The following is a 72,089-nucleotide window of genomic DNA, read 5'->3' on the forward strand; positions in this document are numbered from 1 at the left end:
TAAGAATTGATGCAAAGTATCTATTCAGTTCTTCTGCCATTTAGTTGTTTTCCATTACTACTTAGAACAGTACAGCGCAGAAGATGCCTTTCAGCCCCCGATGTTGTGCCGACCTTTGAACTAATCTAAATCCATCCCCCTACACTATTCCATCGTCATCCATGTGCTTATCCAAGGATTGTTTAAATCTCCCTAATGTGGCTGAGTTAATTACATTGGCAGACAGACATTCCACACCCTTACCACTCTCTGAGTAAATAACCTGCCTCTGACATCTGTCTTAAATCTATCACTCCTCAATTTGTAGGTATGCCCCCCTCTTACAAGCTGACATCATCATCCTAGGAAAAACTTTTATTGTCTACTCTGTCCAATTCTCTGATCAGCTTGTATGTCTCTATCAAATGCCCTCTTAGCTGCCTTCTTTCCAATGAGAACAGACCTAAGTATCTCAGCCTTACCTCATAAGTCCTTCCCTCTAGACCAGGCAATGTCCTGGTAAATCCTCTTTTCCGATGCTTCCACATCTTTCCTGCAATTTGGCGTGCAGAACTGTATGCAATATTCCAAGCGCAGCTGCACTAGCATTTGGTATAGTTGCAGCATGACATTACGGTTCCGAATTCTATACCTCTACCAATAAAACCTAACACACATATGCATTCTTAACAGCACTATCAACCTGGGTGGCAACTTTCAGGGATCTATGTACATGGACTCCAAGATATCTCTGCACATCTATACTACCAAGAATCTTGAGGGGACTTGACAGGGTCGGTGTTGAAAGGTAGTTTAATCTCTGAGAGGGTCAAGGATCAGATCTTCTGTTTCCTGTGAATCTGGAATTCTTTACCATGGAGTGCTGTTGAGACTGGGTCATTAAATATATTCAAAGCTGAGATGGGCAGACTTTTAATCAGTAAGGGAATAGTGGTTATGGGGAAAGTGGTGTTAAGCATTATCTGATAAGCCATGATCTCATTGAATAGTGAGGTAGACTCAATGAGCTAAATGGCCTAATTATGTTCCAAGTCTTACAGTAGTTTGTCTTATGTTATTATAATCTTTTTATTCTGCTATATTCCTGTGCAGTACACTTTTTAACCTCAGCTTCTTCAGTCTTTCAGAGTCAAAGCTTCTACCTCCTGTTCTGTGCTGTGAATTTGCCCTCAGGTTCCCATCCCTCCAATAGTCCAATTCGGTCCCTCCCCAACTGCACTATCCTGATGCTGTTGAGGTATGGCTCATCCACTCTGTGCAGTTCCCACCCACCCCTGAGCTAGTGCACAGAAATCTTATGCCTATACTCCGACACCAGTTTTCCAGTCACAAGTTTATTCACTTAATTCACCTACTTATGTGCTTGCTAGCATGTTGGCCTGGGAATAATCCTAAGACAACTGCTTTCGAGGTTCTGTCTTTTAACATTCTGACTAACTCCCTGAAATCTGCAGGAGCTCATCTCTATTCTTGTCAAAGTCTATCACAGCCTCTGGTTGATCTTTCTCCCCCAGAAGAATGCTACTACATAATATCCTTTACCCTAGTGCTCGGGAAGCAATCTGTCATCCTGGAGTCATGTTATCAGCTGCAGAAAACTTTCTCTGCTCCCCTGACTATGGAATTTCCTATGGGCAAAAGTGAGAACTGCAGATGCTGGAAACCAGAGTTTAGATCAGAGTGGTGCTGGTAAAGCACAGCAGGTCAGGCAGCATCCGAGGAGCAGGAAAATGGATGTTTCAGTCAAAATCAGAATTTCCTAGCTCAATTGCTGTTTACTACTTCTTCATCTTACCACCACTAACAGCTGAGCTGCCCGTGAAACAACCAGTTTGACTCTGGTCATACTCTCCTGAGGAATCATTACCCTCAGCAGTACAAAAACTGGAATATAGATTAGCAATCAAAACAGTCTCAGGAAATTCCTGCTTTGCCTGCCTGGATCTTTTAGACTGCCTAGCGGTCACTCATTCACTATTTACCTCTACGTTTTTAACCTACGGTATGACTACCTTCCTAAAAATACTTTCCATGTATAAACCTCACAAATGCACTGAAGTGACTTCAACCGCTGCTCAAGCACCAAAACCTGGAGCTGAAACTTGCGTGCTCGTTATATTTTCTGCAGATGTGTTCATCTAAGATGCATGGTTAGTCTGTGATACCACACAAATCCTAGGATATACACTCCTCTTGACTGAGCAGACTTGCTATCCTGTAGCTTTAAGAACTATTTCTTTCAATTAGAATAATAGAAAACTCAACAATTAGAGAGACGGTAGTGTAATGGTAATAGCAATAGCTTTGTAATCTGGAACCCAAGACTAATACCCTGTGGACTGAGGTTCTTTCCCACCTATCCACTCCACCCTCCTCTCCGACCTATCACCTTTACCCCCCACCTCCATCCACTATTGCACTCTTAGCTACCTTCTCCCAGTACAACCACCTCCTATTTATCTCTCCACCCCCAAAGCTCACAGCCTCATTCCTGATGAAGGGCTCCGGCCTGAAATGTTGATTTTCATGCTTCTCTGATGCTGCCTGACCTGCTGTGCTTTTCCCACAACACGCTCTCAACTCTGATCTCCAGCATCTGCAGACCTCACTGTCACTCAGTGCAGACAAGTGGGCCTTAATCTCTCCTTACAGATGCTGCCAGACCTGCTGAAATCTTCCAGCATTTTCTCTCTTAATTTATGCTCCTTGAAATCAACTAAAATGACTTAAAACAACTGAATTAAACCAGCTATAAATAACTGTGGCTCTCTCAAAACTACTTTATCCCTTATTTTAGATTGGAGGAAGACATAATTGCTCTTAACAAAATTTGTAATGTTTAGTTACTGTCTAAGTTAAAGGAAGAAGTGGAATTTGGATAAAATTAACTCTGAACTCTCTCACATTCAACAACCCCCACTGCACTCAAGACACTCTTTCTCAATTTATGTACCCTTACTCAGTTTCCAAAAACATCCTAAATGTAAATGTAACTAGTGTTGCTCCAAGGCCTGTTTTCATTTCATTATACTACAATATGATTTCATCATTGATGTTATAATGCTGGCATTGCCATCAGTAGATGTTGACTTGAAGTGAAATCTCCTTTCTGTGCTATGCCACAATATCATTGTAAGACCATAGCATAAAACTTGGATGAAGGTTCACATTCTGATAACAAATTAGAGAGTTTTGCTAAGTAGTTAAAAAGTGTTCATAAACGAATGTTCGTCAGGAAAAGAGAATCTGCCATTTTTTAATAGATATTTTATTGAAAATGTAACATTTTTACAAGTTTACAAAAAAAACCAAGTATAAACATTGATATACAATTAAATTTTAAATGAATAATAAAATTTATCAAACAAAAAAAAGTTACCGAGAGAAAAAAAACAAAACTCAACTAACTACTAATCTAATCTACAACTAACCAGAGTGTATAATTAAGTCTCTTACATTATTCAAAGAAGAGAAGAAACAACCAACGGATAACACAGAAATTGGGTAGTGAGATACATGCTCGGAAAGTATTAACATCAAATCGTAACAAAACCCGTATTCGTGCGGGATTCCTCTCCCAAGGGGCACCGGACCAGCCAGGTTCGCCATCTCAATTAAATAAAAGCCCTTGGCCGAAATATCTGTATTTATGTAATTCAAGAAGGGCTGCTTTTTTATGGAATAATGCGGTCTTTTGGTGCACCATATTTGTAAGGAAGTCAAGGGGAATAAATTCCATGATTAATCTGTGCCAATTTGAAAGTCCAGGGGGGCCCCCTCAGCCGCCCAGTTTACCAAAATATTTTTCCTCGCACAGAAAGAGAGAATAGAAAATAATCTCTTCCCGTGCATATCCAGGGAGGGTAAGTTTGAAAAGCCCAAAAGGAGAGATACAAGGTCCACTCTAATTTCCGTTCCTAAGATTTCTGTCAGAGCACTTGCTACTTTAGTCCAATATCTACAAATCTTATGACAGGTCCATAAGCAATGTACAAGAGTGTCCATCTCTATTTTACATTTGGGACACGTTGGAGATGCTCCTGCCTTACATTTTGCCAATCGGTCCGGTGCTATACGGGCCCTATGAAGTATCTTCAGCTGGATAGCCTGAGTTCTGTTGCAGATAGTGATTCATCTGGCGTTTTCCCAAATGTCATTCCACGTTTCTATAAAGATTTCCAATCCCAAATCCTGATCCCATGTTTTAAGCAGATTGTCCATATCTCCTGATACTTCATCATGTAATAAATGATAAATAGTGCTGACGGAAGATACCCCCATTTGGCCATAGCACACTGAGTTCTCTAACTGATTTATAAAGACTATCTAATAATGTAGTCGTCTTCTGTAAGTAATCTCGAATTTGGAAGTATCGAAAGAGGTCTCCATTAGGTAACCCAAATTTCTGACGCAGCAATTCAAAATACATCAGGACCCCTTCTTTAAACAGATCCCCTAAACATGAGATACCCCTAGATCTCCAGAGTTTGAAAGTGGCATCTGTAAGCCCCTGTTGAAATCCCCATGTTCCTACTATCGGAGCATAGGGGGATGTTTTATGTAAGTTGCACTCATTTTGCTGCATTATGTTCCGAGCTTTAATACTAAATTCCAAGCTTTAGTATTATAGCGTTTTTACATTGATCCGTGATGATTTTCCTCTTGTCTGAAAATAAAAGGTTAATAAGTAGGCATTTTACTTGAGCAGCCTGGATGTCCAGCCAGATTGATTGCGGGTCAGACAAGACCCAAGCGGCTATGTAACTTAATAGGGGACTTCCCAGATTTTAGGAAATATCAGTTAAGTCCAATCCTCCCTTTGCCTGTGGAAGCTGTAGCTTCTTCAACTTAATGAGGGGCCATCTATGATTCCAGTTAAAGGAACCCAACCAGCCATATAATCTACGTAGTGCCAGCCTCTGCAGCATCACCGGAAGCATTCTCATAGGATATAGGATACGGGGCAGGACATTCATTTTAATTAGTGCTATTCTACATAGCCAGGAAATTGGAACTCGCTGGAGGTCCTGTCTTATCCTTTCCAGTAAATGCACAAAGTTAGCCTTGTATAACTGACCAAATACTGGGGTAATAAAAATGCCTAAATATAAGAAACCCTCCAGGGACTTCCGAATGGGAAAGTGGAATCCGTCCAATAAGTGGGATATAGTAGCAAGGCCACCCATTGGCACAGCCTCGATTTTGAGAAATTAATTTTATAGCCTGAAAATACACTAAATGAATTAATAACTTGGATTAAGCGAGGCACGGACATCAAAGGATTACTGAGAAATAGAAGAACATCATCTGCATAAAGGATAATTTTATGTTTACCTGTATCAATCCTCGGGGCTGTAAGATTAGGGTCAGCCCGTACAGCTTCTGCTAGTGGCTCAATTATTAGCGTAAATAGCAATGGCGAAAGAGGACATCCCTGACGGCAGCCCCTATCCACACTGAAGCTATCCGAGCCTAATCCATTGGTAATCACAACTGTTGTGGGATCACTATACAACGTTGAGACCCATTTGGTAAACACCTTTCCAACGCCAAACCTTTCCAATGTGTAAAACAAATATAACCTGTTGTGGTTCTGTTCGCCGAGCTGGAAGTTTTTGCTGCAAACGTTTCGTTCCCTGGCTAGGGAACATCATCAGTGCTATTGGAGCCTCCTGTGAAGCGCTGCTTTGATGTTTCTTCCGGTATTTATAGTGGTTTGTTCTTGCCGCTTCCGGGTGTCAGTTTCAGCTGTAGTGATTTGTATATGGGGTCCAGGTCTATGTGTCTGTTAATGGAGTTTGTGGATGAATGCCATGCCTCTAGGAATTCCCTGGCTGTTCTCTGTCTGGCTTGTCCTATGATGGTAGTGTTTTCCCAGTCAAATTCATGTTCCTGGTTGTCTGAGTGTATGGCTACTAGGGATAGCTGGTCGTGTCGTTTTGTGGCTAGCTGATGTTCATGGATGCGGATTGTTAGCTGTCTTCCTGTTTGTCCTATATAGTGTTTTGTGCAGTCCTTGCATGGTATTTTGTAAACTACGTTAGTTTGGCTCATGCTGGCTATTGGGTCCTTTGTTCTAGTGAGTTGTTGTCTGAGTGTGAAAGTTGGCTTGTGTGCTGTTATGAGTCCTAAGGGTCGCAGTAGTCTGGCTGTCAGTTCTGAGACGCTCCTAACGTATGGTAGTGTGGCTAGTCCTTTTGGTTGTGGCATGTCCTCGTTCCGTGGTCTATCTCTTAGGCATCTGGTGATAAAGTTGCGTGGGTATCCGTTTTTGGCGAATACCTTGTATAGGTGTTCCTCTTCCTCTTTTCGCAGTTCTGGTGTACTGCAGTATGTTGTGGCTCTTTTGAATAGTTTCCTGATGCAGCTTCGTTTGTGTGTGTTGGGGTGGTTACTTTCATAGTTTAGGACTTGGTCTGTGTGTGTTGGTTTCCTGAGTACCCTTGTGGTGCATTCTCCGTTGGGTGTTCTCTCTACTAACACGTCTAGGAATGGGAGTTGGCAAGAACAAACCACTATAAATACCGGAAGAAACATCAAAGCAGCGCTTCACAGGAGGCTCCAATAGCACTGATGATGTTCCCTAGCCAGGGAACGAAACGTTTGCAGCAAAAACTTCCAGCTCGGCGAACAGAACCACAACAACGGACACCCGAGCTACAAATCTTCAACCAGACTTTAAACAAATATAACCATTCAATCCTGTTGAATGCCTTTTCCGCGTCTAATGAGACTACTACTCCTGGTATCTTTCCCTGATGGCAGGCTTGAATCACATTTAAAACCATTCTAACATTATTGGATTATGTACAGCCCTTAATAAACCCCGTCTGATCCCCCTTTATGATATGTGGCAATACCCTTTCTAGCCTCAATGCTAATGTTTTAGAGAGGATTTTAAAATCTACATTTAGCAAGGGATATTGGTCTGTATGACGTGCAATCTTCTGAGTCCTTCCCTTTTTTGAGGATAAGAGAGATATTCGCCTCTTTCAGCAAAGGTGGGAGACAGCCCTGACTGTATGAATAGTTATATATGCCCATAAATGGAACAGCCAATATTCCTGAAAATTCTTAATAGAATTCAGCTTGAAAGCCATCTGGGCCAGGTGCCTTACCGCTCTGAAGTTGCTTGATTGCGTCAAGTATTTCTTGGATTGTTAGAGGAACATTCAAGACCGATACCTGTTTCGGAGTTAGGTCTAGAAAGGTCAGGTTTTTAAAAAATGACTGCACCCTCCTAGTCCTGTCTTCGCAATCCTGCGATTTTATATAAATCAGAATAAAATTTTCTAAAGATTGAGTTAATCCTTTTATGATCATGAGTCAGAATACCCGTACTTTCCTTGATAGATGTGATAGTTTGAGGGGCCTTATTTTTCTTTGCGAGAAATGCTAAGTGTCTACCAGGTTTATTGCCAAATTCATATAACCTTTGTTTTGCAAATAATATTTCCCTCTTTAGCCGTTTCGGTAAGCGTAGTGTTTAGAGCTGTCCTAAGGGCCGTAATCCTTTGTAATTTGAAATAGAAGGTCTGTCAGTGTATGCTGTTTCAGCCGCTTTTAAGCGAGCTTCGAGCAGACACTGTTGTTCTCCCTTTAATCTTTACTGTGTCGCTGAGTATGAGATGATCAAACCTCGCGCGTAAGCTTTGATGGTCTCCCGCATCATTGCTACGGTTGCTAGCCATACCTGAATTAATTTCTAAAAAAGTTTTAAATTCTTGAGCGAAGTACTTTACAAGTTTACTATCTTTCATCAGGAAGGGGTCCATACGCCAAGGCTAGGGGGGATGTCCCATTGTTCCTCGCCTTGATTTCCATATATACAGCAGCGTGATTGGAAATTGCTCTCCTGCCTATTTTACAGGATGATATGGAATTTTTAAAAATCGAGGGGGCAAAAACATATCAATTCTGGTATGACATTTACGTGGATTGGAGTAAAAAGAAAAATCTCTGCCCTGTGGATGAAGGCATCTCCATACATTTACTAGTCTGAATTCTTTGTTCAAATCCACCAATTGTCTAGAGCTGGGAGATACTCCTGCAGTACTCTTGGGAATCCTATCTATTTCCGGATCCATAATACAATTAAAGTTTCCCCCTATAATTGTATGACGAGTAACGAGAACCATCAATTTTGAGAAGGCTTCCATTATAAATTTAAAAGGATGTGCCGGGGGTCAGTACAAATTTAAGATCCCACATTCCTCTCCATTTATAAGGGCTTTAATCAGAATATATTGTCCAGATTCGTCTTTTATCTGATTTAGGATTTTGAAAGGGAAATTCTTCCTAATAAGAATAACAACTCCCCTGCTTTTTGAACTGAAAGAAGAAAAAAAGGCCTGATCAAATCCACCTTGTCGTAATTTGAAGTGTTGTTTATCCAATAAGTGTGACTCCTGTAGGAGAGCTATATCAACCCTTTCTTGAGGTTTGATAATATTTTCTTCCTTTTGACTGGTGAATTACTCCCCTTTACATTCCAGGTTCCCTACTTAACCGACTGATCAAACATAATCGCCTGGGCAAGTCCGAGATCCCTCGGAAGGGGAAACCCTATCCAGAATATCCCGAGCATGGAGCATATAAAATTCACAAAAACAAAGTCTGTTTCATACACTGACATCAATATAATAAAAAAACTATTTCTAAATAAAGCGTATTTAAATGGAGATTTTCCCCCTTGTTCCCAGGGGGTATAACTTCCTTTCCAAAAGTCCATCATATCCCCTCCCAACCAGTGCCGCACCTTGACTCAGGCACCCCTCGATAGGATGAAGAAAATTCAAATATACTACAGAGCTAGAGTTAACAGTGAGCACCCTACCCCGCCCTTCTATTTATTTGGTAATGTTAATACCATGTATAAGCATATATAACTATAAAATTGCAGCCTCAACAAGTAATAATTAAATATAATACAAAATAACGGGAAAACAACCCCACACCTAAAGACAGAAGTAAAGTAGGATAAGGTAACCACCTCCCCCACCAACATTAACTAGACTCCCCAGCCTATATATATATATATAAAAAAAGGGGAAGAAAATCGTTAAGTAGAGAACAAATACATAAATCCCTCTCCCCACCCCCCAAAGATAATATTAAAGTAAGGTAAAAAAAAAGGGATTAATATAAAAAAAGGGGGGGGATGTAAACCGGAGTGGAGGGAGAGCAAAACAACATCAATTCACTCTTACAATTTATCTAAGAGAGTCCAAAAATTCCTTGGCCTTTTCCAGCGATCCAAAGTTATACACGGATCCTTCATGGTTAAAGCGTAACGTCGCTGGGTAGCAAGGAGTACTGAATACTTAAGTCCCTTAAACACTTCTTCGCTTCATCAAACGCCTTCCCCTTTCGGACCAGAGCTGGGGAAAAGTCCTGGAATAACATAATCTTGGATCCTTTATAAATCATGGTTTGGGGATCTTTCCCAAGATTTCTGGAAGCTTCTAAGAGCATCTCCCTCCTTATAGCTCTGCAGCTGGAACAGGACCAGGCGGGGACGCTGGTTCAAGCCGGGCCCGCATATTGCAACCCGGTAGGCCCATTCAACCCTTACCTGGCCTGATCCAGCCTCCAGATTTAACAGCTGTGGAAGCCACTGTTCGCGAAACATTGTAAGCTGGCCTTCCTCTTCTAGTTTGGGAAGGCCCAGCAAACGAATATTTTTTCGATGACCTCGAGAATCGAGGTCGTCAATGTGATTCTCTAAGGTCTGGACTCGCTATTCGAGAGTCTGGACCCGATCCACGGCCAATTCTGCTGTAGACTCGGAGGTCACGGCCTTTAGCTCCACCCCTCCGACCCTGTGCTCAATTTCCTTGAGCATGCTTTTGTAGTGCGGCTGAGAGTGAGTCCCATCGGCTCCGGGACTCTTCGATGAAGGCGTCGATGTTTGCATCAAGTTTAGAGATTGTTTCCACGAGGCTAGCCACCATAGTTAAGTCCCCCAGGGTGGCTGCGGACACCTCTGCTGCAGCTGGAGAGGGTGGGGGAGGGGTTTCTGCCAGATGAGAACTGCGGGCTCCCTTCCCTTTAGTCATTTTTACTGGAGATTAAATTGTTTAAATTCAGTACTAAGAAACTAATTACATTAAGTAAAACTATTTTGAATGATTTGGTGAGTGTGGTGGAGGCTTGTGACCCACTTTGCCCAAGCCTTGGGAGGAACGCTATAGACTCAGACTTGCTGGGTCACCGCCATCTTGGATCCCTGAATCTGCCGTGTTAACCTGGTGTGGCCTACATGTGACTCCAGACCTACAGCAATGTTGTTGACTTTTAAATGCCCTTTGAAATTGCCTAGCAATCATCCAGTTGAACTCAAACATTACAACCAGATCAACCGTCCTGCACTGGAAACAGCAGTAACACATAAACTTTGTTGACCCTGGTGATCCTACAGAAGTCTTAGTAACAACTGGGGAGCTAGAGGCAAATTTGGAACAGCTGGCCTACAAATTCATCATGTAACAACCTGGCATGGTCATTCCCTTAGAATCATTAATCACGATATCTCCAACATCACCACCACCACCATTCCTGGATATGTCCACTTGTGTGGCAAATAACATTTATGCCACACAAGTACCAGGCAATGACCATTACTAACAAGAAACAGTCTAACAATCAGTTCTTGATATTCAGTGGAATTGCCATTGCTGAATCCCCACTTTCAACATTCTGGGAGTTAACATTGATCAAAAACTGAACTGGAACAACTATAAAATTACTATGGCTCCAAGAGCAAGTCAGAGGCTAGGAGTTCTGCTGCGAATAAGTCATCTCCTGTATTATTAATGCCAGTTTGCCGTCTGCAAGACAAAAATCAAGAGTATAATGAAATACTCTGCACAGGCCTGCTCTGGTGCATATCCAAAATCATTCTGGGACTTTATGCAACTGCTTGACTGGCATCCCATCCATTATCTTCTACATTCACTCCTTTCACTGCCAATGCAATAATCTCTAAGGTGATTGCAGTAACTCACCAAGTTCCAAACCCTTGACTACTCTCACCTAGGAGGACAAGGGCAGCAGTTACATTCAAATAAAACCTCCCAAGTTCCCCTCCAAGCCACAGATCATCCTGACTTTGGAACTACCTTGCCATTCCTTCATTGCTCCTGACTCAAAATCCTGGAACTTCTTCCTCAGATCTCTGTGGCTGACCTGACAAACAATAAATGTTGGCCTAGCCAGTGATGCCGACATCCCATGAAAAGGTATGAAATGCATTTGTACCATCCAAAAGCCAGACAATGACCATATCCAAAAATATAGCTGTTGCCCTTCGTCATTCAATGGCATTATTATTGCTACATCCATCAGTGACCATATCATGATAGGTACAACTGACCAGACACTACAGTGGATTAGCAATGTATATATTGTGGTGACAAGAGCAGGTCAGAGATTGTGATCTCTGTAATGAGTGATTCATAACCTACCTTCTTGAAGCCTATCTACCACCTATAAGGCAAGGTCAAGAGTTTGATGGAATACTCTACACTTGTCTGATGAGTGCAGCTACAATTCTCAAGAGGTTCAACATTACCAAGGATACAGCTACTCACTTGATTGACGTCCCACTGAAATATTCCAACATTCATTCCCTCCACCACAGACATAGATTGGTATTAATGTGAACCATCTGCAACACGTCAACAACTCACCAGGGCTGCTTTGATACTACCTTCCGAAGCTGTACCATTTAGAAAGGCAAGAACAGCAGATGCATGGGAATACCACCACCTGAAAGTTCTCTTCCAAAATATTCAGCTTCTGATTGGAACTATTTGGACAATTCCTTCACTGTCTCTGGGTCAAAACCCTGAAATTTTATGGATCTATCTAGCCTCCTTAAATTATGACCTCTGGTTCAGGCTACTCTCAGGATTGGGAACACACCTCCTGCATCTACCATGTCCAGTTCTATTTTAACTTTATAGGTTTCTTTGAGATTCCCCTCATTCTTCTGAACTCCAGTGAATAAAATCCTAATTGATTCAACATCTCTTCATACATCAGTCCTGCCATCCAAGGAATTAGTCTGGCAAACATTTGCCACATTTCCTGTATGGTAAGAGCATCCTTCCTCAGATAAGGAGACCAAAACTGCACACAGTATTCTAAATATGGTCTCTCCAGGGCCCTTCCCCAGTACTCGAACCCCATTGCCATAAAGGCCAACGTACCATTTGCCTTCTTTAATACCTGCTGCACCTGCATGCTTTCCTTTAACAATTGGTGTATAAGGACACTCAAGTTTTGTTGTATGTTTCAATTTATTGCACTAAATTCAACAGCATTACGATCACCAAGTTCCCCCATCATCAATATCTTAGGGACTACCATTCTCCAGATAATTAACTGAACCAGATATATCAATAGTATGATTATAAGACTAAGTCAGATGCTCGGAGTTCTTCAGCATGTAAATCAACTCCTAATTTTCCCTGAAGCCTATCTACCATCTGCAGTGCAAGCATATAACGGAGTATTTTTCACTTGTCTGTATGAGTACAGCCTTAAGATTACACAAGAAGCATGACACTATCTGTGACAAAGCAGCCCCCATGATCGGTACACCATTTGGTACCTTAAAGTTACAAACCGTCCACCACTAGTGCATTGAGATCAGTACTATCATCTCCAAATGTATAGTAACAGCTTGCCAGTGTTTTTCAAAAGCGCCTTCCAAACCTGTAACCTCCTACACATACCTCCAAGTCAATACTGTCCTGACACTGTTGATCTTCAAAATCCTGCAATGATGTTTTGAACATCTTTTGTGATGTATCTATTCATGTGGACTGCAGTAGTTTATATAGGTGCTTAGTACTGACTGCTCAAGGGCAAGACGGGTTACACAATAAATTTTTACCCATGGAACTCAGATTCCAAAATGAATAAAAAAGTACGTTAAAAATATAATGATAATTGTTTAAATGAGTATAGTAGCATAGTGGTTATGCTACTGAAACAGTGATGCAGAGGTTTAACTAATAATCTGAATTGTTGAGTTCAAATCACGACAGCTAGGGAATTTAAAATGTAGTTTATTAAATAAATCTGAAATTAAAACCTAATATCTGAGATTAGAGAATTGCTAAAATCCTATCTGGTTTACTAATATCTTATTGAAGGATATCTGCTGCCCTTGCTTAATATGATCAGTTATTAATTGTAGACGTATAGGACTGAGGTTGGCTCTTAATTGTTCTTTGAAGTGGCCAAACAAATCACTCAATCATCTTCACATTGACAGCTCGCCAACACCTTCTGAAAAGAAATTGAGAATGAACAGTAAATGTGGGCTTGATCAGTAATAGTCATAAACAATGCATGAAGACAAAGCTGACCAAGAATGCAGTTGAATTATGTATGGTTTTTAAAACTACAATTCTTTTGTATTCAGACAATAGATTGAATTCTCCAGTAGGAAGTTGCCACAGTAGGAACACACTCTCAAAAAGTGACGAAAATATATGCCCATTGATAGACAAAGGTTCTGCACCATCACAGTCCAATTGTCCAGGTATTCATTTATCAACAATTCAGGTTTTCCAGTTCCTTGCGATATTTATTTACTATCACAGATTATATTTCATTGACAACATTTTTATCCAAAAAAGGTGTAAAGAAAACAAAATTTTGGAAATAATAAGCAGTACAGGCAGCATTAGCAGAAGACTTAAAGTTTCAGATTGACAACCTGTCACAATAACTGGGAAAAGTTAGAAATGTAATAGATTTCAAGCAGGTTAGGATAGTGAGGGAGAGAAATATCAAAGGAAAGGTCTTCGACATGGTATTGACAGATAAGCTTAAGGACCAGTCTGCAAACTCACCTGAATATAAAGTGCCCCTAATGGTTTGATTTTCATCCTGGGTGAGGCGGATGGGTGCATGTGTTATCTAAAGTGATACATAATGCCCAGAAAGAATTTGATGGTAACCACAGAAACTGCTGACCTGTTTAATATGCCCATCTCTGTAGGACTTCAGAGCTGAAAATGTGTTGCTGGTTAAAGCAACACATTTTCAGCTCTGATCTCCAGCATCTGCAGACCTCACTTTCTCCTCGTTGTAGGACTTCATCCCTGTTGTTAAAAAAAGGGCCTCTGTCCACTACCAGACCCCCCTCACCCAATATCTCACAACCCACCCCACCCATCCCCCATAACCCCAACTCATCGACTCCTCATCCTCAAACTGGGCACTCCACTCAACTCTGAAAGCCCTCCATATGCTTTGTGTGAACCTGTGTCACTACATCCACTCTCCTTAGCTTTTCATAACCTGCTACTCATCTTTATAGCCTATTTCGTGCCAACTCATACCAGCCCACAATCAACATTGACCACCTTTTGCCATTATACCCTTCCATGACAATTCACTGAGTATTCACCATGAGCAGACCTAAGGAACCATGGTGAGATAAAATAAAATGAAATTCTAAAAATACTTTAGAAGTTTCATTGTATTTTGAAAACAATGTTAATTTATTAAAAGCTCATTCAATAGATTGAAAATTATTCACTTGTTAAATACATTTGTATTTATGTTTAATATATACAAGGGTTGGTGACCTTTCCCAGCAAGGTACATGATCTTTCCAAAAGAGTAGCTAGGTTCAGACTTGTTCTTCTAATGTCTAAAGCCCACAAGCTGTCATAGAGATGTACAGCACGGAAACAGACCCTTTGGTCCAACCCGTCCATGCCGACCAGGTATCCCAATCCAGTCTACTCCCAACTCCCATCACCTGATCAATATCCCTCCAAACCCTTCCTATTCATGCGCCCATTCAAATGCCTTTTCAATGTTGCAATTGTACTAGCCTCCACCACATCCTCTGGCAGCTCATTCCATACACGTACCACCCTCTGCGTGAAGAAGTTGCCCCTTAGGTCTCTTTTATATCTTTCCCCTCTTACCCTAAATGTATGCCCTCTAATTCTGGATTCCCCCACCCCAGGGAAAAAACTTTGTCTATTTATCTTATCCGTGCCCCTCATAATTTTGTAAACCTCAATAAGGTCACCCCTCAGCCTCCGATGCTCCAGGGAAAACAACCCCAGCCTGTTCAGCCTCTCCCTATAGCTCAAATCCTCCAACTCTGGCAGCATCTTTGTAAATCTTTTCTGAACCCTTTCAAGTTTCACATCTTTTCTATAGGAAGGAGACCAGAATGGCACACAATATTCCAATAGTGGTCTAACCAATGTCCTGTATAGAATTGCTTCAGTTTTCAGCTGCATATTTACTTGTGCAGCTGTCTCCATGAGCAACGTATGGACAAAATATGGCCCAACCCCATTCCCACTCCACCTACCTCCAGCAAAAATGGTGGCTACTGGATTTGGAGGTGGGATTTTTGGAGATGGGACTCTGTGGCTTTTTGGCTAAGTTGTAAAGTCAATCCATTCTTATGAAGATTCAGATCTTTAGAACAGAAGAGTTGGTGGTGCAGGGCCAAAGGTAGCAGTTATGGAACAGCAAGAGAAGATAAATCTAAAGGAGGAGTGAATTACACATTGGTAAACAGCTGCTATCCAAAAGCAAAACAACAAAAAGTATAGAAAAAAATAGCTGAAATCCAAAAAAATGTAATGAAATAAAATGGGGGCAGAGACTCCAATCTGAAATTGTTGATCACAGAGTTGAGTCTGGAAGGCTTCAAAGTGTCAAACTAAAAGTAAGATGTCACTCGTACAACCTACCACGAGTTTTTGATGACAGTCTTTGAAGAGGCTGATGACAGAGAGGTCAATGTGAGAGAAATGGAAAAGATCAAAATAAAAGGCATTTCTGAAAGCAGTTACCCAGTAGACATTTGGTATTCCACGTGCAGGTAGAGCAGACAACATTATCAGCAATAAAAACAGAGCTGAAAATTTGTGGCTGGAAAAGTGCAGCAGGTCAGGCAGCATCCAAGGAGCAGAAGAATCGAAGTTTCGGGCATGAGCCCTTCTTCAGGAATGATGAAAGTGCGCCCAGCAGGCTAAGACAAAAGGTAGGGAGGAGGGACTTGGGGGAGGGACTTTGGAAATGCGATAGGTGGAAGGAGGTTAAGGTGAGGGTGATAGGCCGGAGTGGGGGTGGGGGCGGAGAGGTCAGGGAGAAGATTGCAGGTTAGGAAGGCGGTGCTGAGTTCGAGGGTTGGGACTGGGACAAGGTGGGGGGAAGGGGAAATGAGGAAACTGGAAAAATCTGAGTTCTTCCCTTGTGGTTGGAGGGTTCCCAGGCGGAAGATGAGGTGCTCTCCAGTTTCCTCATTTTCCCCTCCCCCCACCTTGTCTCAGTCCCAACCCTCGAACTCAGCACCGCCTTCCTAACCTGCAATCTTCTTCCTGACCTCTCCGCCCCCACCCCCACTCCGGCCTATCACCCTCACCTTAACCTCCTTCCACCTATCGCATTTCCAAAGCCCCTCCTCCAAGTCCCTCCTCCCTACCTTTTATCTTAGCCTGCTGGGCACACTTTCATCATTCCTGAAGAAGGGCTCATGCCCGAAACGTCAATTCTCCTGCTCCTTGGATGCTGCCTGACCTGCTGCGCTTTTCCAGCAACACATTTTTAGCTTTGATCTTCAGCATCTGCAGTCCTCGCTTTCTCCAGCAATAAAAACAGTTTGCTAAAGTTGTGGGCAGATTTCAAAATAGATGGAATCCCTTTGTAGGTTCTGTAAATTTGAGGTGGGTTAGGTGTGCACTACTGATGCAGCAATAAACAGAAAATAGATGGCCAATGAATTGTTAAGAGCAAAGAAAGTTTAAAAAAAGTTAAAAGAAAGGTAAATTTTACATGACTCTATATTTTAGAATAAAGCATCATTATGGAAATGTCAACAGTTTACATTCTACCCCATTTGTGTTGACATTCCAGCCATTACTATCTTAATTGCAGCCGTGGGAAGGTCAGACAAAAGCCCCAAGCGATTTTCAGGCTGCTTCTAATAGTCAAATTACCACTACCATCTACTTGTCGTGGCATGAATGGCATCATCCTTAAAAGGAATGCTGGAGGCCTTTCTAAAAAAAATGTCTAAAGAAATTTTTTATAATTCTTTGTGGAGCCAGAGGAAGCTGGAATGCTTGTTGGACTCCATACAAATACTCCACTCTGTGCATGGCTGCCCTTAAGATTGTATCCCCACACCTGCCTTTGCCTACTTTCACTGAACTCCACCAGCTGTGCAAATGAAAGCTGTATCAGAGATCTGGTTTGACAAGCACAGCTTACCAGCTGAATGCAAATGAAGCTTGTGCCTCAAAATGGTGTTGGCTTCACTGTAGTCGTGAACAGTTGGAGAGGTGGCCAAACTCAATTTAATGAAAACTTCTTGGACTCTTAAAAATCCACTTTTGCCTTTCACTTAAAACCTTGCAACATTAGCAACCTACTTTATGCAAACATGATTAACATCCAACATTAGTGAGGTACAAGGTTGGAAAATGGAATACGAAACGTCAGTTATTTGTCAGTATTTGGGAGTCTAACAGCATCCTGCCCCAGTTTATACTATACTTCCTCAGTGTTGCTTGATATTCAGGTACATGAAGTGCAAAATTCAGACTATACTTTCTAAAACTGTGCAAAATACTCATGCTATATTTCTTAAAACAACGATTCTTTTGTGTTCAGATAATAACTTGAGTTCTCCGGTAGGAAGTTGTCGTAGTATATCTGCTGTCTCAAAACAGAGCAGAAGTGTATGTTCATTGACCAGCAAAGATCCTGCTCCATGTCGCCCTGATTGTCCAGGTACTAACTTGCATATGTGAAAGTGTTGAATTTTCAGTTTCTGCCAAAATCTTTCTTCAGTATCATAAGCTATAATTCATTGTCAAACTTCTATTCAACATCAAAATCAGTTGTTTTGAAACAAAGTAATATTGAAATGGCTTGGCCTAATGCTAGTTGAGATGCTGGAAAGATGGTAGGATAGTGCATAAAATTACAACACTTGAACTTACTGTATTTATGTCATGGTCAAATGGTTTGCAGGAAGGCCTCATTTTTCTGCAAGGAGTTGCATTTCATAATAGCATAAGTACATGCTCATTACGGGAAGAAAGTGAACACTGAATTGCAGTATAAATAACCTGGAGCAGAACATAGGATCAGGGATAATCTCTTGTATATGTTCCTGATTCAATGATCCTAGCTGATTTGAGACATTACTTGGAGTATTTGTTTCCTGAGATTCATAAAATCTTTGTTACCAATTGTATATCAATCTCCAATTGAAAGGCTGCTATTCTCCAAGGTACTGATGGGAAGATAGCAGCAATTCCTGATTTTAAAGTTAAAGCAGATGCCTGGTAGCAGCAGCTCACTGGCATCATCTCGAATTGGCCAGCAGTCCCAGCATCTCAAGATATACACCGTAGGTAGTGAACACCTTCATCTCCATCCACAGAAGTTGCCATTAGAAAGGCATTAGACTCACCAGATCAGCATGACACCTGTCAGACTAACTTGTAATAAGGTTCAGCACATGGATACTGTACTTTAGAGCTCACTGACTCCTTAGATTGCATGTTGCTGCCAGGCCACTTTGCCAAGGCTTTACCAAAACAGGATGCCTCCTCATTTCATAAACCTCACTTACTTTGTGCTTATTGGATGCTCACAGCATCTTTATCATTTCAAACAGAACCCCAAGCAACGTTTCATATTTGACCAGCACTGAACAGTTGCTGTATGAAGACTGTGATATGTCAATGTCACAATTACAGTTTGAACCAGCAGCTTAAACAACAAATACGCTGCTTTTTTAAATTCAGTCAAGAGATGTAGGCTTTGCTGGCTGAATTACCATTTATTCCCTCTCCCTAATTGTTACTGAGAAGGTGATGGTGAGCTATTAAGGAAGGGATTTCAGGAGAGCCAGCAACAGTGAAAAACTGGCAATGTATTTCCAAGTTAGATGAATGGTTGGAGCGAAGTTTGCAGTTGGTGGTGTTCCAATGTATCTGTTGCCCTTGTCTTTCTGGATGGTAATGGTCAGAGTTTAGAAGGTGCTGTCAGAGGAGCCTTTTTGAATTTCTACAGTGTCTAGAGTAGATCATATGCCATACTGCTGCTGTGCTTGATGGTGAATTGAGTGAATGTTTCTGGATGTGTTAGTGTCATTTAGGTGGATGTCTGTGTCCTGGTGATGTAAAGCTTCTTAAGTGTTATGCTTCAACTAAAAGCTCTGTCTGAAAGTCTAAGATGTGTAGCCCTTATTCCAGTCAAGGTGGATAATTGGCAGTCAGTCAGTGGCACCACAGTCAGTCAAGGATGTTATCTGATCTCATGTCAGGGAGTGACTATGGTCAGTTGGATGCTTGATGTGATCAAGGTCTATGGATCTGGATTCTTATACTTTGATAAATGAGCTAAGGTCAGTCATGCAAGTTGAGTGCAACCAATCCAGGGATTGCTGGCAAATAAATTTAACAGAAACAGACTGATCCAACCTCAGTTAGTCAGGGGCTGAACCTTCATCATTCCTGTGCTTTCGGTAGTGGTGTTGTAGCATGTTATCACAGGGCAGTGCTGTGTTTTGGAAATTGAGAAAATCACATGTAGAGATTGAAGCCAGTATGCTGGGATACAGAGGGGACAATCAATGTAAATAGAGGCAACTCTCGATATAAAGGTGGAATCCAGTAGAGCATGGGGAAGGATATCTTCAGTGGTCACCACACTCTGGTTTCAATGGAGGAGAGACAGTGGATAATAATGTTCAGCATATCTGTGTATGCTGGTGCGGGTACAGGAAAGGTGCTGAGATGTCACAAACGAGTGAGTGGAAAACATAGAGGCTGGGAAGGATTAGTAGTTTGGGAGTAATGGGTTGGGTGAGTGCCATTGAGAGCAGATACTGAATGCAACAATGAGTGCTGGGGAATGAGCCTTGGTAGAGATGAGGTGTAGTGGAAGACTGCAGGAAAGTCTGAAATAGCAAATGGTGGCATTAATCCTTGAAAATCTATGTTCTTGCATCTTTGCTGTGCATTCCTCTGGATTGTGGATCCAGGTGAATACTTAAGGACAGACTGGCAATGTGTGGAGACATAGTCTCCTCTGGCAGTCCTGGGTTAAGAGATGGCCCTGCTTTCCACTAGGACCAAAGGTCCCTTGTCTGTGAAGCAGAGTGAAAACTTGCCACACTCCACCATGTTGTGTGGAACTGCATAGCAATACACTAAGGGCTGTTCCTGGTTTGCAATGTTTGAAATAGTACGAAGCTGGCTTTAAATATGGCAACTACAGCATGAACCGGAGGACCCAGCACTAGCAAGCACATCTGTCTGTGTTGACCATGACATTGTGTGAGAGTGGTAGTGTGGGAACCAAATGCAAATTAATGAAGTGAACAATGGAGAAGTGCATGAGAAATATCACCAGGGCTCACTGAAGGTAACCTTCAACAAATCACCTCAAAATTGACCCTTCACCAAAATATTGGAAAATTCAACCTATGTAAAATTAATTTTAGAGCAAAGATTAGAATAATAGGAAGTCAGTAGAAAAGAGGAGGAAAAGGCAAAGTGTTTAATGTTTCGGTACTGGGTAAGATCCTGATACAAGATCAAAAGTCTGCATCCATTCATTCTCAGCAGCACACTGCTGGTGTAATTCTTCCAGAATTGCAGCAGAGGGGGCAACTTGCATTTCTTTAAGCGTTTGTAACGTTAGGGCAAACCTGGTGCTGTAACTGATTATTGAAGAAAACAGCAAAATGTTGCATTCTATTTTGGATCCTGATCATTCTGGCATATGGGTTGTAATTTTTTAAATTCTCTCAACTGATGTCAACTCAAGCCTGATGCCTCTGCAGTTTATTTTAGACTACACCCAAGAGAAGAGTTTGTGATGTCATTATTGTAGGAAAAAAATTCATGTAAATGGCTAAGTATACATGTACTAGTACTCCATTTCATAATATCAAAGCTATAATTGATATCTATTAGAAAAGTTTATTTGAGTTTGAGATGAAAACAAACCAAAGATTCAGGTGAATATATTTTCAAAATTTGCATTCTTTTGTATTCAGATGAAAGATCTAATGAACAGAATCTGACTGCATTATCAAAACAATACAGTTGTACCAGTTCAGGGATGGCCATTAATAATGCTGCATGTCAATCTGATATTACAGGTACTTTAGATTTTATTACGTTACCATCAAATTAGGAGGTGAACTTATTCCTTGTCCCACTCTTCCCCTGGCTACAACAAAATTTGAATTTGCAAAGGGACATGATAGTGCCAATTACATTACAATATATTCAGGACCAGAAACAAGTTAGCCAAGTTCCTTCAATAACAAATCAAAAGTTGTTTTTTAGAAACAAACTGTAATCAAACAGATATGTGAAGACTTACAAAAAGTGTAAAAATTTAACTATGTATCTACATTTATTATTTTCTTTAAAAACACATGAACTCCCAGTCTGTAAAAAATAACTCTTTATAGAGTGTTACTTTAAGCATACTTTAGCCAAGTAACAGTCCAGTTCAGGGAAAAATAAATCACAGATTGTACAAATATTGGTCTGTAGCAGAAGTCACAAGAATGTAGGTTGTTGGTATTGGAATTTCTTCCCGGATTAAGTATGGTTGGTTGAATTCTTTTCAGCTGGAGGCAGTGGTGGTAGATTCTGTGTTCTCCTTTAAAAATTCTTGGATTGCAGCAATGAAGACATTTCCATTTAGAAACCTTCCACTTGAGGTGATATGTTTTCTACTGGGTTTTCAACACAAACGTTGATGAGAGAGGTTTCAGATAAAAGAAAGATAGTAAAGACTATTACTCCTGGCAAGGTATCTCCCTGACACTGTTTGCGTTTGGTAGCTTTATTACATGCACAGACTGGGTCTTGTGATTTCATTCTGAAAGTTTTGTAGACTCAGTAACTCAGGTCAAGCAGCTTGTATTCTTTGCAAATGCAACATTTTTTTCTGATGCTTCCTTTGCTTTTCCTTTGTTTTGCAAAGTGTTCTTTCTAAAATATCCAAAATATGCATATAGATAATGCAGTCAATTATACTCAATAGAATATTCAGGTGATATATTTTCATAACAGTTATGTCAATGAAATTGTAATTCTTGAAATGATTCATTTTTCATCACTGCAAGTAATCTTTATAACACTTTCCAATAAGCTCAAACAGGACATATTCAAGATGCAGACAGTGAATATTGAATTGCCACAAGGGCCAGATCTGGGGTCTTGGTTATTTATAATCTATATTAATGACTTAGTTTACAAGACAGAGATCATGTACCTCAGCCTGCTATGCCGAGTGAAAAATAAGTTGTGAGGAGGACACAAAAGAGACTGCAAAGAGATGTTGACAGGTTAAACAAGTGAATAACAAGCTTGTGAATAGAGTATAATATAGGGAAGTATTCACTTTGGAAATAATAGGAAAGCAAAATTTTTTTTATAAGTTGAGAGACTTTGAAGTGTTCATTTTCAAAGAGACTTGAGACTTCAGTGTGCTTGCACAAGGTATGCAGAACGTTAGCATACATATACAATGAGCAATTTGGAAGGTAAATAGCATGTTAACTTTTATCATAAGGGGATTGAAATACAAGCATGAAAAGTTATTGTTGCAATTTTAAAGGGTTTTTGAAACCACATCAGGAGTACTATGAGCTGTTTTGGTCTCCACATTTAAGATATACTTACATTAGAGGCAGTACAGCTTGGGTTCACTGAATTAACCCCTCGAGTAAGGGGTTGTCCTATGATAAGAGGCTGCATAAATAAAGTCAGTATTCTTCAGAGTTTAGAGGAATGAGAGGTGATCTCATTGAAAGATCCAAGATTCTGGAGGAGTTTTATAGGTGCTGAAAAATTGTTTCTATTGGTAGGCTATCTAAACATAGGGACACACTTTCAGAGGATACGGGACAGATGATTTAGGACTGAGATGAGGAAATATTTCTTCACTTATGGGGTTCTGAATTTTTGGAATTCTGTATGAAAGTGAGTTGCAGAGTCTGCATTATTGAAAAGTATTAAGGCTGGGATAGACAGTTTCGGTCTTCTAGGGAATCCAGGAATATAGCATTGAATCCCCAAGAACAGGCATGATCATAATGACTGGCTTCTTGTGTACAAAAATAGTTTTGTCTTCTTGTTCTTTTATAGATTGTTGTTGCCCTTATCAATTTCATCATAATACTTGTGTCATTGGAACATTGCACAATGCCGGTTTACAAACTTTACTAATGGTTACTCATCAGCAAGCAGTGCAGTGAGAAATTTAGATTTTATTGTCTAATTTGTATCTAATGTTAACTTGACTCCATGATCCTTGCTTCATAAGCAGCAGTAAATAAACTGTTACATATGATATCACACACTTCCTCATCTCTTCACTTTGAAAGCATTTCATTGAGGCAGACTCAGTATGAAACCAACTATGCATTATGTATAAAGTTCTTTGGGGATGACTCCATGCATTGAAAGATGCAACGTAAATTTGACATTTTTAAAACTTTGCATTGCATAGATGGATTAATGGCATAAAGTATTCACTGTGGGATCTATTCATTTCTTACATTTTGCAATTATATGCAGTAAATGGACCGATTCTTGCTGAGCAGCCATCTTGTTTGTACACCCTTTCACCAGTTGCAACAGTTGCAAACTTGTAATGGTGCAGTGAAAGCTATGGGACATCTGGATATTTAAAAAACAAGATTAGTAAAGATCAGGCTAAGAGACAGTGACAAAAGAAAAATATGAGAAAAGACAAGAGAAGTGTTACTTTTTAAAAATCTGTATTTGTGACAACTTACTACATGGAGGATTGAGATTCAGCAGTTTGAATTGTTTGGAATGGTGACATTGATTGGCACGGCATTAGTAATATCATGTATGTAAAATCAGTGGTTCTTCCAACCTGTCTCTTTTGACATAAAAACAAAGAACTATGGATGCGAGAAATCTGAAACACAATAAACAGGAAGTGCTGGAGAAATTCAGCAGGTCTGGAAGCATCTGTAGAGTGAGAGAGAAACAGGGTTAATGTCGTAAATCCAGGAACCTCTTGTTTCTCTTCTATCATCCTCCTTTCAGACACTCAAGAACTGCTGCCGATCCATTCACAACACCTCAGGATGTGATGAGAGAACACTGATGAAGAGGCCTCATGGCTGCAAGAAACCTTGCAACCACTAGCTTGCACTATTGATTAGGGATTAGAATATAATGAGTTATAGAGCATGGGTGGTCTGCAGCCAAATCAAAGTGAAAAGGACATTTCAGCCTGAGTCTTCAGAGGTAGTAATCAGCATCAGATTTCCACTCTCACTCCTACTGTTCGCTACCCCAATGGTGTCTATCTTTCTAACCGGAACCTTTCTTCAGAAATGGGGAGTGCCCCTGAAATCAAATCCTTCCACATTGTGCTAGATCACTAAGGAAAGCCAAGCTTTTTTATGGCAATAGCTACAGTATTCTGTCTAATTAATTTACTGGAAAAAAAATGACATTTAACCAGATCTTCATTCTGTTAATTAATAAGTGTGTGCAGGGCAAAACTAATATTTTGTTAAGAGCTCTTCTTGATTTTTGGAAGCTACGTTTTGTGTTTTAGAGGAGACATGGTCATTCTTTCTAACTCATTTATTAGGTAATGCAATCAGATAGTAACAATGGCCCAGATATTCTGATGCCCAGATAATTATTGGAGTAATACAACCTGTAGGGGGATGGAAAAGAATCATATGAACTCCTGACACAATGGAATGCGAGGTAATGGCCCAGAAATTGAAAGTACTGACAGGCAATTCCCCTGCTTCTTGTTCAGAAAACCCCCTTAAAGTTTGAGAATTTCAAGAGCCCTGACTCACTTAAGCTTAATTACCCAAGAAGGAAAAATAATTTAAAACCTAACTGTAAGGTAACTATCAAATAGAACACTTCACACACTACTGACTAAACATTGCTGACTCTGACAAAATCAGCCTCCATCCACAACACAACCATCCCCACTGATCATATTGCCCACCCCACAGCACTACCTGACCCAACACTGCTGGACCTGATCCATGTCACCCACCCTAAGGCCCAACATGTCCCAACCCCACATCCTCTCTCAGATTCAAACCAAACCCAGCACTCCAACATCCCCACACTAACTCAATTTCTCATCAGAACAGGATGGTGAGACTGGACCCACTCAACCACAAATATCTACATCCATCTAACAAACTCCTATCATTACCCCACCAATGATGATATTGTCTAACACAACCTGACTCCCAAATCTTCACCCAACAAGCCCCTTGGCAACTGACCCAACCCAGATTAAGATCTCTTCCATTCCTCCAGGACCCCACCTCACTCAAGATCCAATCAGCTCATTACTCCCTTCTCTCCCCTGGACTAAGCCAAATTCCCACCCTTCCGCCAGTTTCTGACACCAAGCACCCATCTGACACCTCATGATCTGTAACCCTACCTTTTATTTGGGTTGGTGATGTCGTTTCCTTTGGTGAAGTCACTTCCGGTTCTTTTTCTCAGGGGGTTGCAAAATACCATGCAAAGGCAGTAACAAACACCACATTGGACAAACAGGCAGAAAACTAGCTACCAGGATACATGAACACCAACTAGCCACAAAACAAACATGACCCTCTCTCACTAGTATCCTTGCATACAGGTAAGGAAGGACACCACTTCGACTGGGACAACACATCCATCCTAGGACAAGCCAAACAAAGACACGCACAAGAATTCCTAGAAGCATGGCATTCCAACCAGAACTCTATCAACAAACACATCAAGTTAGACCCCATCTACCACCTCCAGAGAAAAAGATCAGGAAGTGACATCACCAAAGGAAATGACATCACCAATTCAAAGAAACCCAATCATATAAATAGAAGGCAGGAATTATCAGCAGTGTTTCACCTGAGGCCCACTAAAGATGTTACCTAGTAGGGTGATGAAATGTCTGGAAATGAACCTTCCAGCTCAGTGAGCAAACCTACATCCAGAACCTCACCCTATATCCCTCCAAACATTTATCATCCAAATAACTTGTAAATATTGCAACTGAACTTGATCCATCACTTTTCTACACACATGAACCGATCTCCATGTCAACATTTTGCCCCACATTTTTAAAAAATCTTTCTCCTCTCACCATAATAATATGCCTCTGTCTTGAAATATCCCATGCTAGGGAAAAGACACCTATATTCACCTTATCTGTACCCCTCAAAATTTTATAAACTTACGTAAGGTCACCCTTCTAGAAAGTCTGCTGTCATTCTTTCTTGAACAAAAGCAGGAAATTACTATAGCTTATATCCTTTTGGTGCCTGAGCCTTTGCATGCTCAAGACCACTTGTATTTGTGGAGGGGCCACCATACTTACCAGATAAACATAATAGCTGTCACTGTTAAAATATCTGAGGATCCACCTTCAGCAATCGCAGCCTTGGAGAGGAGCCTCCATTTCCTTCAGACTGTCCCTCCTTAGGACCCACATGTACTCTTGTGTTTGCCAGTGGTGTTTCACTTCCTGCTTAATCCATTCCTATCATAATTCCAAATACTTCATTGATGAGACCATGCTGTGCAGTTTTGCTCATGTATACTTCATTGGCAATTTTCCCAATGGAATGCATCATGCCTTCACATGTTAAAAAAATGGGATCATTCATGGCTTTGCATGATTTTGGCTTTGTTTGCACGTGGACCTACTCTGTGTCTTGAAACACAGACAAATGTTAATAAATTTCATGCAGCTGTTAAAACATCTGACACTTTGTACCATGTTGACCTGGATTACTTGTTTACCAACAAGAAACCAGATTATGACCTTGGTACTTCCGCTACCATTAAGAAGTAGGGTTTTTTCCCCCCCCCAGAAGTGGAGCCTAAGAGCATTGCTAAAACTTTGGAAAGATTGTTATTTTCATGGATGAAATTTAACAAAAATGATTTACTGTCTGCTACTGAGGCATGAAAGATTTTAACACATTTAAAAAGTGATAAAATTTTATGGAAGAGTACATAATGAAATCCAGTAGACCATGCATGCCTCAAATTTAATTTGGAAATTCCCCAGTTTGTGCTGACACAAAAATTATTAGACTGTGCCAAAATATCAAGTTTGGACAGACTTTTAATTTTGATGTAAGTTAAATTAGCAGGTAACACATAGCTAGAACAACTATCAGAAGTACTAAAAAGCTGCTTGGAAAGCATTCATTTCCAGCAGCATTTGTAGCACAAAGAAAGTAATCAACTATACACCAGAAAAATAGAATATATAATTGTTAATGAATGGTGAGAGCATTCAGATAATGTCACAAAAAACAGTACAGAAGAAAAATATAACAGAAATAGTAGCAGGAATATTTTTGATAATTTTGAGAGAAGTGAAGAGAACTTAGGATATACAATAATAGAATGAATCCCAGAAATTTCCACAATATAATCAATCAATGTTTCAGGTGCAATTCAAAGTGCCATTACTCAGTGAATATCCCAAATGGTAGAAGAGAGTATTCTAAAATAAACATGAAATAGACGATTCTGGGAAAGAAGATGGAAATGTGTCAAGGAGAGGTCATTGAATTGGTCACAAGTTTCAGTTAAGTGATGACCATATTAGCAACAAATCTTTCATTTGTACAATGTTAGGATGTACAGAATGCATGCCTACCATATGCGGAATAGATTGGCTGACGTGCTAGAGTCTGCATAATAAAAATTGGAACAAGATTAAATAATTTGAAAGTTTCACCAGGTTCCGATTTGGGGATAGTAATATACTAAAATCTTTAAAAAGAGTTATCATTCCTTGTAAAATAGAGTGAATCACTTCATTCACACAGAGGTGTAACATCCGGTCTAATATCTCTGTTATTACGTAGGCCATCGGTGAAGGAGGCAGAGCTGAATCTGATCCAGATCATAAATTATCATTTGCTTTAATGTGGGCTGTTCATAGGAAAATAAAACTCACTGCAGGTCAAAGGATGTAGTCTATATCAGTTGTTTTTTGGTAGAGATCCTGAAGATCCATTGGTAACAAGCGATCAAGTTTGGGAAAGGACTCACCACATAAACACAGTGGCTACAAGAGCAAATCAGAAGCAAGGTATTTTGTGGCAAGTAACTCACCTCCTGATTCCCCAAAGCCTGTCCACTATGTGCAAGACACGAGTCAGAAGTGTGATGGAATACTCCCCACTTGCCTGGGTGAGTACAGCCCCGACAACATTCAAAAAGCTTGACACCATCTAGGACAAAGCAGCCCGCTTGATTGGCACTACACCCACAAGCATTCATTCTGTCCACCACCGATTCTCAGTAGCAGCAGTGTGTACAATCTATAAGAAGCACTGCGGAAATTCACCAAAGATCCTCAGACAATACCTTCCAACCCCTCGACCACTTCCATCTAGAAGGTCAGGGGCAGCAGGTATAGGGAACACCACCACTTTCAAGTTCCCCTCCAAGCCACTCACCATCCTGACTTGGGAATATATCATCGATCCTTCACTGTTGCTGGGTCAAAATCCTGGAATTCCCTTCCTCATGGCATTGTGGGTCAACCCATAGCAGGTGGACTGCAACAGTTCAAGAAGGCAGCTTACCAATACCTTCTCAGGGGCAACTAGGGATGGGCAATAAATACTGGCCAGCCAGTAACACCCACATCCCGCAAAAATGAATAAATAAAAAGATTACAATTAGCTTTACTTTTTAAAGCACTTGAGTGGACTTTCTTCAGGCAGATAGCTGCAGTCTCAGAAAGAATTCAACAAGCTTTAAGATATAATGTAAAGCCATTGTAAACCAGTTTCAATTGCTGATATATGGTTTATTATATGAGGGAGAGGCTTAAAGACTGGAGAGACTTGGAAAATGGTTGTTGGTAAAAAAACAGTCTTGCAAGGGAGCTAGAATGTTGAGGTATCCTCTTCAAAATTTGCAGAATCAAAAGGAGTTATACAAAGTAAAGTGGAAACAGGCACCTCTCATATCAGCAGCTATAAGGATTAAACTGTTGCTGTTGACAGGATTAGAATGGTGCTGGAAGCATCCAAGGAGCAGGAAAATCAACGTTTTGGGCAAAAGCCCTTCAACACTCTAACAATGGACAGATCAGTTCTGACAATCAAAATGAGGTTATTGGTTCAAAACACAACTTCCAAAAATGGGTTCTAAGGACAAATATTTTCTAAAATGAGCTAATCGTGGAGAAGTGGGACTTTTCTAAGTAGAGCAGGGAAGGCCACTGCAAAATATAAAAGTTGATGTTGCATTTACAGGTTGACAGTTTGGAGATTCAACCTATGGATTAGGAATATGAAGTACAAAAATGAAGTGAATGAAAATGCAGTACAAATTGAACAGTTGGTGTGGGAGTGAACATACCTCCTAAAACCATTGAAAGGAATCCTATTAATTGAAAAAATAGATATAAGGCAAGACAAAAGGCAAAGTCAAACAAGGACAAGTCAGGAGTACTACTGGATGCAGAATACCAAATGATTGGGAAGTCTTAGTGGCCATGAAAAGATTAAAAGAAAAGTTAATGAAAAGTAACAAACAGCCATCATTACTAATCTGGAATGAAATTTTGATGTACACAAAGGTGGCAGGTAGGTGACTATTAGCCGCAATCACATACAGCAGATATGTATGGAAAAGGTACTTTGTGATGGAATGCACAAGGCTAAAGCCAACCTAGTGAAATGAAGCTCTGAAGAAAATCTGGGGGATTAAGATATGAGCAGATTCACCTACGTGAGGAAAAGCAATCTTGAACATTTTCTTGGTTTTGTAAGGATTACAGGGAGAACACAGGAGAGTAAGGTTGAGAAACATATCTACAATCCGAAGCCTCCAGCAACAGACCTCCCTCCGGATCCTCCGCTCCACCCTTGCAGCCATGCGTCACTACCTACATTCCCTGCAATCAGCCCTACCCCAGCTCAGGACAACACTTTCACAAACTTGCAAAGGACCTCTACTGTTCTTCATCTACAGAAGAACCCATACACTAAACAAACAGTTCTTCCTAGCCATATCAGAAATTAAAGACAGTAAGTACCGAAAACTTTCATGTACTTTACTCCCACACTTGTGGTTCCTCAACTGTTCCAGAATCTTCCATCGGCCTCTGCAATCTGTTGGACGCCATTACACACGCGGCCGCTACAGCGCCCGCGGCACCAACGGCTGACGACGACCGTGACATCACTTCCGCCCTCACCAACCTCGCAGCCTCCGCGATCGCCGCCCAGACAACCGCTTCCACGATCGCCAGGAAGATCGCCGACGGATTCGCGACCCCCGTGGCTATCAGGAATGGCAACAGTTCTTTCATCGCCACAACCATTTCCGTCCCTTCGGTTGCCGTCGCCGCAGCCACTTCCGCCCCCAGTGACATCACTAACCTGCACGAGCATAACGCCTCAGGTGTCTCCGCTCCCACGCCGACTTCTGTCACCACTCGTGACCCCGCCCACATGCCGACTTCCGTCACTACGCGTGACCCCGCCCCCACACCGAGCTTCGTCACCACGTCTAACCCCGCTCCTACGTCAATCTCCGTCCCCGCCCCTGCCCCTAACCCCGCCCCCACTCCCAGCTCCAGTCCCACACGAGGTCCTAGCTCCCAGCCTTGCCGGATCTTCACCATCCCTCCAGACCACCCCCTCTCTGAGGATGAAAGATCAGTCCTCAGCAGAGGCCTCACCTTCATTCCCCTACGCCCTCGGATTAATGAGTTCAACACGCGATGAGATATTGAACAATTCTTCCGCCGCCTTCGCCTCCGTGCCTACTTTTACAACCAAGACTCCCGACCACCCTCTGATGACCCCTTCTCCCGCCTCCAACACACCCCATCCACCTGGACACCCCGTGCTGGCCTCTTACCCTCCCTCGATCTATTTATAGCCAACTGCCGCTGCGACATTAACCGACTCAATCTGTCCACCCCTCTTACCCACTCCAACCTCTCACCCTCAGAACGTGCAGCCCTCCACTCCCTCCGCTCCAACCCCAACCTCACCATCAAACCGGCAGACAAGGGAGGCGCGGTAGTAGTTTGGCGCACCGACCTTTATACCGCTGAGGCCAAATGCCAGCTCGCGGATGCCTCCTCCTATTGCCCCCTTGACCATGACCCCACCTCCCACCACCAAACCATCATCTCCCAGACCATCCATAACCTCATCACCTCAGGGGATCTCCCATCCACCGCCTCCAACCTCATAGTCCCACAACCCCGCACCACCCGTTTCTACTTCCTGCCCAAAATCCACAAACCTGACTGCCCCGGCCGACCCATTGTCTCAGCCTGCTCCTGCCCCACCGAACTCATCTCCGCGTTCCTCGACACGGTTCTGTCCCCCCTAGTCCAAAAACTCCCCACCTAAGTTCGGGACACCACCCACGCCCTCCACCTCCTCCATGATTTTTGCTTTCCCGGTCCCCAACGCCTTATCTTCACAATGGAAATCCAGTCCCTGTATACCTCCATTCCCCCACCACGAAGGATTCAAAGCCCTCCGCTTCTTCCTTTCCCGCCGCACCAACCAGTACCCTTCCACTGATACCCTCCTTCGACTGACTGAACTGGTCCTCACCCTGAACAACTTCTCTTTCCAATCCTCCCACTTCCTCCATACTAAAGGAGTTGCCATGGGCACCCGCATGGGCCCCAGCCATGCCTGTCTCTTCTTAGGATATGTGGAACAGTCCATCTTCCGCAACTACACTGGCGCCACCCCCGACCTTTTCCTCCGCTACATCGATGACTGTATCAGCGCTGCCTCGTGCTCCCACGATGAGGTTGAACAGTTCATCAACTTTACCAACACCTTCCATCCCGACCTCAAATTCACCTGGACTGTCTCAGACTCCTCCCTCCCCTTCCTAGACCTTTCCATTTCTATCTCGGGCGACCGAATCAACACAGACATCTACTATAAACCGACTGACTCCCACAGCTACCTGGACTACACCTCCCCCCACCCTGCCCCCTGTAAAAATGCCATCCCATATTCCCAATTCCTTCGTCTCCGCCGCATCTGTTCCCAGGAGGACCAGTTCCAATACCGTACAGCCCAGATGGCCTCCTTCTTCAAAGACCGCAGATTCCCCCCAGATGTAATCGACGATGCCCTCCACCGTATTTCCTCCACTTCCCGCTCCTCCGCCCTTGAGCCCCGCCCCTCCAACCGCCACCAGGACAGAACCTCACTGGTTCTCACCTACCACCCCACCAACCTCTGTATACAGCGTATCATCCGCCGTCATTTCCGCCACCTCCAAACGGACCCCACCACCAGGGTTATATTTCCCTCCCCTCCCCTATCAGCTTTCCGCAAAGACCACTCCCTTCGTGACTCCCTCGTCAGGTCCACACCCCCCACCAACCCAACCTCCACTCCCGGCACCATCCCCTGCAACCGCAGGAAATGCAAAACTTGCGCCCACACCTCCTCCCTTACTTCTCTCCAAGGCCCCAAGGGATTCTTCCATATCCGCCACAAATTCATCAGCACCTCCACACACATCATCTATTGCATCCGCTGCACCCGATGTGGCCTCCTCTATATTGGGGAGACAGGCCGCCTACTTGCGGAACGCTTCAGGGAACACCTCTGGGACGCCCGGACCAACCAACCCAACCACCCCGTGGCTCAACACTTTAACTCTCCCTCCCATTCCACCGAAGACATGCAGGTCCTTGGGCTCCTCCATCGCCATAACATAACAACACGACGGTTGGAAGAAGAGCACCTCATCTTCCGCCTGGGAACTCTCCAACTACAAGGGATGAACTCAGATTTCTCCAGTTTCCTCATTTCCCCTCCCCCCACCTTGTCTCAGTCGATTCCCTTGAACTCAGCACCGCCCTCCTAACCTGCAATTTTCTTCCTGACCTCTCCGCCCCCATCCCACTCCGGCCTATCACCCTCACCTTGACCTCCTTCCACCTATCACATCCCCATCACCCCTCCCCCAAGTCCCTCCTCCCTACCTTTTATCTTAGCCTGAACACACTTTCCTCATTCCTGATGAAGGGCTTTTGCCCGAAACGTCGAATTTCCTGTTCCTTGGATGCTGCCTGACCTGCTGCGCTTTAACCAGCAACATATTTTCAGCTGAGAAACATATCAACCATGATTGAAAGACAGAATAGACTTAATCGGTCAAATGGCATTATTCTGTTCCTATCTTATGGCCACTGCCAACTGTGATGTGAAATTTAATGCCAACAGGATACAAATGGAGTTCTCCCAAAAGATTTTGCTGTGAAATACTGAGTTCTTTTAAAACTTTTCAGCATCAGTGCTCTTGTTTAAGCTATAGTCTTCATTCTGGTCACTGTTCTGTGATGTCACACACAGCGTTTAGTCAATTGCATCCATTTTTGACATTTTTGTGTTTGTTGCTCTTCATTATATCAGTCTCTCATCGTCTTTGCTTCAGTTATCCTGTTGAACTTACTTTTTATGTGGCTGTCTCTCTTCTTTCCTTTCAGGTGTGAGGTGTAACACAGTAGGCAGAGGAAGTTACCACCACTGACATGTTTTCCCTTTCATAAAGCCATGCTGAGTTTCCTTGATTTTCCATGTGTGCTGCTATTACTTCCTTGATAGTTGATCTCAACATATTTCCAAAAACAGGTGTTATGCTAATCAGCCTATAGTGACCCACTTTTTGTCTCTCCTTTTTTGAATAGGGGTTACATGTTGGCAGTTTACCAAGGAGTTTTGGAAAATTAAAACAATGCACCCACTATCTCTTAACTCCCTCTTTTAGGACCCTAGAATGCAAGCCATTAGTACCAGGGGACTTAGGTGCCTATATATTTTTACTTTGGATATGTGTCATGGAAGAAGATGCTATTCTGGGAGATTTTCTGTATGTGACCAAGGAACTTGTGTAACTGCAGTGTGAAAAAAATTAGTATTCATAAATAAGTGGCACTTGAAAAACATAGTTATAATGAGTGTTGATAAATCTCCTACACTGGATGAGCTTCATTGAAGGAATTAGCAAAAAAGACAGTGGATGAATTGGTGGTTAACATTTGGTAATTATTTGGATTCTGAAAAGGCTCCTGCTGACTGCAAGGTAACAAATGTAATCCAGCTATTTAAGAAGGGAGGAAGTGTGAGAACAGGGAACTACAGACCTGTTAGTTTGTTGACAGTAATAGGGGAAATGTTTGAATTTTTCCTTAAAAACTGAGAAGACTGAACATTTGGAAAAGAGTGGCAAAATTGGGCAGTATGAACATTGATTTATGAAAGGTAATCATGTTTGACAAAGGTTTTCAAGATGCTACTTATAGCATATACAGATCAAAACCAGTAGATATGGAGTATTAGAATTTTCAGAAGGCATTTGATAAGACTCACACAAGAGATTCATAAATAAAGTTACAGTACAAACAAGTGGGTGGAATATGTTAGTATGGATTGAGAATTGGCTAAAAAACTGAAAGCAGAGAGTAAGAATAAATGGATCATTGTCAAGAAGGTTGATTGTTACTAGTGGGGTACAATATGCATCAGTGCTGGGACCATAACTGTTCATGATCTACATAACTGATTTGGATGATGGACTATTGTCACCGTGATGGGAAGAGTAAGCTGATAATCAAGCTGCACTACTCAGACAATCATAATATTAGTATAAATGTTAAAATTCAGTTCCTAAAACACCCATTTATTTCTCTTTGGTCTGCTAGCCAAACTAAAAGCAACTTTCATAAGCTCAAAATATCATAGAATCCCTACAGTTGAGAAGCAGGCTATTTGGCACATTAAGTCCACACTCACCCTCGGAGGAACATTCCACCCTTACCCACACCCTTATGCTATCCCTGTAACCCATGGCTATTTCACCAAGCTTGCACCTCCTGGACACAACCGGCCACCTAGCATGTCCAGTTCACCTAACCTGCACATCTTTGGAGGAAACCAGAGCACTCAGAGGAAACCCATGCAGACACCATAAGACCATAAGACATAGGAGTGGAAGTAAGGCCATTTGGCCCATCGAGTCCACTCCGCCATTCAATCATGGCTGATGGGCAGTTCAACTCCACTTACCAGCATTCTCCCCATAGCCCTTAATTCCTTGTGACACAGGTAGAACATGCAAACTGCAGATGAACGGTCAGTCACCCACAGTGGTATTAAACTCAGGTCCCTGGCACTGTGAGACAGCAATGCTAACCATTGAGCCACTGTGCTGCCCCAATAGAATTTGTTTATTATAACACCAAAGCTATTCTTAAAAATAAGTCACAAAGCAGTTAGCATCTAAAATCTAATTCAAAATTAAGCTTTGTGATCCCAAAGAAGTGCAATCACATGAATAGGTCAGCAACAGTTCTATAGAAATTATATTAAAACAAAAAAGGAAGAGAAGCCTTACCAACCAATTGACTATAAATAAAGGATACAGGTTGATGACTCCTCACAGTCCACAAAGCTTCTTGTTGACAAAAATCATATCACAGGCAGCCATATACCAGTAGGAGATCTTTTAAACAGGCTTCAGTAGGACTGATTGGAAATCAAGCTTGTTCCAGGTTTGTGGCATTTCATCACATTTCAGATTCTCATGGTTTGCTGGATGAAAAAATAGAGGTTTTATCAAATTTCAATGAGGAGAATGAGAGAGACAGAGACCCTTTATTTTTACTGATTCTTCTTTGATGCCCTCAGATGTTCAAAGCAGAAGTCAAACCTAGCCAAGATTTCTAAGCAACATTAGCACAGAGATGGATGTTGCAGCAAATAACCAAACAATTCAACAAACACCATTCATTTTCTCTCATAAATGTATACATACATTTGCAACAAGACCAATTGTAAAAATTTCCAAGTTTACTGATGACACTAAACTAGCTGGGAATATAAGTTGTAAGAATGTTGGAAGGAGATTTCAACAGGAGTTGGACAAGTGAAGTGAATAGACAGATGGAAAATAATGTAAATCTGTGTGAATTTATTCTCTTTGTTAGAAGAAACAAAGGCAGATTTTTAAAAAAATTGTTAAATTTGGATAAATGTGAGGTATTGCATTTTGGGAAATGAACAAGAGCAGAACTTATGCAATTAAAAGCATGGCCTTGGTATTATTGTAGAACAGCGAGACCTAGGGGTTCAGTTACATAATTGTTTGGAGTTTGCATCATATATGGATAGGCCTTTATGCATGCATGCCTTCATTGCTCAGACATTTGAATATAAGAGTTGGGACACAATGTTGCAGTTGTACGGGATGTTGATGAGACTCTTTTGGAGTACTGTGTTCAATTCTGGTCCCTTGTTATAGAAAGGATATTATTAAGCTGGAGAGGTTTCAGAAGAGATTTACCAGGATATTGCCAGGGGTGCAGGGTTTGAATTAAAAGGAGAGGCTGGACTTCTTTCACTGAAGCATAGGAGGTTGGGGTTACCTTAAAGAAGTTTATAAGATCATGAGAGGTATAGCTAAGGTGAACTGCAGGTATATTTTCCCTTGGGTGGGAAATTTCAGGATTGGGGGCATATTTTTAAGGTGTGAGGAGAAAGATTTTAAAAAGACGGGACAACATTTTTTGCACAGTGTGAAATAAACTTCCAGAGGAAGTGATGGAAATGGGTACAGTTACAATGTTTAAAAGACATTTCAATAAGAACACGAATAAGAAATATTCGGAGGGATTTGGGCAGGTGGGACTAGTTTAGTTTGGTATTGTGGTCATTACAGACTACTTGATCCGAAGGGGTTGTTCCTGTGCTGTATGATTCTAAGACAGATATAGACAGGATTTTTCCCTGTCTGATGAAACTAGAACCAGAGGTCATAAGGGGATTTCAGACTGAGATGTGGAGGCATTTCTTCACTCAGAGTGTGATAAATGTTTGGAATTCTCCAGAGGGAGAAAGTGGGGACTGCAGATGCTGGAGATCAGACCTGAAAAATGTGTTGCTGGAAAAGCGCAGCAGGTCAGGCAGCATCAAAGGAGCAGGAGAATCGACGTTTCGGGCATAAGCCATTCTTCAGGAAAGAATTCTCTAGAGGGCTGTGGACACTTTTGAACATTTGAAGCAGTATTTTCTGGCTACCTTGGGAACATGGTCCAACCTCATTTATTCTTCACATAATCTTCTGACTTCCATGGGCGATTGAATAATGTAGGAAAATTCCACTGTGGCCTTTAGTATTCCACCAAACACTCTCGCCCATATTTAACCAAAGACAAGTTGCATTTATATGTCAGTTTATCATGTCCCTTTGACAATCCAAAGCGTTTTTCATCCAATAAATTACTTTTAAAGTGAAATCATTGTTGTTGTATATGATACCATTGATTTGCATACATGAACGTCAAATGAGCAGCAAACTAAGTTAATGATTAGTTAATCTGTTTATTCCTTTGGTTATGGGAACAACATTGGTCAAGAAAACTCGTGTTCTGCATAATGTTGCATAGGACTCTTTAGGCCAACGTGAAGAAACAGGTGAGATTTAGTAGAAGTAACTAAGGTAAACATCTGTTTATAAGGGGATGCAGAAGTTCTTTCAAAGAAATTTTCAACCAAGTACTATGCAAGATTTTTTTCAATATGGCCCTGGAGTGTCAGCCCAGAATCTGTTTAGACTAAAGCTGAGCAACTCATATTCTCAATGATGTTGACATCAGCAGATAAAATATTTCCTAAAATTCTGATTCTTTTGTGTGCAGCCTGTGAGTTGATCTGTCCAGAAGTAAATACATATAACACAACTGAAGATTCAGAGGATAGTACAAGTACAGAGTCATGTGATGAATTATTCGTGGATAAATGTGATGCCGAATGTCAATCCAATTTTCAAGGTAAACACTTAGTTTTTCTGAAGATTAAGTCTTTTCCATCCATATGATCCTCTCTCAAGTATCTTTTGTGAAGCCTGAGGTCTAAAGTTTCAATTACCTGTTCAATTAGTTACCTCACATTAAAGATCAACCACAATTGTGATCATTGGCAGAGCAGACTTGGCAGTCCATATGACCCATTCTTGTTCATATTTCTTATATTTTAATAACTTATTGTCCTTCTCTTTACTGTCTCAATTGTATAAATATATCCTTTGTGCTATAATTAGAAGAAAATGACAATACCCTTGAAATAACTTTTCAAATGGTTACACAGTTGTTCTCTGAAATGGAGTTTGGTTATGCCAGTTCCAAATCCTTTCTGTTATTTGTCAGGATTTCTGAAAAACAGTGGGGGCAGAAGTCAAATATGTTCACACAGAGGAAAAGTGGAAATATTATATGTTGTTACATTTGTATTGCTAGCATCTGCTGTTGCTGAAGATATCCAGGATATTTAAAATTAAGGAGTATGGTGTTTTCTAAATACAGTCCTTCACAAAGCATTTGATTTCAAGGTTGAAACCAGCCAATTCAAACTAATAATATTTAAAGATCTCTAGCAGTTGTGGACTCCACTAGCAGTAAGGCAACTAGTTTCAGATCTTCCACCTGAGGAAAGCATCCAATTTTAAGTGGCACAGGTTCCCACCGGAAATATTTTAATGCAAGAAATGCTGACAACTGTGAACTAGCCATGGGTATAATTTTGAGAAAGTGACAGTCACAGCAGCAAAATGTGCTTAGGATAAACTTGTGGATACTTTCTGGATTTAATCCACATAAAATTGCAACAGCTCATTCTATTAGCCTAATTGTTTAAATGTTTAATTCTCAAATACATAATAATTCAAATGTCTCTATTCTTAAAATAGCGCGTAGGCTAAGATTAGACCAGGTGTTCGGGATAAGGCAGGAGAATTGGTGAAGTAGTGACAGAAGGCATTGGACAGGACTATTTCTTCATTAATCATGGAAGATTTTGAATGGTGGGAACAACCATAGCTCGCCACAGTGACCAGAGGCTATTAACTGACCTATTAATGACTGGTTCACAATTCTATTAACATTGAAATGGTCTTACATAATATGAAGGGACCAACCTGTATATCAAAACTGCTTCTGAACCATTTTCCTTTCCATACCTCATGTACCATGGAGGGGCTCTTGGTGACATTGGCCATCCCTGTGAGTCCAACATGTTCACTTGAGAGTTCAGCCCTCCAACTAACGTTGCTTGGCTGTCTGACGTGTTAAATAAAATTCCCTTCACCCATTTAAGTGCACCTCTGTCTACTGTCCTCCCGACAACCAAAGTGTTGGTTATGTTTATTAGTGACATTGCCTACACTGCCATGATGCTGGCTGTGAATAGGATGGCACCTGGGGAGAGGCTTGCTATCATGCATAATGGAATAGAGGTCCTAGTGGAGGTTTCTTAATTGGCCACTGCCAGTAAATTCTTATCTGCATTTACCCATTCTCCTGATGGGTTTGAGACATGCAGCGGAGATTCACACGGATGATCCCTGGAATGGTTGGTCTAACATACGAGGAACGGCTGAGGATCCTGGGATTGTATTCATTGGAGTTTAGAAGATTAAGGGGAGATTTAATAGAAACTTACAAGATAATACATGGCTTGGAAAGGGTGGATGCTAGGAAATTGTTTCCGTTAGGCGAGGAGACTAGGACCCGTGGACACAGCCTTAGAATTAAAGGGGGTAAATTCAGAACAGAAATGCGGAGACATTTCTTCAGTCAGAGAGTGGTGGGCCTGTGGAATTCATTGCCGCAGAGTGCAGTGGAGGCCGGAACGCTAAATGTCTTCAAGGCAGAGACTGATAGATTCTTGATGTCACGAGGAATTAAGGGCTACGGGGAGAATGCGGGTAAGTGGAGCTGAAATGTCCATCAGCCATGATTGAATGGCGGAGTGGACTCGATGGGCCGAATGGCCTCACTTCCACTCCTATGCCTTGTGGTCTTATGGTTTTAATGGTGCACTGACTTCTCAAGATGGAGGTGGTTTTGAATCCTTAGTGCTACCTATTATTAAGCGCCTTCTGTACTCCAGATGAATCTTCAGTTGTGAAGATCAAAGCCTGACTATTAATAGATACAGGGAGAAAGTGAGGATTGCAGATGCGAGAGATCAGTCAAGAGTGGAGTGCTGGAAAAGTACAGCACGTCAGGCAGCATCCAAGGAGCAGGAGAATTGACATTTCGGGCAAAAGCCTTCCATCAGGAATGAGGCTTGCCAGCTGAGGGGGTGGAAAGATAAATGAGAGGGGAGTGGGGCTGGGCGAAGGTAGCTGAGTGCGACAGGTAGACGCAGGTGGAGGTAATGGTGATAGGGTGGAGAGAAGGGTGGAGCAGATAGGTGGGCAGGAAGATGGACAGGTAGGACAGGTCATGAGGGTGGTGCCTTCATGGTTGGAACTGGGATAAGGTGGGGGGAGGGGAAATGAGGATACTGGTGAAATTTACATTGATGTCATGTGGTTGGAGGGTCCCTAGATGGAAGATAAGACGTTCTTCCTCCAGATGTCGGGTGATAAGGGTGCGACGATGGAGGAGGCCCAGGACCTGCATGTCCTTGACGGAGCGGGAGGAGGAGTTGAAGTGTTTGGCCATGGGGCGGTGTGGTTGGTTGATGCAGGTATCCAGGAGATGTTCTCTGAAGCTCTCTGCAAGAAGGCATCCTATCTCCCCAATGTAGAGGAAACCGCATGTGTTGAAATGCAGGTAAAATGCTGATGGATGTGGAGGGCTCTTTTGGGGCTTTGGACGGAGGTGAGGTGGGAGGTGTGGGTGCAGGTTTTGCAATTCCTGTGGTGGCAGGGGAAGGTGCCGGGAGGGGAGGGGGGATTGATGGGGGGCTGGTGGGATGGGCAGCGTGCATCTGACAAGAGAGTCGTAGAGGGAATAATCTTTACAGAAAATGGATAGGGGAGGGGAGGGTAATATATCTCTGCATGTGGAGTCTGTTTGTAGGTGACTGAAGTAGCGGATGTGATGTATACAGAGGTTGGTAGGGTGGGAGATAAGGAGCGGGGGGGTTCTGTCACCATGACCCCCACCTCCGTCTACCTGTCACACACTCAGCTACCTTCGCCACCCCCCCCAAGCCTCATCTCACTTTCATTTATTTCTGCACCCCATTGGCTCACTAGCCTCATTCCTGATTGCCCAAAACGTCGATTTTCCTGCTCCTCAGATGCTGCCTGATCTGCTGTGCTTTTCCAGCACCCCACTCGTGATTGTTAATAGATACTGTTGTTTAATCACTGGAAGGAATTCCTGGGGCTGGATTTTCATGCCAGAGGTAGATTAATTCCACTGTTACTATTCTATCTCTGTCTCAGAACTGCAGCAGGTGAGATAGTCCAAGGCCAAAGGTAACTCAGAGGTAGGCCAATCACCTTAAGAGGTGTAGATAAGGCAAGTTTAGAACAGGTGATTTAAAAGTCCCATCTCCATTTGTAAAAGATCTCAGCTCAGTACTTCCAAGCTATCAGCAGCTCAGCTATGTATCATTTGAACCCATCCCTTCACCCAACCTCATCATCTCCTGACCCCCATCATTCACTTGTTTATCATGAACTTTGAGTTTGTTGTTTTTTTTTCCCAGCACCTTGGTCTTGTTTCCCAAGCATTTTTAGTACTGATGGCTTTAAGTAGGTTTCAACTGCCACTAACTATTTATTCTCAACCTGATACTGCAATATTCCTTTAAAACTAACAGTGACCTTTGGACTCTTTGAATACATCTTTCATCAACACAGTAATTTTCATAGCAAGGTTGTAGGAACCCATAGACTTGTTTTAAGACTCTTCTTTCTGATACCTCTAAAGTTTTAACAACCTCAACAATTTTTTTTAAAACTACTGGAGATGACAGGACTTATAGTCAATCAAGTCATTTCCTAATTTTAAAAAATGAATAGCTAAGTCAAGAATCAAGTTCACAATTAACAGGTCATTAATTAAATCCAGTTTTAAAAGAACTATCTACAAAAAAAATGTTTATAATTTCTACAGAGACCCTGTATCAGCACTTGTATGTTCAGTAAATTTTCTGGAAAAGAATCATTGCCATCTGTCACCATCAATGAGTGTTTTGATCTCATACCTACAAATAACAATTGACCTCTCTTCCTCAGTATGCAAAAATGACACTTCTTTAAACAAGAAACTTTCATAATTTCTCCCACTCTATCCCACTTCAGTTGTGACTGCAGAAGAATCTACAGATTAGCTTTATCAATTAACACAATATTTTCTGGAAAAGCACTGCTCAGTCTCATAAACACTTCAGTGCTTCTTCGACATTTTCAGCAGTTTTCATATATCTTTTAAATGACAAAAAAAACAAAAGCAGAACCCTGAAATCAACTTTAGTTTCTGGACTGTTTCTCTTACTCCTCTAAGGAAAGTCTATTTCTACACCCAGCCATTTTTCTCATTATGGTCTAATCTCCTATCCTGCAGTTGCTTTGTGAGTTCACAAGCAACAGCCTATTACTAATTTACCACTGTAACCATGCATCGACACATTAGATCCAAACGAATTAATGAGTCAGAAAACAAGACACATTTCTTTATGGATAAAATTTATTAAGTACTCAGTCTTCCAATTCATTCCTCACATCAGCCCCATATGTTCTGCCTTTTATGTACCCAGTGAATTAAATTACCAAATAATCCTAATCACCCGCTTACCTACATGCAAAATGAATAAATTAACCTCTTCCATTTAAATAAAACTCTGAAGACAGAGTGACAATCCATAAATAAAGCTAATGATAATTAAACTTAATATTTCATATATCTTCCATATTCACCCTTTTTTCATGAAACAAAAACATGTTTAATCAGTGATTGTTTTTCTCATCACTTTTCTAACATTCTTATGACTCGCCAGGTATCCACGTTCAAGGTTCTTGAATTTCTTTAAGCAAGCAATTTTTTTTGTGAAATAGTCTGACAACTGGTGACTTGCATCAATCCATTTTAGTTTGGAAATCCCTTTCTAACAACTAACAGTAATGTACTTGAGCCCGATGTCTCACAAGAGGCCATCATGTACCTAAGATGTAATGTAACTCTCTACTAAGTGAATATGTAATAAAACTAAATGCTATTGATCAAGACTGAACCTATATTCTGCTCAAGGCTCTGTGTTGACCTTCTTCCTCCTTGTATCAGTAAATGAGACTCTTACCATGAAGAAGGACTGGTGGCAGTGAAACCTAATGCTTGTCAGTCGCAACAAAACAATAGCCTGGAAGCTTGGAGGCATTACATAATATGATGAACAGTGTGAGAATTTTGCCTTTTTATTATATGACAGCAGTGGTGGGCACAGATTGAAGAAATCTTCAGTTTTTCAGTCTCAATCATCCTTGGAGAGAAAAAAAGAAAACATGCAATCAGAAAACTGAGTGTATCTTGATTGTTTGGCGGGTGGAAAGTACACAAAATGTCCGCTTCTGTGAATTGTGCAGCTGGCAACTTAAAAGTAGTAGTGCTCAACCTGTCTATTGAAGCTTTTAACAGCTAGAAATATTAAGCTTGAATAGATCATGGAGAGCTTAAAAGAGACATAAAAAGGAAGAATCTAAATCATGACACAAAGTAGAGTTCAATATCAGACACCTGAGGTGGCTTAAGTCCCTTAATGGAATTGTGAAAGCTTTTACTTTTAGGGAGGAATTCTCAGCTTAAAATTTAAAAAGAGTGCTTAAATCACTGTATTACACAAATAAGCTTTGTTACCACTATTTAATAACATTGGGAACAGCTGAGAGAAAACTATTTGTATGAAGGACGCTTGTTTAAAAAGATTGGTCAACCAGCAATATAACTCAACTAACAAAAATAGAAAAACTGAAGACAGAGAGCAATTTATTTAAAATTGTGCTTTAAGGGGCATTTTGTTTTGTTCAACTGAAAGTATTTATTTCAGAAGCATTATCAATGTAATAACTGCAGCTTTGTGGCACAATCGAGAGCATGTTAGACTTCTATAGTCATGGTTAAAGATGCTATTCAGAGTTTTGAAACACCCTTGTGGTGCAGTGGTAGTGTCTACCCCTGGACCAAGCGACCTGTGTTCTAGTCCCACCTGCACCAGTGGTGTGTGACAACGTCTGTAAACAGGTGATTGGAAAATAGGTTAATTCTTTTTAAATTCAGTGCAATCACATTTTTCCCCAAAGTAAACTAACATGAAAAACTCAGAGAAGAAAAAACAAAGGGCCTGAAATGTCCCTTGTATTAAAAAGGCCACTGAAAGGAGGAGGAAGTAATGTGAAAGTGCGATCTTACCCCACATTTAAGAAAATATAAAGTTCAATGTATCTTTGTTTTAAAGCATTTTGACAAATCTTAAATGTTTGAAAATGGCTTTTACAATGAAAATAAGTTAATTCTGAAAGTATTAGACCATTTTTTTGTCAGGGCAGAAGTAGGCCATTTAGCCTATTAAGTCCACTCCTCAACTCCACTTTCCTGCCTTATATTCATCATGTTTGATTCCCTTTAATGATTAGAAATCTGTCTATATCAACCTTGAGTATGCTTAACAACCCAGCCTCCATATTCCTCTGCAGTAAAGAATTCCAAACATTCACCACCCTCTGAGAGTAAAAAGTACTTCTCATTTGTCTTAAATGGGGGACCACTCAATCTGAGGTTGTGCCTTCTCGTTCTGGAGTCTCTCATAAGGGGAAACAACCTCTTTGAATCTATCTTGTCCAACCCTCTAAGAATCTTGTATGTTCTCCTAAATGCTAATGAGTACGGGGTAAACCTTCTCATTTAGAGAGTCATACAGAATGGAGACAGATGCTTTGGTCCAACTTATCTATGCCGATCAGATTTCCCAAACTAACCTAGTCCCTTTTGTCTACATCTAGCCCATATCCCTCTGAACTGTTCCTATTCATATACCTGCCCAAATGTCTTTCAAATGTTGTAACTATACCTATCTCTACCACTTCCTCTGATAGTACATACCGTATACGCACCACTCTTTCTGTGAAAAAGTTGCCTGTCAAGTCCCTTTTAAATTTTTCCCTCCAACCTTAAATCTATGCCCTCTAATTTTGAAATCCTCTCTCCTAGAGATCCAGTTTCTTCAAATTCTCCTCATTAAACAATCTTGCTATCCCAGAGATTAATCTGGCAAACCTCTGTTGAACTCCTCAATGGCAGGGATTTCCTTCTTTAGATAATATGCCAGGTGAGGTCTCACCAAAGATCTATGCAACTGCCACTCGACATCTTTATTTTTGTACTCAAATCCCCTTGATGAGTGCCCACATACTATTTGCCTTTCTAATTTCCTGCTGCACCCGCATGCTAATGTTTAGTGACAAGCATACCTAGATTCCTTTATAAACCTGCGCTTCCCAACCTTTCATCACTCAAAAAGAAATCTGCCTTTTTCTTCTGATGAAAAGAATAAATTCACACACATTTACGTTATATTCCATCTGGCCTGTTCTAGCCCATTAACCTTACCTTTTGAAACCTCTTTGCATCATCTTTCTTGCAATTTACTGTATGTTCCCAGCTAGTTTGATGTCATCAGTAAACTTAGATGTTTTTACAATTAGTCTTATTGTAAATGCATGTGCATATTTAAAGACTATGTGAGAAAAAGATCGGAAGATGTTAAATTGTTGGTCATTTGCTGGAACTCCTGCCTCTGTGTGAATGGTCGCCTAGAAACCTTGGCTAAGTTTGACTTCTGCTTTGAACACCTGAGGGAATCAAAGAAGAATCAGTAAAAATAAAGGCTGTCTCTGTCTTGCTCATTCTCTTGGCTAAAATTTGGAAATTTGTTAAAATCTCAGTATAGTGTCACCTCGCAAACTATGAAAATCTGAATTGTGATGTCTTGCCATAGATTTGGAACTGCCTTGTTGATTTCCAATAAAGCCTGTTGAAACCTGTTTAAAAGACCTTCCATTGGTAAATAATTGCCAGCAATTTGATTTTTATCAACAAGAAGCTTGATGGACTGTGAAAAGTCACCAACCTCTAACATCTGTTTGAAGATTTTTGGTTGATAGGGCTGTTTTCCTTTTTTTGTTACATTTCTACAGACCTTTTCACGTGTGAGTACATTTCTTTGGGATTAGAAGTTTTAATTTTGGATTATATTTTACATATCAACTGGTTTTGTGACTTATTTTTTAAGAATAGGTTTGGTGTTATAATAAACTTGTTTTAGTATATTGAAGAAACCTGATGAAACATTCTTTTTGTTTGGATAGCAGTACAAAGAGAAACAATTGGCCATTTTGGAGATTGGTTGAGTGGTGCAGCTTGATTATCAGCACATTCTTCCCATCTTGATGATAACAGTCCACCATCCAAATCAGTTATGTTGACAATGAACAACTGTGGGTCGAGCACGGACACATATCATACACCACTAGTGACAATCAGCCATTTTGAGAATGATCCACTATTTCTTATTGTCTGCTTTCAGTTTTTTAGCCAATTCTCACTCCATACTAATACATTCCACACACTTGCTTATGCTCTAATTTTATTTATAAACATCTTGTGTGAGGTCTTTTCAAAAACTTCTGAAAATTCTAATACATCATATCTACTGGTTTTGATCTGTCTATGCTATAAGTAACATCTTGAAAAACTTTGTCAAACATGATTAGTTGGTGTAAAGATAGATGCAACAAGCACACTGTGAGGACGGGTAGACTAAAATGGCAAGAGGATGGGTATTCAGGCAGAAAGGCAGAAGGAATCAATACAGAGGCCAGAACAAAAGTTAGAAAAGAAAAGAGAGGCAGATTTCAAAATTCTAAAGGGACAATGAGTATAAGGGCACTTTATCTGAATGTCCGTAGTATGTGAACGTTTTGTGCAAATCAGTACAAAGGGTATGATTCAGTTGCCATTACAGAAATGTGGTTGCAGGGTAGTGATGGCTGGGAATTAAATATTCAAGGGTATCAGATAATTAGGAAGGATAGGCAGAAAGGTGAGGAAGGTGGGGTCACGCTCTTAATGAAGGATGAAATTATGGGAATAGGGAGAGATGCTATAGGACCTAAGGAGCAAAATGTTGAATCCATTTGGGTGAAGATCAGGAATACTAAGGGGAAAGAAAATCACTGGTGGGAGTAATCTGTAGGCCACCCAATAATAATGCTAGAGTGGCGCAGGTGCTCAATCAAGAAATTCCTGATGCATGTAAGTTTGAAATTTGCAGTAGCCATGGGGAACTTTAACATGCACATTGATTGGTTGAATCAGGTCAGTAGAGGTAGTCTTAAAGAGGAGTTTATCGAACATATTGATGATAACTTTCTTGAACATCTTGTTAACAAACCTACAAAGGAGCATGCAGTCTTAGATCTGGTCTTGTGTAAAGAGCCAGGTAAAATTAATGGTCTTGTAGTTAAGGATCCTCTCAGAAAGAGTAATCACAGTATGATCGAATTTCGGATACGAATGAAGGATGAAATATTATCATCTCAAACTAGGGTGTTTATGTTTAAACAAGGGAGACTATAATAGGATGAAGAAGGAGTTGGCAAAATTAGACTGGGAACACAAGTTATATGGTGGAACAGTTGAGGAACAGTGGAGGACTTTCAAAGAGATTTTTCACTGTGCTCAAGGAAAGTATATTCTGGTCAAAAACAAGGATAGGAAGGGTAGGAAGAGCTAACCTTAGATAATCAATGGGATGAAGGAAGGCATCAAATTAAAAGCTCAGGCTTACAATGTAGCCAAGAATAAAAAGCAACAAAGAACCACGAAGCAAGCAGTGAAGAAAGGAAAGATTGATTATCATTGCAAAATAGCACAGAATATAAAAAGAGGTAAGAAGAGTTTTATAAATATATAAAAAATAGAAAAGGGTGGCTGAACTGGATGTAGGTTCCTTGCAGGATGAGAAAGGGAGATTGATATTGGGTAATGCTAAAATGGCCGAGACCTTGTCATTCTTCACATAGAAGATGTGTCTAACATGCCAAAGAATGATGTTAAGGAAACAGTGGGAGATGAGGACCTCAATTCAGATGTTATTATTAAAGGGGTAATATTGAGCAAACTTCAGGGTCTAAAAGTAGATAAGTCCCTTGGTACTGATGGAATGCATCCCGGGGTGCTGAAAGAAATGGCAGCAGTTATAGTAGATGCATTAGTGATAATTTACAAAAATTCACTGGACTCCGGGCAGGTCCTGGTGAACTGGAAGACAGCAAATGTCACACCACTGTTTAAAAAAGGGTGTAGGCAAAAGGCAGATAACTATAGGCCAGTTAGCTTAATATCTGTAGTTGGGAAAATGCTGGAGGCTATCATTAAAGAAGAAATAGTAAGACATCTGAATGGAAAGGGTTCCATCAGGCAGACATAGCATGGATTCAGGAAGGGAAGGTTGTATTTGACAAACTTACTAGAATTCTTTGAGGATGTAACAAGCACAGCAGATGGAGGGGATAAGTGGATGTTGTATCCTTGGATTTCCAGAAGACATTTGATATGGTGTCGTATAAAAGACTCATCCATATGCTAAGAATGTATGGAGTTGCAGGGAATGTACTAGCATAGATAGAGGACTGGCTAACCAATAGAAAGCAGAGAGTTGGGATAAATGGGTGCTTCTCTAGTTGGATATCAGTCATGAGCGGGGTGCCACAGGGGTTGGTGTTGTGCCTGCAACTGTTCATGATAAATATTTAAATGATTTGGAAAAGGAGACTAAGTTTGCTGATGACACTAATTTGACTGGAAAGGCAAACTGTGCAGAGGTCTGCAGAGAGATTTACATAGATTAAGTGAGAGGGCAAGGGTGTGACAGATGGAGTACAATGTTGGTAAATGTGAGGTTATCCACTTTGGAAGTAAAAATAGTGGGTCAGAGTATTATTTAAATCGTGAAAGATTGTAGCATGCAGTTGTGCAGAGCGACTTAGGAGTGCTCATTCATAAATCACTAGAGTTTGATTTGCAGTTGCAACAGGTAATCAGGAAGGCAAATGGAATATTGGCTTTTATTGCAAGAAGGATTGAATTTAAGAACAGGGAGGTTCTCCGACAATTGTACAAGATGTTGGTGAGGTCGCAGCTGGAGTAGTGTGCGCATTCCGGGGGATGGAGGGGGGGAAGGGAAGGGGAGGGGAAGGATGGGGGTTGGTGTTGAGTTGCCTGGGACTGTACTAAAAATAATTTAGAAGAAGGAGAAGTGATCTTATAGAAACATATAAAATCATGCAAGGGATAGATAACCCTTTTTCAGGGCTGGGGTTGGGTGTGGAGTGGGCTGCAGACAGGTTTATGGACAGTATGCTTCAGGACGTAGCCACCCAGTAGCTTAATGTGCAGGTAAAAATGAAATGGAAGACTGCCGGACAGAAGAAGTGATTATCTTACTGGGAAACACACTTAGGGGCGGCACAGTGGCACAGTGGTTAGCACTGCTGCCTCACAGTGCCAGAGACCTGGGTTCAATTCCCGCCTCAGGTGACTGATTGTGTGGAGTTTGCACGTTCTCCCCGTGTCTGCATGGGTTTCCTCCGGGTGCTCCGGTTTCCTCCCACAGTCCAAAGATGTGCGGGTCAGGTGAATTGGCCATGCTAAATTGCCCCTAGTGTTAGGTAAGGGGTAAATATAGGGGTATGGGTGGGTTGCGCTTCGGCAGGTCGGTGTGGACTTGTTGGGCCGAAGGGCCTGTTTCCACACTGTAAGTAATCTAATCTAATCTTGAAATTTTTGTTTTGGCCTTGAAAAATTGTGAGAGTGACCGTTCCTTTGTGGATGCCAGCCACAGCCAAGATGTTTAAAAATTCATTCATGGGAGACAGGCATCAGGACAGCATTTATTGTCCCGTCCCTAGTTCTCCTTGGGAAGGTAGTGGTGTGCTACCTTCTTGAACTGCTGCAGTCTAGTTGGTGTAGGATGTCTCCAGTGCTATGACTCTCAGTACATCTGGCCCATCCAGACATAAACACACCTGAGATAAACCTGTTTGCCCTTTCTTTTCAGTTGCTGCTCAAGCTCCAAAATCAGGAGTTCAGGTTGCTCCAGCCAGAGGCATCTCCTGTACACATGGTTATCCGGACCTCCAGGAACATTTAGGATTTTCTTGAGTTAATCATAGCCTGAGCTTCCCAGAAATACCTTAACCAAATGGGATATGGACAATTTGCCTTTATTTTACTCTGCTTCTAAATAGGTATAAACTAGAAATATCGTAAACTTGTTATGCTGCAAGTCTCACAGTTTCACTCAGTATGTCTGCTTCTGTGAAAGTCCTCACCCTGGTTACTCCTCTGGGTGATTTGATTGCCTAACTTTGCCCGCTCCTCTTATGCTGAATGCCTCTCACAAGGATCCTTACCTTGCCCACTGTAACTGCTTGTCATAGACTAACCATTCCTGCTCCTCTCAATGATGCTGAACGTCTGTCTTTAGTACTCACCTCACCAGCTCCCCCGAAAAATGAAGGATATAATTCTAAAGGCAGTTAAGGAGCAGAAGGGTCTATATAGGTGCTTTCAGAATAGGCTTGTCATTACAGGTATTGAACACACAACTTTGTCATTATTATCACCATACTGTAACCATCTGTTGACTATTAACTGTTTCTGTGCTAAATCAGTCAAGCCAACCGTGTTTTGTGCTTATTCTTAAAATGAGCCTGATGTCTAACAAGAGACCATTGTATGTCTCAAATTTAATATAATTATCAATTAAATAGTATGTAAATCAGCCTATTTATTATTCATCAAGATTAAGTCCACCTTTTGCCAAAAACAATGTGAGCATCCTTCTCCACCTGATATGAGTAGCTGAGGCTAATACCAGTAAGTGTTGCTAGTGAATCTACCGAAGACTTTTCAGTCACACCCATATCATATGCTGGCAGCTGAGAGCTGTGACTTCATATTGTGAACTTTCAGGCAGTAGTTTTAAAATGAATACACTGCTGTTCAAGAAAATTGATAGAGAGAAAACAGGCAACTGCAGACCAGCTGCCCTGATAGTTTTTCTTACTTAGACTTTGTTCCTCTAGTTCTATGTGGGACAATGGACAGCAAGACTCTACTTATGGCTCGGGTGTCTTTTGCTGCAGCCATGGGTGCCCCACGCTTAGTGGTTTTCCTTTGATGGACTTCATCAGATCTTTTTGGCAAGCCCCATCTTCTTTCACCTGCTTGTATCCCCTCTACTGCCACTGTAATGGAGCATGTGTGTAGAAAGCAAAGGATATGTCCTACTACTGGTGTTATTTTGATCCCATTGGTCCCCTGTCCAGTCGTAGATAGCACTTCCTCACAGGTGTTGCTGTCTCTCAAATACAGAGCACTGGTGAAAATGTGTAGTTTGCGTGCCAACTATTCTGTCTCTGTATAAGTGAAATACATGTGGTTGGTACTACTTTAAGCATGTAGAGTTGCAGCTTCATGTCCATGATGATATTGAATTCCCACACTTTGAAGAGCCACTGGCCAATGAATGTTTCTTCACAAATTCTTCTGTGGATATTAATATCTACATTTCTGTCCCTAGGCATGTTACTTTCTGGGTAGGGAAATGATCAATGTCCTCAGTGTTCTTTCTCAGATGATAATGGGGGATTGTTGTAAATAATAGGGACTTCTAGTGAACAGTGACTTTGGCATTTTACTTAAAGACAGCTACACCACAGCAATGATGTTGGTTCTCATATTCTCTCAGATTCTACCAATAGCTTTTCAGCCTTCTGCATTTTATGTTCCATCAGCCCCACTGACCATGGGTGGTGTGGTGTGCTGAGCTCTAACCCAAACCCTCTTTGTTCATAGAAGTCTGAAAACTCTGGACACATAGGCTGTGCCCTGATCAGAATGGAAGATGCACTACCTACAATGGTAATGGACTAAATCTTACAGCTAAGTCCAAATTGCATTGGGTTATATGGAAGGTTTATCACTGAATGACCTAGGATGATTACTCCCTATAAATGATTAACTTGCCCCGTTAATTAGCTATCACACCTCTAGGGATCTCTCATATCCGATTTCTGCCCCATCTTATCATGTGCCTTTCTGGAAACAACTCACCACTTAGTTGGATAACCACCTGATTTCTGGCAACCCTTGTGCCTGAGAATCTTGTCCACCTATTCAAGCACTCGCAATGTGAAGCTACCTTTATTGGTCATGAAAGTGTCTGAACATGCTGTAGTAGGGGGAGATGGCACTGTGATTCATTGGAGGAGGTCCTGGGGCACAAGGTGGTCCAGAAGAGAGGCATCCTCTTCCCAGAGGACTGACGTCCATCCTTGTCAGCCTGTTTGAGGTTGCCACCCTAGGTAAGTGCCATCTCCAAGTGCAGAGGAGTAGCCAGCAATGCAGAAAGAAGGTCAGTGCCTTTCTCTGCTCCACCAGGCCAAGTGTCACATTCTTCTCTCTGACACCTCTACCACTCCATCACTATTATTGCGTCTGCCACCAAAGCTCATGTTCTATTGAATGCAACATCCTCTCTTTCTTCGCCCTGCCCTCTCCCCAATCTCTCACATCATCGATATCCTCACCCCCTATGCAAAGAGCATCCTAGTCCTCATGGGAGAAAAACTGGGACCTCTACTGTGAGCATGCCAAAATATCCAGGCCCAACCAAATGAGTAAATACCACTCTTCATTAAACGGAAATGTTCACATTGATGCGCAATGATTGAGAGTGACAAGGTCACTTTTCACCACTAGCCACAATGCCTTCTGTATCTTTTCTCTGTCAAGTTTGCTAGCTCCCTATGACCTATGCAGAAAAATACCCAGCTCCCTCAGAATCACCCATCTGGACTTCTGAAGTCAAGAGTACCAAAACATCAGCAAGGCTGCCTCTTCCACCCCTCACCAACCCAGACATTGATATCTTGGCAGAACTGTAGGCACACAGTGTGTGGATACTCAATCTGGTGAGTACCTCATGCAACAGTTCCACAGCTGACCAAAGCAGAAATGACTCAGGCAGTTGGCATTCAGAGCTGGAAACCCACTACCTGCTCAGCCCCGGGCAGAAGATGACACTGCACTATCAGAAATCTGGAACTTAATCCAAATGCATGTGATGAAGCTGCAGCAGCAGACAGGCATTTGGGAGACAGTGGCTTCATTTCACTAAAGCTGCATCAGTACAGCGAATCACGCATCATGTCCACATCAATAGAGACATGTTGGCAGCTACCATAGACAGCCAGGCCCTGCACTAAAGACTGCTGGAGATGTACATTTCTCCGCACTCCATTGCCCAGCCCTGGTGCCCCCTGTCCTCACAGGAAAACTAGATGAGTGCTTTTTCATACCACCCTCAGATGGAACCACACATTGGCTCCTTGGTAGTTTGAAGTCAGGAGTGCAGAGGTGGCTAGGCTCTCCATCTCCATCTGCCTATCACCCTCTGACCCTTGGATATTGAAACTGAGGAGAGTCAACTTGCCTCTTGCAAGATGAATTTTAATACATCTGGCCCGTCCAGACATAAACACACCTGATTCTGGATTAGTGGTGCTGTAAGAGCACAGCAGTTCAGGCAGCATCCAACGGGCAGCGAAATCGACATTTCGGGCAAAAGCCCTTCATCAGGAATAAAGGCAGAGAGCCTGAAGTATGGAGAGATAAGCTAGAGGAGGGTGGGGGTGGGGAGAAATTAGAATAGAGTACAATAGGTGAGTGGGGGAGGGGATGAAGGTAGGTCAGGGAGGAGAGAGTGGAGTGGATAGGTGGAAAAGGAGATAGGCAGATAGGACAAGTCCAGACAAGTCATGGGGACAGTGCTGAGCTGGAAGTTTGGAATTAGGGTGAGGTGGGGGAAGGGGAAATGAGGAAACTGTTGAAGTCCACATTGATGGTTTGGTGATGGGGTTGGGGTCATGATCGAAGGGGCAGTAGGAAGAGGTGTCCTCAAGTTGGCATTTGGCTTCAGCGGTGTAGAGGTCAGTGCGCCAGACTACCACTGCGCCCCCTTTATCCACTGACTTGATGGTGAAGTTGGGATTGAAGCAGAGGGATTGGAGAGCTGCTCATTGTGAGGGTGAGAAGTTTGGAGTGGGGGAGGGGTGTAGACAGGTTGAGGCGGTTAATGTCCTGGCGGTAGTTGGAAATGAAGAGGTCGAGGGCAGATAGTAGGCCAGCGCAGGATGTCCAAGTGGATGCAGTGTGTTGGAGGTGGGCGAAGGGGTCCTCGGAAGGTGGGCGGGAATCCTGATTGTGAAAGTAAGCTCGGACGCAGAGGCGATGGAAGAATTGTTCGATGTCATGGCATGTATTAAATTCATTGATGCGTGGACAGAGTGAGATGAAGGTGAGTCCTTTGCTGTGGACTGATCGTTCGTCATCAGTGAGGGGGAGATCTGGATGGATGGTGAAAACTCGGCAGGGCTGGGAGCTGGGATCTGGTGTGGATGTGGAGCTGGGAGTGGGCGCGGAACCTGTAACTGGAGTGGGTGTGGTGGTGGGGGAATGGGGGTGGAGTCATGAGCAGGGGTAGTGTTCCCCTCGGGGTTCTGGGGGGTGGGGATAGTGACAGTGGGGGAACGTGTCAGCAGAATGCAGGTGAGTGGCGCTGATGGGGGAGGAAGTGGTGGTGAACACGGCAATAGGGGTGGCAGAAGTCACTGAGCGTGTGGCATCAGCAATGATGTGAGGGGCGGAAGTGATGTCACGTGATGCATGAGGAATTGTGAGGGGCGGAAGTGGTTGTGGGAGTGGCCATGATGGGTGCAGAAGTGACATCATCAATCAGCATAGGGGTGGCAGCTGCATCAGCCGCATGGCTAATGGCGTCTGAGTAGTTTCCGAGGCCTGGGGAATCTTCTGGAATGTTTGAGGAGCGCTGGTTATGGAGGTGGGTAGATAAAAGTTTGTTGTACTTACAGTTTTGATGTTTGAGATGGAATTGAAATACTGTTTGTTCAGAGTATGAATTCTCCTGAGGATGTAGTACAGAGTGGGTCCTTTGCAATTATGAGAGAGTGTGGCCCTCAGCTGAGGCAGGGCTGATTGTAGAGAGATTAGGTGCCGGCGCATTGCTGCGAGCATGGAGCGGAGGATCTTGAAAGAGAACTGTTGCTGGTGTTTTTGAATCTGTAGTCTGTACTGTTTGTCCTGTTCGGATCCAAACTCTGCTAGTTTAAAGGTGGTCCGGAGTCCGTGTGGGATGAGTTGGTTACGGAGGCAGGCACTGAGGAAGCAAATGTGGCTGTGGTAGCGAGTTTGTTTCACGACATGGTTGAAGAGCTTCAGGGCAGAGGAAATGACCTGGAAGTTGCAGTGGGAGAGGGACTCCCTGAGATTCTTGTTGTGAGAAACAAAGCTCACTCACTTCAATAATTTCAATCCGAGACAAGATCTGAATCAGTAGTGTCATTTATTTCACACTTGTAAGTGGGTGTGATGTCCACAAGGCAGGGACAAAACACATTGAATTCAACAAATACTCGATATTTATATAATTTGGTTCCTACATATTTTTTCTTATTTCATTGTTCCCCCCCCCATGTTTACATCCTCCACTTCCCTAAGACCGGTACCCATTACTCCTGTTTATCTCTTGTCTTATCCGGCCTTGTCTGTGACAAATGCTTATTTCTGGCCTCACAAGGCCATTTGACCTTATCCCATCCTTTGCTTACCATTATCTACTCCCTCCATCTGTGCTGCCCCTCACAGCATCTTATCACTAAGCCCTTTTAATTGGGGTTTTTTCCTGTGTTTCTGTAAAAGTGGGAAACAGATGTTTATGCCTACTGTTAATATAGGCATATCTAATTTAACTGCCTCTCTTCACAGCATTTTATCTAGTGCCTGTATTTCTACCATTGTCTTGCAGTCCCGTTTCTTTCTTGCATACATTTTTAGCTAATACAAAAAAACAATTCTGCATTTCCTCCACATAGTTTCCATTCTTGTTGACTCAGCTCTTGGCTGAAACAATTACACACTAATGTGAGTTCATTTTTTTGTATAATCAATTATAATTGCAGAATTGCAGAAGTAACATTAATTTACCTATATCCCACATTGTAGAGAGAGAAGGAAAACTTCTTCAAGGCAGACATCCACACCTGAGATAACCCCATCAAATCTCTCAGGCTGCACAGCCTCCCGCCAGTTCATCTGTAGGTCCAGAGAGTACACTAAGATGTAATGGAAGAGATGTAATGGGCGGCACAGTGGTTAGCACTGCTGCCTCACAGCGCCAGAGACCTGGGTTCAATTCCTGCCTCAGGCGATTGACTGTGTGGAGTATGCACGTTCTCCCCGTGTCTGTGTGGGTTTCCTCCGGGTGCTCCGGTTTCCTCCCACAGTCCAAAGATGTGCAGGTCAGGTGAATTGGCCATGCTAAATTGCCCGTAGTGTTAGGTAAGGGGTAAATGTAGGGGTATGGGTGGGTTGCGCTTCGGCGGGTCGGTGTGGACTTGTTGGGCTGAAGGGCCTGTTTCCACACTAAGTAATGTAATCCAATCTAATCTGTAAGTAATCTAATCTAAGAGAAGAAGAAAATGTAATGAGGGAACTTTGTCTGCATGGGTGATAAAGGCTCACACATTACTCTTAGTTTATGCATTAATATTCCTGGTGCTTACTTCCATGTGTTTGAGAATTTCTGTGTCAATGTTAAACATAATTTCATGTCATCCAGCAGCACTTCATAGCCACAGACAAGGCTCTATGAATGGAGGTCTGTGCTTGAGCCTATTGCACCATCTGAAAGCAAAGGCAGTAATGTATGTGTGTGGCATTGGATCATGGTGACATCTTTGTCCCTGCTTGTTGAGCATCTCTAATATTTGGCTTCCTCTGTGCAGAAAGGCATAACTGTCAAAGAGTTGTCAAGCAGTGGTTGTGCCAGGGAAGTGCAATATTCAGAAAGGGTCAACACTGTAGAACAGGCAGCCTGTGTGCTGTACATTGCATGGACCTGTGACCAAAGTTCTTTCCCTTTAAAACCCTATGATCAGTGTTTTCTGCAGCCCCATCCCTCGTGGATCTGACCCCTCGCAACTGTTTTCTTCCCCATTACACACTTTTGATTTGCTTCACAATGGAAGACTCCTCAGTTAGTGACTTACACCTCAAATACCACATCACCTTTTTGGTAGTCTATCCCATTCGTAGCACAAACTTCACATTGCCATGTTCCCACCCAGTCCATCCACATGTGCCAGTACCTGTAAATCTTTTTGACTCAGAACCTAGCATATGAGGTTACCATGCCTGGTGTGATCATTCACTACCTTACCCCATTTGAAAGCAGGATGCTCCTAACGTACCCCATGCCGCATTATGTACTGTTCCCTGCTGTTTCACCATATCCTCCCCTTGCAAATCCTGCTGCCTACCCCACCCACCGTTGTACTATCCCCATGATCAGAGCCTGCAGACCTCTGTACCACAGACTAACTGGTGAGATTATGTCCTTTGACAACAGTCACAATTGTCCTCCTTTCCCTTGTAGTTTCTGTGGATGGACCCAAAAGACTGGCTCTGGCCCACCCCCTCAACTGACGTGACTGGTCAACTCTAAGAATTGCATCCCAAGACCCCTGCTTGGTGCAAATACAACTCCATGACCAAATTAGCCCTACCCACTGGACATGTTATGGAGCCATTTGACAGACACTAGCCCACACTGTAGACAACAGAAATGTAGATCCTATGGTTCCCTCACCAGCTCCTTTGATTAGTATGGGAGGTTGCCCTTGACTAACTGTGCTGGGACACCGTGACTGATGATTGCCTCATGGTCTTCAATGAGAATATGGCTGCTACTTGCTGCACTTGCAGTCTGTTTGCTGCATGAGCTGCTGGCACATAATGCAGATGCTAGTTTGAAGTAGCACACACTGTCATTCTATAAGATGTGTATCCTCTAGACCTGAGGACTGCTTAGCAGCAAGGTAATTTACCTGATTATGTGACTTTAAACATTGACAGGATTAGACAAAGCATGGATGCTGTGAGCAAGTAGGTAGGTGCTAAATGAGGGAGCACTAAGAGAGCAAGCAAAGTCTTTGGATGCAGTTTAGTTCAGTCTACAAGCTGCATTCCTGACCTTGTGCACAAAGTATCCATGCTGCAATCTTTCAGTGCACCCTGCAATGCAAGACTGCACTTCCACAGTATGCTGCCAGCGCATAGGAGAAGTGCCAAGATGGTCATGATAGGTTGACAGCTGCCAGTATTCTTGGAGGAAGGTATGTGCCTGGTGACATTGATCATGCCTGGGTGTATAGTGGTCGTAGACAACTTTGATGTGTTTTTATTCAAGTGGTGAACTTAAGCTACCAGGCACCTGCTCTAGTTTTCTTATTGAGTTTAGCTTTTTTAGCTTGCTTGGTGAGATGGAAAAGATTGAATATTAATGCGGTGTGATGTCACATTAACAAGACATTTAACAATTATTAATCCTGTCAATTGTCATCACAGTGTGTGTGTAAACCATAAAAAATGGAGCAAGATGATCTTGATGATTATGTCTCTTTTGACTACTACACATCTTGCCAGAGTCTGTGTTGCTTAGACTGCTATAAGTCTCCATTCTGAGCCATAACTAACATTGATGAGTGCCTTTCTCATATAGATTTTGTGGTTGAGCCAGCAAAAGTGCAGCAAGCAACATAGGGAAGAACATGCTTCTATCCCCATGACAGCTACAGTAATCCAATAAAGTCAACAAAAAAAGATTTGCATGCCTTTATGGGCTTCACAGGAGCCAATAGTGATGGTATAATAAATGATGATTTGTTTGTCAAATTCCATGGCCAACAATTCATCACGTATATTTTTGTAGGCTTTGAGCAGACCTTGTCACCAATATAAAAGAGTCATAGATTCCCTACAGTGCAAAAAGAGGCCATTCTCCCCATTGAGTCTGCACTGAGCCTTTGAAGAGCATTCCACCTAGACCCCCACCTGTTTCCGTAACCCCAAGTTTAACCGTGATTAATCCTCCTAGCCCGCGCATCCCATGGCACTAAAGAATAACTTAGCATGACCAATCCACCTAACAGGCACATTTTTGGACTATGAGAGGAAACCGGTGTTCCATGCTGACAACAAGGAGAACATGCAAATTCCACACACTCACCCAAGGCTGGAATCAAATCCAGGTCTCTTGTGTGTGAGGCAACAGTGCTCACCACTGAGCCACTATGCTGCCCTATTTGCAAATCAATTTGCAGAATGCTTTTTTGGCACCACAGTGTCCCCAAATTATAAGCTTTGCTAGCTTTCTTGCTTCTGACTCAAGGGTACTTCACAGATATCCTTGGCCAACATAAATAGTATATTGTCAGTTCGGACCTCAAATTCGAAATACTTTGATGGATTGGGTTCTCCTTTGTCAGATCTAATAACTGAGTTAGTTCCTTATCCTGGTTAGCTGCCCATTTTGCTTTCGTGAACACACTAACTGTACAGGCAGGTGTCATGCAAGCAAGCTAATTTCTTGTGCAATTGCAAAACTGTTTCCCTATGAGCCTACTGCATCAATGGTATGTATGGGTACCTGAATTACCTGACAATTACTTTTCTGTGTCCAGAAAGAATATCTTCTCATTTGGACTTATGCTTAAAGGTTTACCTTTATGATTCGTGAAGCCTGATTGCTATCAGAATACTAAATGCTTGGTTGTATCCCTGCTTACCTTTGTCATTTCCTATAAGGAACAGGATCTGCTTTATCTATTGCATAATATAAAGCTGCAATTTCACCATTTAACACTGGCTGTTGACCAATTAGATAGCAATTCTTCAGAACAGAAAAAAAGGTATCTCAGAAAGGTTCTCACTCTAGAGTCTACAGAATTTTGGAAGATGACCACTAACACATCTGCTATTTCTTGGGCCATTACCTTAACTACTCTGGGATGAAGCTTATCAGACTCTGGGGATTTATCTGCCTTTAATCCCATTAGTTTTCCCAACACCATTTCCATACTAAGATTAATTTCTTTCAATTCCTCCTTTTCATTTAGGCCCTATGATGCTCCGTATATTTGGGGTATTATTTATGGTTTCCTTTCGGAAGACAGAACGAAAAGTATGTATTTAATTGGTGTCGGAGAAATTACCCAATTAAACAGAGAGCACACAAGCACGGAACGAAATTGACGAGCTGTTTCTATAGCTGGAAGAAAAATTGACTAGGCTGACACTGAATTGACAGTCTGTATAGGTAGATCAAGGGTTCTCTTCCTCGAGCAGTGGGCACAGGCAGTTTTAGAGGGGTACAGTAATGTGGTGTGAATTACAGTACAATCAAGAATAAAACATAATCAATGGGAGGATAATCAGCCATCCAGTAGCAGCAATCAGTCCGTGATTGAGCTAGGAGATTCCGATTCTATGTGAGAGTAGCTGCTAATGTTTCTCATCCTGGCATCAATAGATTTCCATTGTGCTTAGTCTGCAAGTAAGGTAAGGTACCTTGGTGCCTTTCAATCTGAGCATCCTATGTGGAGTATCGATATGTGTAAGGAGTGAGGCTGCTCTTTGGGCTTCGGGAGCATTTGTTCTTACTGAGCGCAGGGAAATCTATTGTCAGCCTGTCTTGGAAGTGTATTTCCCAGTCTGGAAATTGCTTGAGTCATCTCCTGTTTGCTGCCTAGTGTCTTAGTTAACTTGTTTGGTGAAGGCTAAAGCACTCTGTGTAGATTCTGTTTTGGCTTAGACGGATATGGTTCCTTGTGTTCTTCGTGGCCATGCTGTAGGTGGACAGGGAATTGGATTTTCTCCTACAATTGGTCTGCCACCTCTTTATGCTCCTTTATAAATTTACCATTTCTGATTGTGGGAGACCTACATTCATCTTGCGGTCAGGTTTAGGTACACAAAAGTAAATGAAGTTTCAATTAAACCTGTTGCGCTTCCAATTAAACAAGTTGGAATATAACCTGGTGTTGTCTGATTTTTAACTGTGTACACCCCAGTCCAACACCGGCATCTGCAAATCAAAAATAAATGAGTTAGTGTGGAAGGCATTTTGATTTGGACACCCATTTCAAAACACAAATAGTGGTGAAAAGATCTAATTTCCCTTTGTGATCCTGAATGGCCCACATTTTCTGGGCTAATGCAGTCTGCATTATGAGAGTGAATCTACTCTAATATCTGCTTTGCCATATTGATTTGGATGATGCTGCAGATAATATTTTTTGGCAAGCTGCTCCAGGTGAGTTTTATCACACCCTCTCAGCAAGTATGATCTAAATATGCCTGAGGATTCATATTGTGCTTTCTGTTAAAACAAACTGGTTGATTTAGCAAGTGATTATTTTAGCCAATGCTTTGTGTTGTAAAACATATTAAGACATCATTTCAATTAAAGTTTTAATATTTGAAGTTTGAAAGAAATTCCCAACATCATAATTGTTAAGGAAGCCAGGTATCAGACACCATAATTTTGGGTGAATCTGGAAACCTGACAGAGTATCTTATTACCACTGGTAGTCCAACACTCCTTCTATAGTTATAAATTTAAAAATAGACACATCTGATGTTATGCATAAATGTAGGAAATCTTTACAATTAGTTTAAACTAGTTGTTCAGAAACCATCTGAAATGATTTCTAGCTTTTCACTCACGTTATAGAGCCTGCTTAAATTAGGAGTATTTCCTGGATACATTTGGGGTGCTGTGTTCAAATCAGTCAATTCCATGAACATTTGAAGTGTTGGTTTGTAAGAGTTACATTTCCAAATCAGAAGAAGCTATCTGAGAATGTTACCATCCTTGCAAATAACTTGCTTGATTTTAAGAAGCTGGATATGTTATAAACATCTCAGATATTTTAACAGTCTGGGGTTTATCTCTTCAAAATAACAATTCACCATTTAACTCTTACTTAAGATGTTAGGGCTCATTCAGTTGTAACTGAGAAACTTAGATTATTTACTAATTTTACAATTATATTTTTGAACCAAACCTGCTTTACAAATGCAGGTTTTGAACCCTTTAATCATTTCAACTTTCATGTGTTGCTGTTCCATTGAATATTACTCTTTAGTTATTCAATAAAGCTTCTTTTATGAAGTTGTGAGCCTTTATCTAGTCAATTTTGTAATACTCTTTCAGTTCTCCTTCTTTTTCAATCTTAAAACGTTAACAAGGATGTTTCTCTTATCATAGATATGTTTCATTCGATTCATTTCTCCCTTTCAATTTTAAAGGAATATTTCCTTAAATGTTTCTGTAAAGCTTCATTTTGCTGTCTTTGAGTATTGTCTCATCCTGGATTCTAGCATTATTCATGTGATGAGAATGGCAAAGATCCTTATCAGTTGAATGATTCCAGTATTTCTCCTGTAATTAACATTGTACTTTCGCATGTCAGTGAGATGCTACCATGTACCAAGCTACTTTGCAGAGATTAAACCACTGATATGTATCATCCCCAATGATTCTCTTTTAAGTATATCCTCTTCCTGCTAACTGAGATGGCTTTTTCATGGTTAACTGTTACATGAACCTTTATCCTTAAAGTGATTTTTAAATACCTAGTTTCTACCTAATTAGCTATAGTTAGTTCTCAATCAAACCTATGTTCTTACTACAATCAGTAGTATTTATCAGCTAAGTCACTTTCTTAACCCTTCTAACTACTTCGTATGGAACAATGAATTTTGCTTTCTAAAGTTCAGCTTCCATAAGCAACAATAGGAACACTTCATTCTCTGCTTGAAGCACTAGTTTATCCAGTCATTCGTTCATTCTCATTTGAAAGACTCCTAAGTGTTCCTGGGATATCCTACGTGCTTGTGTGAGTCTTTCCAGAAAGATGGACTCATAATCAAACATTGAGGATTCATCTTTCTCATTAAAGAAATTCTCCTTCATCAATTTTATCAAACATCAAGAGAGAAATCAGGAGGGCAAAAAGGGGACATGAGATAGCTTTGACAAATAGAGTTAAGGAGAATCCAAAGGGTTTTTATAAATACATTAAGGACAAAAGGGTAACTAGGGAGTGAAGAGGGCCCCTCAAAGATCAGCAAGGTGACATTTGTATGGAGCTGCAAGGAGATGGGGGAGATACTAAACAAGTATTTTGCATCAGTATTTACTGTGGATAAGGACATGGAAGATATAGAATGTAGGGAAATAGATGATGACATCTTGAAAAATGTCCATATGACAGAGGAGGAAGTGCTGGATACATAAAAGTGGATAAATCCCCAGGACCTGATCAGATGTACCTTAGAACTCTGTGGGAAGCTAGGGAAGTGATTGCTGGGCCTCTTACTGAGATATTTTTATAATCAATAGTCACAAGTAAGGTGCCGGAAGACTGGAGGTTGGCTAGCATGCCACTGTTTAAGAAAGGTGGTATGGACAAGTCAGGGAACTATAGACCAGTGAGCCTGACGTCGGTGGTGGGCAAGTTGTTGGAGGGAATCTTGAGGGACTGGATGTACATATATTTGGAAAGGCAAGGATTGATTAGGGATAGTCAATATGGCTTTGTGCGTGGGAAATCATGTCTCACAAACATAATTGAGTTTTTTGAAGAAGTAACAAAGAGGATTGATGAGGGCAGAACGGTAGATGTGATATATATGGACTTGAGTAAGGTGTTCAACAAAGTTTCCCATGGGAGACTGGTTAGCAAGGTTAGATCTCGTGGAATACAGGGAGAGCTAGCCATTTGGATACAGAACTGGCTCAAAGGTCGAAGACAGAGGGTGGTGGTGGAGGGTTGTTTTTCAGACTAAGAGGCCTGTGACCAGTGGAGTGCTTCAAGGATCGATGCTGGGCCACTACTTTTCATCATATATAGAAATAATTTGGATGTGAGCATAAGAGGTATAGTTAGTAAGTTTGCAGATAACACCAAAATTGGAGGTATAGTGGACAGCGAAGAAGGTTACCTCAGATTGCAATGGGATCTTGATAAGATGGGCCAGTGGGCTGAGAAGTGGCAGATGGAGTTTGATTCAGATAAATGTGAGATGCTGCATTCTGGGAAAGCAAATCTTAGCAGGACGTTTACACTTAAGGCCCTTGGGAGTATTGCTGAGCAAAGAGACCTTGGAGTGCAGGTTCATAGCTCCTTGAAAGTGGAGTCCAAATTGCTAATGATTTCCTGGAAAACTTTTGACATGACATTAAAGCCCTGATCAAACTTTATCTCAGTTAGTAGCTGTCAGTAAAAAAAACTGCATTAACATTTGCACCCACTACCTTGGCTGTAAATTGATCTTAAAAGGAATAACCTCAGGATATTGATTTGCCATGGCAGTAACTGTAAGGATGTACTGATATCATATTTTTGCTTCTGTTAAAGAAAAAATCCACAAATATGTAACTAAATGGTTCTCCAAAAATTTGTATCGGTATCAAAAGGAGCTGGTATGATTACATGTTGAGGTTTTCTTGCCCCTTGACATGTACTGCATGTTCCACAGAACTGTACTATATATTTTTGAAGTCCTAACCATGTGAAATATCTGTCGAGAGTGTGGTGTTGGAAAAACACAACAGGTCAGGCAGCATCCAAGGAGCAGGAGAATCAACGTTTTGGGCAAAATGTCCTTAATCAGAAACGAGGCTTGTGAGCCAATGGATGGAGACATAAATGGGATGGGGTGTGGAGCTGGGACTAGGGGATGGTAGCTTGGAGTGCAATAGGTAGATAGAGGTGGGGGTAATGGTGATAGGTCAGAGAGGAGGGTGAAATCCACATTGATGCCATGTTGTTTAAGGGTCCCAAGGCAGAAAATGAGGCATTCTTCCTCCAGGCGTCAGGTGGTCAGGGTGTGGCGATGGAGGAGACCCATTACGTGCATGTCCTTGGCGGAGTGGGAGCGGGAGGGGGAATTGAAGTGTTCAGTCATGGGGCATTGGGGTTGGTTGGTGTGGGTGTCCCGGAGATGTTCTCTGAAGCACTCAGCAAGTAGGCGTCCTGTCTCCCCAATGTAGAGGAGACCGTATCGAGAGCAACAGATACAGTAAATGACATATGGAAATGCAGGTAAAACTCTGATGGATGCGAAAGGCTCCTTCGGGACCTTGGACAGAGGTGAGGAGACCCTCCAACCTCACGGCATCAATATGAATTGCCCTCCAACCACACGGCATCAATGTGGATTTCATCAGTTTCCTCATGTTGCCTCTCCCCCCTTATCCCAGTTTCAACATCGCCCTCGTGACCTGTTCTATCTGTCCATCTTCCTTCTCACCTATCCACTCCACCTTCCTTTCTAACCTATCACCATTACCCCCACCTCCATCTACCTATTGCACTCCTAGCTACCTTCCCCCAGCCCCACCCCCATCCCATTTATGTCTCCACCCCCTTGGCTCACAAGCCTCATTCCTGATGAAGGGGATTTTGCCCGAAACATAGATTCCCCTGCTGCTCAGATGATGTCTGACCTGCTGTGCTTTTCCAGCACCACATTCTCAACTCTATTCTCCAGCATCTGCAGTCCTAACTTTCTCCATGTAAAATACCTATTTATTGATGCCTGTGTCTTCTGTATTCCTATATGCCCTACCATAGGAACTTCATGTGCTATTCATATCTTCTTAGGATATTTGTTTGTACCACTGTTAGATGAATAGCCATCCGTTCTTCATCCAAACGTCTGTGACCTAATTAAAACTGCATTTTCAATGTAACAATACTCTGGAACCCCTTCAAAATAATTTTTAGCATAATTGATATGTACTAACTTACTAAACTTTGGATCTGCTCCCTGAGTTTCAGTTGTCAAACACATGCAAGACACCTTTTTTAAACGATCATTCTTAAATTGTGTTTCAACTACGCTAACATCCACCTGCAGTATTACTTTGACCTCTGGTGATGTGCGTTGTTTATCCATTGCTCCAGTCACCGCACAAGGAGAAATACCTGGAACATGTAACTGCAACTGTTCAGTCTCTTGAGCCTCAATTGGATTTTCCATGATTATAAGCTAAAAAATGAATTTCAGTCCTGCCAAAGCATTCCCCAGAAGTATATCAACTCCATCCACCCAACTATCACCAATCCAGAAAAGAAGTCACACTCCAACTGAACCTTGGGATGTATGCTCCACCTACTTTATTTCCCAACACTTTAGCTTTCAATGAACTCTTTGGAGAGAAAACTAAATCCTTCTTCAGCAAGATTAGATTAGATTCCCTACAGTGTGGAAATAGACCCTTCGGCCCAACAAGTCCACACTGACCTTCAGAAGAGTAACCAAGCAGAACCATTTCCCTCTAACTAATGCAGCTAACGCTATGGGCAATTTACCATGGCTAATTCACCAGACCTGCACATCTTTGGACTGTGGGAGGAAACCAGTACAGACACAGGGTGAACGTGCAAACTCCACACAGACAGCTGCCCAAAGCTGGAATCGAACCTGGGACCCTGGTGCTGTGAGGCAGCAATGCTAACCACTGAGCCACTATGCTGCCCAAGTTTGAGTAGCCAGTGCATCCCTTGCAGTAGCTATGGGCTTAGATCCTTCCTTTGAGGAAAAACAGATTATCTTTCCTATAGATTAAAACCCTCATCTATCAGCTACCATATGAAATTTTTCTGCACTCAAAAGCAGTGTATACCTCCAGTCTCTCAGTTGTAGAGAAAGCTCCATAACCTTTTCCTTCTTAGTTTCCTTTTCAGACTCTTGAGCTCCAATAAGTCACTTTGAACATGGAACATAGAAGTCCTACAGATTTCCCTTTCAACTTCCAGCATTCTGAATGAATGTGTTCACCTTGTTACATTGGAAATACCTTGGCTTCTGATCTTCACTCCCACCCTCAGTACTTATCCTTTCTGATCTGAGGAGGAAACCATGTGGGAGTTCTTCACCAACCATTGTTACCTTGACTATTTGCCTTCCTCTCATTTGGGTTTATCAAGATGCTGGAAGAAGGTTTAGTTCTATGGATTTTAAAATATAATCAGTCATAATTTTGCTGTAGCCCATGCCTCCTTACTTTCTGAATGAGCCTGCCATGAGGCACCTTATCAAATGCCTTGCTAAAATCCGTGTACCCCACTTCCACTTCTCTACCTTCGATGTGTTTTGTCACATCCTCAAAGAATTCATTAAGGCTTGTGAGGCATGATTACCCCTCATACAGCCATGCCGATTATCTCTCATCAAGCTATGCTTTTCAAAATAATCATAAAACTTGTCTCTCAGAATCGTCTCCAATAATTTGCCGACTGATCTGTAATTCACAGTGTTATCCCTGTTCGCTTTCTTGAATATTGGAATAATATTTGCCACCCTCCAATTGTCTGGCACTACTCCAATGGATAGTGAGAGTGTAAACATCATCGCCAAAAACACAGCAATCTCTTCCCGCGCTTCCTGTAGAAATCTTGTCTAGCTCAGGGAACCTACCAATCCTTATGCTTTCAAAATTTCCAGTACATCCTCATTCTTAACATCAACTTGTTCAAGTGCGTCAGCCTGTTTCATTCTGTCCTCACAAATGACAAGGTCCGCTCACTAGTGAATACTGAAGCAACGGATTCATTAAGGACCTCCCCTACCTCCTCTGACTCCAGGCATAAGTTCCCTCCATTATCCCTCTGTTGACCTACCCTCAATCTGGCCATCCTCTTGATCCTCACAAAAGTGTAGATCGTCTCGAGGTTTTCCTTAATCCTATCCACCAAGGCTTTTTAATGCCTCCTTCTAGCTCTCCTAAATCCATTCATCATTTCCTTCCTTACACCCTTGTAACCCTGTAGAGACCTGCCTGTTCCTTGCTTCCTCAACATTAACTAAGCTTCCTTCTTCCTCTTGATCAGATGTTCCACATTTTTTGTCATCCAAGGTACCTTCACTGTACCATACCTTCCTTGCTTCAGTGGGACAAACCTATCTAGCACTCACAGCAAGTGCTCCCTAAGAATATCTGTTCCCAGTTTATGCTGCACAGTTTCTACCTAATAGCATTGTAATTCCCCCTCCCCCAATTAAGTACTTTCCCATACCATTTGCTCCTATCCCTTTCCATGACTATAATAAAGGTCAGGGAGCTGTGATCACTATCAACAAAATGCTGTCCCACCAAGAGATCTGACGCCTGACTTGTTTTGTTACTAAGCACCAAATCTAACATGGCTTCTTGTCTAGTTGGCCTGTCTACACATTGAAGCAGGAATTCTTCTTGGACACACCACCTGACAAAGTCTGCTCCATCCAAACTATTTGCACTAAGGAGGTTCCAGTCAATATTAGAGAATTGAAGTCACCCATGACAACAACTCTGTTATTTCTGCACCTTGTAAAATCTGCCTCCCAATCTGCTCCTCTGTGTCTCTGCTGCTGTTGGGAGTGTGTAGAAAACTTCCAAGGAAGTGACTGCTCCTTTCCTGTTTCTGACTTCCATCCAGAATGACTCAGTTGACAAACCCTCCTCGCCGAGTTCCCTTTCTGCAGCTGTGGTTAGCAATGCCATTCCCCCATTTCTTTTACCTCCCTCCCTATTCCTTTTGAAACATCTAAATCCCGGAACATTCAACAATCATTCCTGTCCCTGTGATATCCAAGTCTCCATAATGGCGACAACCTCATAGCCCCAAGTACTGATCCATGCTCTAAATTCATCACCCTTATTCCTGACACTTCTTGTGTTAAAGTAGACATTTTAACCCATCACACTGACTGCAACTTTGCCCTATCAACTGTCTGTCCTTCCTCATAGACTGTCTGCACGCTGTATCCACCTGTTCACCAGCTACCCCATCCTCTGATCCATAGTTCCAGTTCCCATGCCCCAGCCAAACTAGTTTAAATCATCCCGAAGATGATCTAGCCCAGGGTATTGGTGTCCGTCCAGTTCAGGTGCAACCCATCCTCCTTGTACAGGTCCCACCTTCTCCAGAAGATATTCCAATGATCCACATATCTGAAGCCCTCCCTCCTGCCCCAACTCTGCAGCCACGTGTTCAGCTGCGCTCGCTGTCTGTTCCTCGCATCACTAGCAATCCTACTACTCTGCTTGTCCTGTCTTTTAGTTTCCAACCTAACTCCCAGTATTCACTTGTCAGGTCCTCATCCCTTTTCCTAGCTGTGTCATTGGTACCACTGTGTACCATGATTTCTGGCTGCTCACCCCCCCCCCCCAATCCTGTAGGCTCAATCCAAGACATCCCTGACCCTGGCTTCCAGGAGGCAACATCTTCTGTCTGTTCCTCTAACTACTGAATCTCATATCACTATCGGTGTCCTATTCTCCACCCTTCCCTTCTGAGCCACAGAGCCAGGCTCAGTGCCAGAGACCTTTCCCCCAACAGTATCCAAAGCAGTATATTTATTATTGAGGGGAATGGCCACAGGGAACCCCTGCACTGTCTGCCTATTCCTTTTCCTTCTCCTGATGGTCACTCAACTATCTTTATCCTATACCTTAGGTGTGACTTCCTCCTTCTAAGCCCTCTCCATCACTCCCTCAGCTTCCCAAATGATCCGAAGTTCATCTAGCTCCAGCTCCAGTTCTCTAACATGGTTTGTAAGGAGATGGGGTTGGGTGCACTTCTCACAGGTGAAGTCAGCAGGGACAGTTGTGGTGACCCTTACCTCCCATAATCCTGCAAGAGAAGCATGCAACTACCCTAGTTTCCATCCCCTCTGCTCTAAATTGCTAAAAGAGATTTAAAAAACACAATCTTACCCTACCAACCCTCCAGAGTCTTCCCTTTTGGTTAGAGGAGGAGGAGGACAGGAGAGAGACACTACACGTGCAATGTTTGGGTTTAGCCACTTCCTGAATATGTTAGTTTACTTTCCCAGCAGTCCTCATGTCCACTCTTGCTCCTGTTCAGCCTTTGCTCCGCTGATTCACGAGGTAAGTATTTTATATTCAAACATACCTTCCCGGCTGGCCCCTGGCTAGTGCTCTCTTGACTCATGCTGCCAAAATGGAGACTGTTGATTCACAAGGTAAGTATTTGTATTCAAACCTACCTTCCTGGCAGACTCCTGGCTCACGCTGTCTCAACTCCCACAGCTGAAATGGAGCTGAAAAGGTAAATATTTTATATTCAAATTTAGCTTCCCGCAGGCCCTGGCTCATACATTCGCTGTTGAAGTGGAGGCTGCTGATTCACAAGATAAAAATTTTTAATTCAAGTTTACCTTCCCAGTAGGCTTTGGCTCGCCCTCTCACTGTTGAAGTGGAGGCTGCTGATTCATGAGGTAAATATTTTATATTCAAATCTACCTTAGAGTCATACAGTCATAGAGATGTACAGCATGGAAACAAACACTTCAGTCCAACCTGTCCATGCCGACCAGATATCACAACCCAATCTAGTCCCACCTGCCAGCACCCGGCCCATATCCCTTCAAACCCTTCCTATTCTTATACCCATCCAAATGCTTCTTAAATATTGCAATTGTACCAGCCTCCACCACATCCTCTGGCAGCTCATTCCATACACGTACCACCCTCTGCAAGAAAAAGCTGCCCTGTAGGTCTCTTTTATATCTTTCCCCTCTCACCCTAAACCTATGCCCTCTAGTTCTGGACTCCCCAAACCCAGGGGAAAGACTTTATCTATTTATCCTATCCATGCCCCTCATAATTTTGTAAACCTCTATAAGGTCACCCCTTAGCCTCCAACGCTCCAGGCATAACAGCCCCAGCCTGTTCAGCCCCTCCCTGTAACTCAAATCCTCCAACCCTGGTAACATCCTTGTAAACCTTTTCTGAACCCTTTCAAGTTTCATAACATCTTTCCGATAGGATGGAAACAAGAATTACGCAATATTCTAACAGTGGCCTAACCAATGACCTGTATAGCTGCAATATGACCTCCCAACTCCTGTAGTCAATACTCTGACCAATAAAGGAAAGCATACCAAACGCTTCCTTCACTATCCTATCTACCTGCAACTCCACTTTCAAGGAGCTATGAACCTGCACTCCAAGGTCTCTTTGTTCAGCAACACTCCCTAGGACCTTACCATTAAGTATATAAGTCCTGCTAAGATTTGCTTTCCCAAAAAGCAGCACCTCACATTTATCTGAATTAAACTCCATCTGCCACTTCTCAGCCCACGCGCCCATCTGGTCTAGATCCTGTTGTAATCTGAGGTAACCCTCTTCGATGTCCACTACACCTCCAATTGTACCTCTTATGCTTGCATCAAAATCATTTATGTAAATGACAAAAAGTAGAGAACCCAGCACGATCGTTATGGCATTCCCGTCTGAAAAACAACCCTCCACCACCACCCTCTGTCTTCTACCTTTGAGCCAGTTCTGTACCAAATGGCTAGTTTTCCCTGTATTCCATGAGATCCAACCTTGCTAATCAGTCTCCTATGGGAAACCTTGTCAAATGCCTTACTGAAGCCCATATACATCACATCTACTGCTCTGTCCTCTTCAATCTTCTTTGTTACTTCTTCAAAAAACTCAATCAAGTTTGTGACACATGATTTCCCACGCACAAAGCCATGTTGACTATCTCTAATCAGTCCTTGCCTTTCCAAATACATGTGCATCCTTACCCTCAGGATTCCCTCCAACAACTTGCCCAACCACTGAGGTCAGGCTCACTGGTCTATAGTTCCCTGACTTGTCTTTACCGCCCTTCTTAAACAGTGGCACCACGTTTGCCAACCTCCAGTCTTCTGGCACCTCACCTGTGACTATCGATGATACAAATATCTCAGCAAGAGGCCCAGCAATCACTTCTCTAGCATCCCACAGAGTTCTCGGTTACACCTGATCAGGTACTGGAGATTTATCCACCTTTAACTGTTTCATGACATCCAGCACTTCCTCCTCTATAATCTGGACATTTTGTAAGATGTCACTATCTATTTCCCTTACCCTGGCTCGCACTCTCACTGCTGAAATGGAGGTTGCTAATTCACAAGGCAAGCATTTTATATTCAAATTTACCCTCCTGCCAGACTCCTGGTGTGCACTCTTGCTTCTGAAATGGAGGCTGCTGATTCAAAAGGTAAGTATTTTATATTTGAATTTACCTTCCTGGCAGACCCCTGGCTTGCATTCCCTTGACTCCCGCTGCTGAAACGGAGGCTGACTGGATACAGAATTGGCTAGCCTTTAGAAAACAGAGGGTGGCAGTTGATGGAAAGTATTCACTCTGGAGCTTGGTGAC

Source organism: Hemiscyllium ocellatum, chromosome 9 (genome assembly GCF_020745735.1).
Source record: "Hemiscyllium ocellatum isolate sHemOce1 chromosome 9, sHemOce1.pat.X.cur, whole genome shotgun sequence".
Lineage (NCBI taxonomy): Eukaryota > Metazoa > Chordata > Chondrichthyes > Orectolobiformes > Hemiscylliidae > Hemiscyllium > Hemiscyllium ocellatum.